We start from the raw sequence: 72,089 nt of genomic DNA, 5'->3' as shown, positions 1-72,089 counted from the left end.
CAGTATCACACGAAGCAGCCGCAAGGGGCGCTGCAGAGATACAACGGAGACCGCAAGAACATGGCACCAACGAAATGACCTATGGAACAGGGAAGTGCTATCGCTGCGGCAGAACAACACATGACCAGAAAGATTGTTGGTTCAAGGACCAAGTGTGCAGACAGTGTGGGAAAGCAGGACACATAGCAAGAGTCTGCAGGTCTGGGAAGAAAACCAACAGCAAGAAATCTCCACAGGAGAAGTACAAAAAGGTACACCAGGTGATGGACAGTGGTTCAGACGAACAGAAAAGTGACACAGACTCCGGAAGCAAGGAGCTGGGTTGTCTGAAACTACATAATGTAACCGAAATGGAGGATCACCAGACTATCTGGGTTACACTCAAGATAGATGGAGTCCAAGTGGAAATGGAATTGGACACAGGGTCAGCTCTAACAGTCATAAATCAAAGAGACTACAAGCGGCTATTTTCACACATACCCTTGAAAGCTACAGAGATTGTCTTGAAGATATATACGGGGCAAAAAGTCTACCCCAAAGGAAAAATAAGGGTGAAAGTGACATATAAAGTCAGGAAATACCTAAAGTGGATATATATGTATTGCCAAATGGAGGACCACCACTGCTAGGACGTGAATGGATCCGGAAGATACATTTAGATTGGCATTCCATACAGGCACTGAAGGTGGAGGCCAAAAAGGATGACGACGTCACACCTGGACGACTGTCAGAAATGCTAACTGACGCAAAAGAAGTGTTCCAGGAGGGACTAGGAACACTAAAAGGAATAAGAGCAACAATTAAAATAGAGAATAATGCAAGCCCAAAGTTTCTGAAGGCCAGACCAGTGCCTTATGCGATCAAACCAGCGGTTGAAGCAAAGCTGGAAGGGTTGGAACGTTCAGGAGCACTGTCCAAAGTGGACTGGAGCGAGTGGGCTACACCCATCGTTCCTGTAATGAAGAGGTCGTTGAGTAATACGCCCGGGGAACCAAAGAAGGTCCGCATCTGTGGGGATTTTATGGTGACAGTGAACCCAGTCCTTCACACGGTGCAATATCCGCTTCCACGAATTGAGGATATTTTCGCCTCGCTATCTGGTGGTAAACGCTTTACAAAAATTGATCTAGCCCAGGCGTACTTGCTAATAGAGGTAGAAGAAGCTTCGAAACATTACCTTACGATCAACACCCATAATGGTCTCTATCAATACAACCGGCTGGTGTTTGGAGTAGCCTCGGCTCCGGCTATCTGGCAAAGGGCGATGGATCAGGTCCTGCAAGGGATTCCAGGGACCCAGTGTTATTTGGACGACATCTTGGTCACGGGCGAAAATGACGGTGATCACCTCGCTAACTTGGAGAAGGTGCTCGCCAGATTAAAGGAATATGGGCTACGAGCTAATCGCCACAAGTGCGAGTTTTTCCAGAAACAGATCTCGTATTGCGACCACGTCATCGATGAAGAGGGGTTACATAAGTCCCCTGACAAGATTGAGGCAGTAGTCAAGGCTCCAGTACCGGAAAATGTGTCACAACTGAGGTCGTTCCTCAGGCTGGTAAACTATTACCACAAGTTCTTACCAAATTTGTCTACGGTATTACACCCGCTGAACACCCTACTGCAAACAGGGGTACCATGGAAATGGGATGATGAACGTAGACGAGCTTTCCAGAAGTGTAAAGAATTGATCACATCAAAAGAGGTGTTGGCCCATTTCAACCCAGCACTACCAATTCGTTTGGCATGTGATGCGTCACCCTACGGCATTGGAGCGGTGCTGTCGCACAAATTCCCAGACGGGTTGGAGAGGCCAGTAGCCTTTGCGTCTCGGTCACTAACCTCAGCCGAGCGCAACTACGCCCAGATTGACAGGGAGGCCCTCAGCCTAGTATGGGGAGTAAAAAAATTCAACCATTATCTGCATGGGCAGAAGTTCACCTTGCTAACTGACCACCAACCACTTGTCTCCATCTTTAATCCTAAGAAGGGTGTGCCAGTAATGACTGCACAGCGATTACAAAGATGGTCTCTGTTTCTAGGGGCGAATCAATATGAAATAGAATATAAAGGCACGAAACAGCATGGGAACGCTGATGGGCTATCGCGCCTGCCACTGCCTACGGTGGAGGAAGCACCAGCAGTGGACCCTATCGAGATATTTTATTCGTCGATAATTGAACGATTGCCAGTAACAAACGCGGATATAGAGAAGGAGACCCGCAATGATCCGACGCTGTCACGGGTATATGAATTGACGGTGAGGGGATGGCCAACACATGGCGACTCACTGTTGCCAGCATTCTCATCCAGAAGAGAACAGCTGTCAGTATGCCGGGGACAGTGATGTGTGGATCCAGAGTGGTGATTCCACCCAAGTTAAGGGAGAGAGTGCTAAAGGAGCTACATGAATGTCATCTGGGGGGAGTGAAAATGAAAAGCCTTGCTAGGGCTTATGTGTGGTGGCCGGGAATCGATCAACAAATCGAAGACCTAACTAAGAGCTGCTTAGGATGCCAGAAGGTCCAAAATGCACCACTGTGGTGTATGTAACCTGTTCCACCTTAAGAGAACTACCTTAAGAGATGTACTACTTTCTCTTGGCTGCTGTATACTGTAATACTGTAATACCAGTGGTGACCACACCGGTATATAAGTGTTGTGCAAGGATTTGCTGGGCAGTTCAGCCCTGACCTTCGAATAGTAAAGACCTGTTAAAAGTTATTCTTGTTGTCTGTGTCCAGTGATTGATCCTAAACATAACTGGAACATACAGACTCAACAGTGGCGACGAGTCCGATCTTACCCTGCGGCAAATTTACATCCAAGGCAGCTTCGTCCTCAAAACGGGCGTCGAGAAGAGGCATCCGCCCTCATCATCCTGCTGAGCACCATCGCACGGGAGGCATCGAGAACCCGGGTTAAAAAGAAAAAGAATTCTGACCACGAAGCCCTCCATCAGCGACAGGCAGTGATCATCCCTTCTACCACGGTGGTGGGTAAGCCGATCAGCGACATGAGCAGAAAGTCGGCCGCGTTGACTGTGGAGTAGGGGAGGGAAAACGGAGGAATAAGGGCGGAGAGCTCGACCACGGCCGGTAGAAAGGGCCGGGCTGCAATCGAGGCCGAGAGGCGCAGCGACTGGGGCAGCTTAAGGCTCGAGAGCCACGGAGAACTCAAACGCAGCCGGTGTACAGGACCGGGCTGCGAGCGGGGCTGCGAGGCAAAGCAGCGTCGGGGAGTTGAGAAGCTTAAGGCACGAGAGCCGCGGAGTATTCAAACGCAGCCGGTGTAAAGGACCGGGCTGCAAGCGGGGCTGCAAGGCAAAGCAGCGTCGGGGAGTGAGAACCGCTGGGGAGGCGAGAACGGCAGCAGCAAGGCAATCGCCATTGCAGCCAGCGGGTGAAGAAGGCAAATGCGGGAATCTGCCATTGTAGTCGGCGGGGAAGAAGACGAGCGCGGGAAAGACCGCCAAGCGCGGGAAGCCGTCATTTTAGTAGGCGGGGGAAGAAGACAAGCGCGGGAAGCCGCCATTTAAAAAAAAACTTTAAAAATTTTAAAAACTTGCAAGGATGCCTAAACATGGGAGCATTAATACCTTTGATAGTGATGTCGAAGATTGGACCACGTATGTAGAACGCCTGGAAGTTTATTGTAAAGCAAATAAGGTACCAGATGATGAGAAAGCATTAACTTTATTAAGCTCAATGGGGGCGAAGACATACGGGCTATTGAAGCACCTTCTATCACCAAATAAACCGGCGGATCAGACCTTCGCGAATATTGTTACTGTCCTGAAAAATCATTTAAACCCCACGCCGCTGATGATAGCGGAACGATTTAAATTTTACAGAAGAACGCAGTTGAAAGACGAAAGCAACGCTGAATTTTTAATTGAACTACGTAAGCTATCGAAGTACTGTCAGTTTGGGACAGGGCTAGCAGATCCGCTGAGAGATAAATTTGTGTGTGGATTGTTAAAAGAAGGAACACAAAAGCGACTGCTTGAAGAGAATGATCTTACGCTTGATAAAGCTGTCACTATTGCAGCATCGCAAGAAGCCGCAGCAAGAGGCACTGCGGAAATGCAGCTAAGATCACCGGAACTCTGTACCAATCAAATGGTCTTGAGTACAGTAAAATGTTATCGTTGTGGAAAGACAACACACGATCAGAACCAGTGCTGGTTCAAAAATCAGGAATGCAGAAAATGTGGCAGGCTTGGTCACATAGCTAAAGTATGCTGGTCAGGAAAGAAGACCAGCAACAAAAAGTCACCGCAGGAAAAGTACAAAAAGGTACACAAGGTGACAGAGAACAGTTCGAACGAACAGAAGTCAGATTCAGACGCCAGCAGTAATGAACTGGGTAGTCTAAGAGTACACAATGTTGGTAAGGAAGCAGACCTCCAAACAATTTGGGTCACACTTCAGATAGCAGGAGTCCAAGTGAAGATGGAATTGGACACTGGATCGGCATTGACGGTCATGAATAAGAAAGATTAGAAAAGGTTATTCCCACATATTCCCCTACGGGATATGGAGATTGTATTGAAAACATACACGGGGCAAAGAGTATACCCCATCGGGAAGATAGAGGTAAAGGTGGTCCACAAGGGCAAAGAAAGCCGAGGAATGGACTTATATGTGCTACCTGAGGGAGGTCCACCACGACTGGGACGGGAGTGGATTAGGAAAATAAATATGGACTGGCATTCCTTAAAAGCACTAACGGTAGATTCCGGTACAAAAGATGTCAAACCTAAACGATTGTCCAGAATATTGGACGATGCTAAAGAGGTGTTCCAACAAGGACTGGGAACACTGAGAGGAATTACGGCAAACATCAAGATTGAAGAACATGCAAACCCAAAATTTTTCAAAGCCAGACCGGTACCTTATGCAATACGACCTGCTGTGGAAGCTGAGCTGGAAGGGCTAGAACGTTCAGGAGTACTGTCTAGGGTAGACTGGAGTGAGTGGGCCACGCCCATTGTCCCAGTCATGAAGCGTTCATCGAGCAACAAGCCGGGGGAACCGGGGAAGGTTCGCATCTGTGGCCTGTCTACCAGGTATGGGCGGAGCCCTACACACACAGCACATTCCAGCACATTCCAATAAACAATACAATGAGGACTGGGGGAAGGGAAATGACACTGAAACCGACCACAGTCACAGGCAGTGATGAATGGAATATTTCATCACATTCACCCCTTCTATAGATTTAGTCTGTTCGGGGGTTTGATAGTCCTCTGCGACCGACGTGGCTGTTGTGGTGCCGCGGGTGTCGGCTGGGTGTCCCCGGTAGTCTCCTGGGTCTCTGCCGGGGGTGCCGCCAGGGTTGTTGAAGGGGTAGTTGGTGGGGGTGCCGTTGGTCGATGTTCTTCCGGGGGTGATGAAAGAGTAGTGGGTGGGTAAGAGTTGCTGTGATCGTTGTTGCTGCTATTGCCGTGGTTGTTGTCGATGCCGGCTGGGGCGACGTCTTTTATGGACACGGTGTCCTCCCTTCTGTCGGCGTGCCGGACATATGCGTATTGGGGGTTGGCGTGGAGTAGGTGTACTGGCTCCACGAGAGGGTCCATCTTGTGGCCCCTCACATGCCTTCGCACGAGTACCGGACCTGGGGTGGAGAGCCATGACGGCATGGATACGCCTGAGGTTGATTTCCGGGGAAAGGCAAACATTCGTTCATGAGGCGTGGCATTAGTGGCCGTACACAATAGCGACCGTATCGAATGGAGCACATCCGAGAGGACTTCCTGCCAGCGGGAGATAGGGAGGCCCTTGGTCCTTAGAGCTAGATTGACTGCTTTCCATACTGTCCCGTTCTTTCGCTCCACTTGGCCGTTACCCCGGGGGTTGTAGCTGGTGGTACGGCTCGTGGCGATCCCCTTGGACAGCATATACTGGCGTAGCTCTTCACTCATGAAGGACGCCCCCCTATCCGTATGGATGTAGCTCGGCATACCGAACAGGCAGAACAGGCTGTTGAGGCATTTAATGACCGTGGCGCTGGTCATGTCTGGGCAGGGGAAGGCGAATGGGAACCGGGAGTATTCGTCCACAATGTTCAGGAAGTAAACATTGCGGTCGACGGATGGGAGGGGGCCCTTGAAATCTAAGCTGAGCCGCTCAAAGGGCCGTGTAGCTTTGATTAAGTGGGCTCTATCTGGGCGGTAGAACCGAAGCTTGCACTCAGCGCAAGTGCGGCAGTTCCTGGTCAGAGACCGAACTTCCTCAATCGAGTAGGGTAAGTTACGGGACTTTATGAAGTGGAACAGCCGCGTGACCCCTGGGTGGCAGAGGTCGTTGTGGAGGGTCTGTAGCCGATCCCCGGTGGCGCTGGCACACATCCCTCGTGAGAGGGCGTCAGGGGATTCGTTAAGGGCCCCTGGCCGGTAAATGATGTCGTACTCGAAGGTGGAGAGCTCGATCCGCCACCTAAGAATCTTATCATTTTTAATCTTCCCCCTCTGTTTATTATTGAACATAAACGCTACCGACCGCTGGTCGGTAAGTAGGGTGAAGCGTTTGCCGGCTAGGTAGTGGCGCCAGTGGCGCACTGCCTCCACGATGGCTTGGGCCTCCTTTTCCACGGAGGAGTGTCTGATCTCGGGCCCTTGGAGGGTCCTCGAGAAGAAAGCTACGGGCCGCCCCGCCTGGTTGAGGGTGGCCGCCAAGGCGAAGTCAGACGCATCACTTTCCACTTGAAATGGAGTGTTCTCGTCCACTGCCTGTAGCGTGGCCCGCTCAATATCCTACTTAATGCTTTTGAAGGCGGCGTGGGCCTCAGCAGAGAGCGGAAAAGAGGATGCTTTCAAGAGGGGGCGGGCTTTGTCGGAGTAGTTGGGGACCCATTGGGAATAATAAGAAAATAACCCCAGGCACCTTTTCAGGGCTTTGGGAGTGTTGGGCAGGGGCAGCTCCCGTAGGGGGCGCAATCGGTCGGGGTCTGGTCCGATTTCCCCATTCTCCACCACGCTGCCTAGTATGCAGAGGCGCGTGGTGTTGAAAACGCACTTGTCCTCGTTGTAGGTGAGGTTGAGTTTTTATGCGGTTTCCAGGAACCTCTCGAGGTTCGAGTCGTGATCCTGCTGATTGTGGCCGCAGATGGTGACGTTGTCGAGGTAGGGGAAGGTTGCCTGCAAGTGGTGGTCATCGACCATGCGGTCCATCTCCCTCTGAAAAACCGAGACCCCATTCGTCACCCCAAAGGGGACTCTGAGGAATTGGTAGAGGCGTCCGTTCGCCTCGAAGGCGGTGTACGGGCGGTCCTCTGGTCTGATAGGGAGCTGGTGGTACGCTGACTTGAGGTCGATGGTGGAGAACACCCGGTATTGGGCGATTTGGTTCACCATTTCTGATATGCGGGGTAGCTGGTAGGCATCTAGTTGGGTGTACCTGTTGATCGTTTGACTATAGTCGATCACCATCCGTTTCTTCTCGCTACCCCTTACCACTACCACTTGGGCGCGCCACGGGCTGTTGCTGCGTTCAATAATGCGCTCTTTCAGGAGCCTGTCTACCTCGGTCGCGATAAACCGCCTGTCCTCCCAGCTGTACCTCCTGCTTTTGGTCGCTATTGGCCGGCAGTTAGGGGTAAGGTTCGCGAATAGCGAAGGCGGCTTTACCTTCAGGGTAGCCAGACCACACACTGTGAGGGGCGGCTGGGACCCACCGTACTTGAGCGTGATGCTTTGGTGGTTGCACTGGAAATCCAGGCCCAAGATCACGCTCGCACATAGGTTCTTCATGATTAATACTTTAAAATTATCGTATACAGTTCCGTTAACGCCCACTCACAGTGGATAAAACGGAGAGTTTTATCCACCCTGAACTGGCACAGCAACTCTCCCTAAAGGTGGTCCCTGCTCAGGGTACCATCTCTATGGCTGATAAAACCCAGACATCGACCATTCTGGGTTACTGCACGGTACAATTGGGCGTTAACGGAACTGTATACGATAACTTTAAAGTATTAATCATGAAGAACCTATGTGCGAGCGTGATCTTGGGCCTGGATTTCCAGTGCAACCACCAAAGCATCACGCTCAAGTACGGTGGGTCCCAGCCGCCCCTCACAGTGTGCGGTCTGGCTACCCTGAAGGTAAAGCCGCCTTCGCTATTCGCGAACCTTACCCCTAACTGCCGGCCAATAGCGACCAAAAGCAGGAGGTACAGCTGGGAGGACAGGCGGTTTATCGCGACCGAGGTAGACCGTGGGTTAATAAAATTGACGTGCCTCAATAATTCCGAGACTTGATGTTAGCGAAACAAAACAAGGCTTTTATTAACTTAGAAAGTAACACGTAAGAGAGAGAGGTATCTTCCTTCTGGAGACTGAGGCCAGACTGAGCTAGCTTACAAAAGGGGCCAGGTATGGGCGGAGCCCTACACACACAGCACATTCCAGCACATTCCAATAAACAATACAATGAGGACTGGGGGAAGGGAAATGACACTGAAACCGACCACAGTCACAGGCAGTGATGAATGGAATATTTCATCACAGTGATTTCAAAATCACTGTTAATCCGGTGCTTCACACGGTGCAGTATCCGCTTCCACGGATTGAGGATATCTTCGCTTCATTGTCTGGCGGAAACACTTCACCAAGATAGACCTGGCGCAGGCGTACTTACAGATGGAAGTTGAGGAAGAGTCACGCCAGTATCTCACGATCAACACGCATAGAGGCTTGTACCAGTATAATAGACTGGTTTTTGGAGTGGCATCGGCTCCAGCAATTTGGCAGAGGGCCATGGAGCAGGTATTACAGGGAATTCCAGGTACACAATGTTACCTGGACGATATTCTGATTACAGGAGATGATGACGAGGAACACCTTGCAAACTTGGAACTGGTGCTCACCAGATTGAAAGAATATGGTCTTCGAGTTAATCGCCAGAAATGTGAATTCTTTCAGAAGAGGATCTCGCACTGTGGTCATGTCATTGACCAGGAGGGGCTTCATAAGTCTCCTGACAAGATCGAAGCTGTTGTGAAGGCTCCCGCTCCGGATAATGTATCCCAATTGAGGTCGTTTCTAGGGTTGATTAACTATTACCATAAGTTTCTGCCAAATTTATCCACGGTGCTGCACCCGCTGAACGCTCTTTTGCAGAAGGGAGTACCATGGAAGTGGAGCGAGGACTGTAAGAGGGCCTTTCGCGAAAGCAAGGCATTGATCACCTCAGAGGAAGTGTTGGCTCACTTCAACCCAACGCTGCCTATTCATTTGGCTTGTGATGCTTCTCCATATGGTATTGGGGCAGTACTCTCATACAAGTTGCCAAATGGCCAGGAGAGGCCAGTTGCGTTCGCATCCAGATCATTGACCTCCGCTGAGCGCAATTATGCTCAGAGAGATAGGGAGACTCTCAGCCTTGTGTGGGGAGTAAAGAAGTTTAATCATTACCTGCAGGGCCAAAAGTTTACGCTTCTGACAGACCACCAGCCGTTGGTATCCATTTTTAACCCTAAGAAGGGTGTTTCGGTGATGACAGCACAGAGACTCCAGAGATGGTCCCTTTTCCTAGGGGCACATCAATATCAGATAGAATTCAAAGGTACAAAGCAGCATGGTAATGCTGATGGGCTGTCGCGCCTGCCACTACGTACAGAGGAGGAGGCACCGACGGTTGACCCTGTTGAGTTATTTCACTCGACCATCAGCGCATGTTTACCAGTCACCAATGCAAGTATTGAAAGAGAAACCAGGAACGACCCGACACTGTCCAGGGTCTACGAAGTGACAGTGAAGGGATGGCCAGCACATGGTGATCCACTGTTACCGGCATTCTCAGCAAGACGAGAACAGCTGTCCGTCTGTCAAGGAACATTGATGTATGGAACAAGGGTGATTATTCCTCCTAAGTTAAGAGAGAGAGTTCTAAAGGAACTGCATGAAGGTCATCTGGGGGGAGTCAAGATGAAAAGCCTTGCTAGGGCTTATGTGTGGTGGCCGGGTATCGACCAACAGATAGAGGATCTGACGAAAAGCTGCTCAGGGTGCCAAAAAGTGCAAAATGCACCTCCAATTGCACCGCTGCATCCATGGGAATGGCCTTCAACCCCATGGCAATGTGTACATATTGACTTTGCTGGTCCTTTCATGGACTCCATGTTTTTAATTGCGGTGGACGCACATTCTAAATGGCCAGAAGTGATTAAGATGACTACCACTACCTCGGAAAAGACGATCGCTGTGTTAAGAACGATATTTGCGAGAAATGGATTGCCAGAACAAATATGTTCAGACAACGGGCCGCAGTTCGTGTCAGAAGAATTCCAGGGATTCATGAAGAAGAATGGGGTGAAACATTATACCTCTGCCCCATATCATCCGGCTACAAACGGGTTGGCCGAGAGATTTGTACAAACGTTTAAAAAAGCAATAAAGGCCATGAGCGAAGATCAGATTCCACTACAACACAAGGTAGACAAATTCCTACTGGCATATCGAAACACCACTCATGCAGTGACAAACCAAAGTCCTGCCATGATGTTCTACAACAGGAGGTTGCGGTCCAGGTTGGACTTGTTAAAACCAAATGTGCGGAGGGAAGTTGAAAACAAACAGTTCCAGCATATAAATAACAAGACCACTCGGAGTTTCGAAATAGGACAACCAGTGTTAGCCCGGGACTATAAAAACGAGAAATGGCAATCTGGAACAATTCGGGCCAGACAAGGACCCCTGATGTACACGGTAGATATTGGTGAAAATGTAATACGGCGTCATGCTGACCAACTGGTAGAATCGAGAACAAGGGTCGAACCCATGGTTACGGCAGAGACAACCGTGAAAGAAGTTAGTGAACCTGAAGCATCTACCTCAGAAGTGAATGTACCTGATGATGATGTCCAATCCATAAGAGACCAACTAGATGAGTCACCCCAGCAACGAGAATCAGAGACCCCTGAAAGGCGTTATCCAACTCGAATCAGGAGGCCTCCTCAGAGACTGAATCTTTGAACTGTTTTGCATGAAGTTGTATATATATATGTTAATATGTTATGTTAAATGGGGATATAACTGTTAAGCTAAAAAGGGAGGATTGTGGTGTATGTAACCTGTTCCACCTTAAGAGAACTACCTTAAGAGATGTACTACTTTCTCTTGGCTGCTGTATACTGTAATACTGTAATACCGGTGGTGACCACACCGGTATATAAGTGTTGTGCAAGGATTTGCTGGGCAGTTCAGCCCTGACCTTCGAATAGTAAAGACCTGTTAAAAGTTATTCTTGCTGTCTGTGTCCAGTGATTGGTCCTAAACATAACTGGAACATACAGACTCAACAACCACCACATGCCCCTCTACACCCATGGGAGTGGCCCTCCTCTCCATGGCAACGGGTGCACATTGATTTCGCTGGTCCATTCATGGACTCAATGTTCTTAATAGCAGTGGATGCTCATTCAAAGTGGCCTGAGGTGATAAAGATGTCTTCAACCACTACAGAGAAAACGATTGCAGTCCTACGGATCATATTTGCAAGAAACGGGTGCCAATGGACCACAGTTTGTGTCCGATGAGTTCCAAAAATTCATGAAAAGGAATGGGGTAAGGCAATACACATCCGCCCCGTATCATCCAGCCACCAATGGATTGGCTGAGAGGTTCGTACAAACCTTTAAGAAGGCAATAAAGGCCATGTGCGATGAGGAAATTCCACTACAGCATAAGCTGGACAATTTCTTATTAGCCTACCGAAACGCGACACATGCAGTTACCAACCAGACCCCGGCCATGATGTTCTTTAACCGAAGGTTGAGATCTCGTCTGGACTTGCTCAGACCAAATGTGCGAAGAAATGTTGAGGACAAACAATTCCAGCACATCAACGAGAAGCCGACAAGGAGTTTCAATGTAGGGCAACCAGTCTTGGCCCGTGACTATCGAACAGAGAAGTGGCAACCCAGAACGATATGTACAAGGCAGGGGCCATTAATGTACACAGTGGATGTCAGGGAGAACATTGTGAGACGCCACGTCGATCAGATCTTAACGTCACAGGAAGGCGTCAACCCCATGTCTCGAGTACCTGGGGATGAACCCGACATACCGGTAGCATCTACTTCAGACCAAGTGGCAGTGGAACCCGATGAACTACCCGATGAAAAGGGGTCAGAATCACCTCTGCACCAAGAACAAGAACCTCCGGAAAGGCGCTATCCCGAAAGGGTCAGGAAGCCGCCCCAAAGACTGAATCTAAAATTTGACTTTTGTTATTGAATGTACATGTAAAAATGTAATTGTTATTTGAATATTAAGAGGGTATTATTAATCTAAAAAGGGAGGAATTGTAGTGTATGCGCTTTAAGTCAGAACTACTTTTTACAGCTCCTGTATACTGTAGTACCGGCAGTAACCACACCGGTATATAAGCTGTGCGCATGCCTCTGTACCCCAGTCTAGAGATTGCCCTCCTCCAGTAAAGACCTGTTATTTGTTTATGTACAACATCCGTGTAATTATTTATCCACTGAACCACGGATCTAGCAAGGACATTGATAGCTCAGTATCACAATGTTTACACTGAAGGCAGTGATAGCTCAGTATCGCCATGCCGACACTGAGGACAGTGATAGCTCGGTATCATAATGTCTACACTGTGGACAGTGATAGCTCAGTATCACAATGTCTACACTGAAGGCAGTGATAGCTCAGTATCGCCATGCCAACACTGAGGACAGTGATAGCTCATTATCACAATATCTACACTGAGGACAGTAACAGCTCAGTATCATATTAGCTATACTGAAGCCAATGATAGCTCAGTATCACAATGTCGACACAGAGGACAGTGATAACTCAGTATCACAATGTCTACACTGAGGACAGTGATAACTCAGCATCACAATGTCTACACTGAGGACAGTGATAGCTCAGTATCACAATGTCTACACTGAGGACAGTGAAAGCTCTGTATCACAATGTCTACACTGAGGACAGTGATTGGTCAGGATCACAGTGTCTACACTGAGGACAGTGATAGCTCAGTATCACAATGTCAACACTGAGGACAGAAATAGCTCAGTATCATATTAGCTATACTGAAGCCAATGATAGCTCAATATCACAATGTCTACACTAAGGACAGTGATAGCTCAGTATCACATTGTCTACACTGAGGACAGTAACAGCTCAGTATCATATTAGCTATACTGAAGCCAATGATAGCTCAGTATCACAATGTCTACACAGAGGACAGCGATAACTCAGTATCACAATGTCTACACTGAGGACAGTGATAGCTCAGTATCACAATGTCTACACTGAGGACAATGAAAGCTCTGTATCACAATGTCTACACTGAGGACAGTGATTGGTCAGGATCACAGTGTCTACACTGAGGACAGTGATAGATCAGTATCACAATGTCAACACTGATCACAGAAATAGCTCAGCATCATATTAGCTATACTGAAGCCAATGATAGCTCAATATCACAATGTCTACACTAAGGACAGTGATTAGTCAGGATCACAGTGTCTACACTGAGGTCAGTGATAGCTCAGTATCACAATGTCTACACAGAGGACAGTGATAACTCAGTATCACAATGTCTACACTGAGGAAAGTGAAAGCTCAGTATCACAATGTCTACACGGAGGACAGTGATAGCTCAGTATCACAATCTCTACACTGAGGACATTGATAGCTCAGTATCACAATGTATACACCGAGGTCAGTGATAGCTCAATATCACAATGTCTACACTGAGGACAGTGAAAGCTCAGTATCACAATGTCTACACTGAGGACAGTGATAGCTCAGTATCACAATTTTCGACAGTGAGGGCAGTGATAGCTCATTATCACAATATCTGCACTGAGGACAGTGATAGCTCAGTATCACAATGTCTACAATGAGGACAGTGATAGCTCAGTATCACAATGTCTGCACTGAGGACATTGATAGATCAGTATCACAATGTCTACACTGAGGACATTGATAGCTCAGTAAGACAAAGTATACACTGAGGTCAGTGATAACTCAGTATCACAATGTCTACACTGAGGAAAGTGATAGCTCAGTATCACAATGTATACACTGAGGTCAGTGATAATTCAGTATCACAATGTCTACACTGAGGACAGTGATCGGTCATTATCACAATGTCTACACTGAGGACAGTGATAGCTCAGTATCACAATGTCTACACTGAGGACAGTGAAAGCTCAGTATCACAATGTCTACACTGAGGACAGCGAAAGCTCAGTATCACAATGTCTACACTGAGAACAGTGATAACTCAGTATAACAATGTCTACACTGAGGACTGTGATAGCTCAGTATCACAATGTCTACACTGGGGACAGTGAAAGCTCAGTATCACAATGTTTACACTGAGGACAGTGATAGCTCAGTATCACAAAATCACTTCTGAGGATAGTGATAGCTCAGCATCACAATATCTAGACTGAGGACAGTAACAACTCAGTATCACAATTTTCTACAGTGAGGGCAGTGATAGCTGAGTATCACAATATCTACACTGAGGACAGTGATAGCTAAGTATTGCAATGTTTACACTGAGGACAGTTATAGCTCAGTATCACCATGTCTACAGTGTGTTAAATGATAGCTCAGTATCACAAAGTCTACACAGAGGACATTGATAGCTCAGTATCACAATGTGTACACTGAGGACAGTGATAGCTCAGTACCACAATGTCTACACTGGGGCAATAATAGCTCAGTATCACATTGTCTACACTGAGGACAGTGACAACTCAGTATCAACATTTTCTACACTGAAGGCAGTGATAGCTCATAATCAGAATGTCTACACTGAGGACAGTGATAGCTCAGTCTCACAATGTCTACACTGAGGACAGTGATAGCTCACTATCACAATGTCTACACTGAGGAAAGTGATAATTCAATATCACAATGTCTACACTGAGGACAGTGATAGCTGAGTATCACAATATCCACACTGAGGACAGTGATAACTCAGCATCACAATGTCTACACTGAGGACAGTGATAGCTCAGGATCACAATGTCTACACTGAGGACAGTGATAACTCAGTATCACAATGTCTACACTGAGGACAGTGATAGCTCAGTATCACAATGTCTACACTGAGGACAGTGATAGCTCAGTATCATAATGTCTACACTGAGGGCAGTGAAAGCTCAGTATCACAATGTCTGCACTGAGGACAGTGATAGCTCAGTATTACAATGTCTACACTGAGGAGAGTGATAGCTCAGTGTCACAATGTCTACACTGAGGTCTGTGATAGCTCAGTATAACATTGTCTACACTGAGGGCAGTGATAGCTCAGTATCACATTGTCTACACTGAGGACAGTGATAGCTCAGTATCATAATGTCTACACTGATGACCATGATGGCTCAGTATCAAAATGTCTACACTGAGGACAGTGATAGCTCAGTATCACAAAGTCAACTCTGAGGATAGTGATAGCTCAGCATCACAATAACAAGACTGAGGACAGTGACAACTCAGTGTCACAAATTTCTACAGTGAGGGCAGTGATAGCTGAGTATCACAATATCGACACTGAGGACAGTGATAATTCAGTATCACAATGTCTACACTGAGGACAGTGATCGCTCAGTATCACAATATCTACATTGAGGAAAGTGATAATTCAGTATCACAATGTCTACACTGAGGACAGTAATAGCTCAGTATGATAATATCTAGAGTGAGGACAGTGATAGCTCAGTATCACAATGTCTACACTGAGGACAGTGAAAGCTCAGTATCAAAAAGTCAACTCTGAGGACAGTGATTGTTCAGCATCACAATATCTAGACTGAGGACAGTAACACCTCAGAATCACATTGTCTACACTGAGGACAGTGGTATCTCAACGTCACAGTATCAACACTGAGGACAGTGATAGCTCAGTATCACAATGTCTACACTGACGACAGTGACAATTCAGTATCACAATGTCTACACTGAGGACCGTGATAGCTGAGTATCACAATATCTACACTGAGGGCTGTGATAGCTCAGTATCACAATGTCTACAGTGAGGACAGTGATAGCTCAGTATCACAATGTCTAGACTGAGGACAGTGATAGCTCAGTATCACAATGTCTAGACTGAGGACAGTGATAGCTCAGTATCACAATGTCTTCACTAAGGGCAGTGATAGGTCATTATCACAATATCTAGACTGAGGTCAGTAATAGCTGAGTATCACAAAGTCAACTCTGAGGATATTAATACACAGCATCACAAAACCTAGACAAAGGACAGTGATAGCTCAGTATCAGAATGTCTACATTGTGGACAGTGATAGTTCACTATCACAATGTCTGCACTGAGAACAGAGATAGCTCAGTATCACAATGTCTACAGTGAGTTCAGTGATACCTCAGTATCACAAAGTCTACACAGAGGACAGTGATAGCTCAACATTACAATGTCTACACTGAGGACAGTGATTGCTCAGGATCACAGTGTCGACACTGAAGGCAGTGACAGCTCAGTTTCGCCATGTCTACACTGAGGAGAGTCATAGCTCAGTATCACAATGACAACACTGAGGACAGTGATAGCTCAGTATCACAATGTCTACACTGAGTATAGTGATGGCTGAGTATCACAATATCTACACTGAGGCCAGTGATAGCTCAGTATCACAATGTCTACACGGAGGGCAGTGAAAATTCAGTATCACAATGTCTACACTGAGGACAGTGATAGCTCAGTACCACAAAGTCAACTCTGAGGACATTGATAGCTCAGCATCACAATATCCAGACTGTGGACAGTGACAACTCAGTATCACAATTTTCTACAGTGAGGGCAGTGATAGCTGAGTATCACAAAGTCAACTCTGAGGATATTAATACACAGCATCACAAAATCTAGACAAAGGACAGTGATAGCTCAGTATCAGAATGTCTACATTGTGGACAGTGATAGTTCAGTATCACAATGTCTACACTGAGGGCAGAGAGAACTCAGTATCAAAATTTTCAACACAGAAGGCAGTGATAGCTCATTATCAGAATGTCTACACTTGGGACAGTGATAGCTCAGTATCACATTGTCTACACTGAGGACAGTGATAACTCAGTATCACAATGTCAACACTGAAGGCAGTGATATCTCAGTATCACAATGTCAACACTGAGGACAGTGATAGCTCAGTATCACAAAGTCTACACTGAGGTCAGTGATAGCGCAGTATCACAAAGTTTGCACTCAGGACAGTGATAGCTCAGCATCACAATATCTAGACTGAGGACAGTGATAACTCAGTGTGATAATATCTAGAGTGAGGACAGAGATAGATCTGTATCACAATGTCTACACGGAGGGCGGTGACAACTCAGTATCAAAATTTTCTATACTGAAGGCAGTGATAGCTCAGTATCACAAAGTCAACTCTGAGGATAGTGATCGCTCAGCATTACAGTAACAAGACTGAGGACAGTGACAACTCAGTATCACAATGTCTACACTGAGGACAGTGACAGATCAGCATCACAATATCTATATTGAGCACAGTGATAGCTCTGTATCAATGTCTAGACTGAGGACAGTGACACCTCAGTATCACATTGTCTACACTGAGGGGAATAGTGGGTAACTATCACAATATCTACACTGAGGACAGTGAAAGCTCAGTATCAGGATGTTTACTCTGACTGCAGTGATAGCTCATTATCACAATGTCTACACTGAGGATAGTGATAGCTTGGTATCACAATGTCTACACTGAGGATATTGATAGCTGAGTATCATAATGTCTACACTGAGGATATTGATAGCTCGGTATCATAATGTCTAAACTGAGGCAAGTGTTAGCTCAGTATCACAATGCCTAGATTGAGGACAGTGATAGCTCAGTGTCAAAATGTCTGCACTGAGGACAGTGACAGCTCAGTATCACATTGTCTACACTGAGGACAGTGATAACTCAACATCACAATGCCTACACTGAGGTCAGTGATAGCTCAGTACCACAATGTCTACACTGAGGACAGTGAGAGCTCTGTAGCACAATGTCTACACTGAGGACAGTGATAGCTTTGTATCACAATATCTAGACTGAGGACAGTGATAGCTCAGTATCACAATGTCTGCACTGAGAACAGAGATAGCTGAGTATCACAATGTCGACAGTGAGTTCAGTGATACCTCAGTATCACAAAGTCTACACAGAGGACAGTGATAGCTCAACATTACAATGTCTACACTGAGGACAGTGATTGCTCAGGATCACAGTGTCGACACTGAAGGCAGTGACAGCTCAGTTTCGCCATGTCTACACTGAGGAGAGTCATAGCTCAGTATCACAATGACAACACTGAGGACAGTGATAGCTCAGGACCACAATATCCGGACTGAGGACAGTGATAGCTCAGCATCACAATGCCTACACTGAGGACAGTGAAAGCTCAGTATCACAATAACTACACTGAGGACAGTGATAGCTCAATATCACAATGTCAACACTGAGGACAGTGATAGCTCAGTATCACAATGTCTACATTGAGGGCAGTAATAGCTCAGGACCACAATATCTAGACTGAGAACAGTGATACCTCAGTTTCACAATGTCTACACTGAGGACAGTGATGGTTAATTTTTGCAATATCTACACTGACGGCAGTGATCGGTGAGTTTCACAATATCTACACTGACGACAGTGATAGCTCAGTATCACAATGTCTGCACTGAGGACAGTGACAGCAACATATCAGAATGTCTACACTGACGGCGGTGATAGCTCAGTTTCACAATATCTGCACTGAGGACAATAATAGCTAAGTATCACAATGTCTAATCTGTGGAAAGTGACAGCTCAGTGTCACAATGTCTACACTGAGGACAGCGATAGCTCAGTATCACAATGTATCCACTGAGGACAGTGGTAGCTCAGTAACACAATGTATACACTGAGGTCAGTGATAACTCAGTTTCACAATTTCTACACTGAGGACAGTGATAGCTGAGTATCAAAATGTCTACACTGAGGACAGTGATCGGTCATTATCACAATGTCTACACCGAGGACAGTGATAGCTCAGTCTTGCAATGTTTACACTGAGGACAGTGCTAGCTCATTACCACAAAGTCTACACTGAGGACAGTGATAGCTGCGTATCACAATGTCTACAGTGAGTGAAGTGATAGCTCAATATCACAAAGTCTACACAGAGGTCAGTGATTGGGCAATATCACCATGTCTGCACTGAGGACAGTGATTGGTCAGGATCACATTGTCTACACTGAGGACAGTGATAGCTCAGTATCACAATGTCAACACTGAAGGCGGTGATAGCTCAGCATCGCCATGCCTACACTGAGGACAGTGATAGCTCATTATCACAATATCTAGACTGAGGACAGTAATAGCTCAGTATCATATTAGCTATACTGAAGCCAATAATAGCTGAATATCACAATGTCTACACTAAGGACAGTGATTAGTCAGGATCACAGTGTCTACACTGAGGTCAGGGACAGCTCAGTATCACATTGTCTACACTGAGGACAGTGATAGCTCAGTATCAGAATGTCTACACTGAAGACACTGAAAGCTCAGTATCACAATGCCTACACGGAGGACAGCGAAAGCTCAGTATCACAATGTCTACACTGAGAACAGTGATAACTCAGTATAACAATGTCTACACTGAGGACAGTGATAGCTCAGTACCACAATGTCAACACTGAGAACAGTGATAACTCAGTATAACAATGTCTACACTGAGGACAGTGATAGCTCAGTACCACAATGTCTACACTGGGGCAATAATAGATCAATATCACGTTGTCTACACTGAGAACAGTGACAACTCAGTATCAAAATGTTCTACACTGAAGGCAGTGATAGTTCATTATCAGAATGTCTACACTGAGGACAGTTATAGCTCAGTATCACAATGTCAACACTGAGGACAGTGATAGCTCACTATCACAATGTCTACGTGATACGCTTATCAATTACTTCATAAAAGGTGATGAGTCGAAGAAGAGATGATGAGTCGAAAGAAGAGATGAATAAGGCTTTTATTAGCTAAGAAGAGACCATGCTTCTTCGTGAGTGACTGAACAAGTCTGAACGAAACCCACACAGTGGTGGGTGGAGTCAGCTGAGGCATGCCTCCATACACAGCGCCACCCAGAGGTGGCAATATACAATACAGTGGTTTACCACATTCACCCCTTGTTTAATGTGAAGTCCGGCGGGGTGAAGGGTACTACAAGTTAAGTCTATCAGGAGGCCTTGTCTGACGTCCTGATCGTCGTGGTGGCGGCGGTGGTGTTACAGCATCCGACGTCGGGTCTGGTGTCTGGGTGGTTGGCGAAGATTCCTGGGGCTTTGGCATGCCGTCTGCAAGGGTTGGGTTGGGAGGGGTGGTGGGGGATAACAGTGGTAAGGGGGATAACGGTGGTAAGGGGGATAACGGTGGTAATTCAGGGGTACCCGAGGGTGCGAGATCTCGTATGGAGACCGTGTCCTCCCGCCCGTCTGGGTATGTCACCCAGGCATACTGGGGGTTGGCGTGTAGGAGGTGCACCCGCTCGACCAGGGGGTCCGTTTTATGCGTCCTCACGTGCCTCCGCAGTAGGACGGGCCCAGGAGAAGTCAACCATGCCGGTAGCGAGGTTCCCGATGTAGACTTCCGGGGGAAAACGAACATTTTCTCATGAGGGGTCGCATTAGTGGCAGTACAAAGCAGTGACCGAATGGAATGGAGCGCTGCAGGGAGGACCTCCTGCCAGCGGGAGGTCGGAAGGCCCTTAGATTTTAGTGCTAAGAGGACTGCCTTCCAAACCGTCGCGTTCTCCCTTTCCACCTGGCCGTTCCCCCGGGGGTTGTAACTGGTGGTCCTGCTCGTGGCGATACCTCTTGTTAGCAGGTACTGCCGAAGTTCGTCGCTCATGAACGATGAGCCCCTGTCGCTATGTATATAGCTGGGGAACCCGAACAGAGCGAAGATGTCATTCAGACACTTGATGACCGTGGTACTGGTCATGTCTGGGCAAGGGATGGCAAAGGGGAAACGGGAGTACTCATCAACTATGTTGAGGAAGTACACATTGCGGTCAGCGGAGGGGAGGGGCCCTTTAAAATCGACGCTCAGGCGTTCGAAGGGGCGGGTGGCCTTGATCAGGCTTGCTCTGTCCGGCCTATAGAAGTGCGGTTTGCACTCGGCGCAGATTTGGCAGCTCTTGGTCATGGTCCTGACCTCCTCGATGGAGTAGGGCAGGTTACGGGATTTGATAAAATGGAAAAACCTGGTGACCCCCGGGTGGCAGAGGTCATTGTGGAGGGACTGCAGCCTATCACTCTGCGCGTTGGCGCATGTACCACGTGATAGGGCATCTGGGGGCTCATTGAGTTTCCCTGGCCGATACAAGATATCATAATTGTAGGTGGAGAGTTCGATTCTCCACCTCAAGATCTTGTCGTTCTTGATTTTACCCCTCTGCTTATTATTAAACATAAAAGCTACTGAACGCTGGTCAGTGAGCAGGGTAAATCGTTTCCCGGCCAGGTAATGCCTCCAGTGACGCACCGCTTCTACAATAGCCTGGGCCTCCTTTTCGACGGAGGAGTGTCTCGTCTCGGGGCCCTGGAGGGTCCTTGAGAAAAAGGCCACGGGTCTGCCCGCCTGGTTAAGGGTCGCGGCTAGGGCGAAGTCGGAGGCATCGCTCTCCACTTGGAAGGGGGTGGACTCATCCACCACGTGCATTGCGGCCTTCGCGATATCGTTCTTGATAAGAGTGAAGGCTGCACACGCCTCTGGTGTCAGGGGGAAGGAGGTGGCTTTGATGAGGGGCCTGGCTTTGTCTGCATAGAGGGGCACCCACTGGGCGTAGTAGGAGAAAAACCCCAGGCATCTCTTCAGTGCTTTTTGGCAGTGGGGAAGGGGTAGCTCCATTAGGGGGCGCATTCTGTCGGGGTCGGGCCCGATGACTCCGTTCTCCACCACGCAGCCGAGGATGGCCAGGCGCTTGGTGTGAAACATACATTTTTCCTTATTGTACGTTAGGTTCAGCCGTTGGGCCGTACGGAGGAAATTTGCTAGATTAACGTCGTGGTCCTGCTGGTCGTGGCCGCAGATGGTGACGTTATCCAAATAGGGGAAGGTTGCCCGCAGCGCGTTCTGGTCAACCATTCGGTCCATCTCCCTTTGGAAGACCGAAACCCCGTTGGTGACGCCGAAGGGGACCCTAAGGAAGTGGTAGAGGCGGCCGTTTGCCTCGAAGGCAGTATACTGGCGGTCCTCATGGCGGATGGGCAGCTGGTGGTACGCTGACTTAAGGTCGATGGTGGAGAATACTTTGTATTGCGCAATCTGATTGACCATATCAGATATGCGAGGGAGGGGGTACGCGTCCAGCTGGGTGTACCGGTTTATGGTTTGGCTGTAGTCGATTACCATGCGGCGTTTTGCAGTGGTTTTAACGACTACAACCTGGGCTCGCCAGGGGCTAGTGCTACCTTCGATAATGCCCTCCTTCAAGAGCCGCTCCACCTCAGAGCTGATAAAAGCTCTGTCCCCGGCACTGTACCGCCTGCTTTTGGTAGCGATGGGTTTACAGTCGCGGGTGAGGTTAGCGAACAGGGGAGGGGGGGGGACTTTTAATGTGGAAAGGCTGCAGGTGGTTTGCAGCGGGCGATTTAAAAGTTGTTGGTTGCAGACTGTGAGTGGGGGGAGGGGTCCACCGTATGCTAGTGTGACACTCTTAAGGTGGCACTGAAAATCCAACCCTAGCAGGACGGCAGCGCAAAGGCGGGGCAGGACTAGCAGTTTAAATTTTTTATATTCAGTGCCCCCTACTGACAGGGTCACCACACAGTAGCCGCTGATGTCCATTGACTGGGACTTGGACGCCATAGAAATGCGATGGTGCGTTGGCAGAATCGTGAGGGAGTGGCTACGTACCGTGTCGGGGTGGACGAAACTCTCTGTGCTCCCGCTGTCGATCAGGCAACTGGTGGCGCGGCCGTTTACCGCGATATCCATCATGGAGCTGGATAGATGGTGAGGGAGGGCTTGATCCAGCGTCACGGAGGCCAGTATGTGGCTTAGTGAGTCACTATAGTCATCCGCCGAGACGGTGGTCGGTTCCGGTGACGAAATGGCGGTTGAGTGCGTTGGATACGATGGCGGCGGATGCCATGCGGCCGGGGGTACACAAAATGGCGGATAAGATGGCTGCTCCCACGGCCCGCACGCTGCGCTGCTGGCTGGCTTCCCCTTGCAGGCGTTAGCGTAATGGCCTTTCTTCCCGCAGCCCGAGCAGGTAGCTGTCTTAGCTGGGCAGTGCGCTCTGGGATGTTTTAACTGGCCACAGAAATAGCATTTTTGGGCCTGGTTACTGGGCATCGAAGCAGTTCTTACCGGAGGCTGCTGTCTCGGTTGGGTCGCTGCAGCGGTTGGTGCCGGGGGCGGCGGTCCCGCGTCCCACGGTTTTGAATGCCATGTCTCGGCGCCGTTACGGGGGAATGCCTCGAGGTTTCGGTGGGCCTCCTCTAACGAGAGCGCAAGGGCAATGGCCGTCTTCAGGTCGGGTTCCTTGCTTTCTAGCAGTCTCTGCCGGGTGTGGTCTGACTGGAGGCCCCTGACGAAGGCATCACAGGCGAGTTCCTGCGCGTGCTCCACAGCCGTTACCGCTTTACAATCGCAGTCTCTGCAGAGTGCCAGTAGCGCCCGTGCAAATGCCCCTACCGATTCTCCCGGTTGCTGCCTGCGGGATCCCAAGAGGTGTCGGGCGTAAATTGTGTTCACTGGGCGCGTATATTGCCCTTTTAGTAGCTCGAGGGCCGCCACGTACGTATTAGAGTCCCGGATTAGCATATATACTTGATGGCTCACCTGGGCGGTCAAAATTTTCAGTTTGTGATCCTCCTCTGTAACCTGTGAGATTGCGAGGAAGGATTCAAAGCAGCTCAGCCAGTGTTCAAACTTGGCTGATGCACCCACATCTTGAGGGTCGAGGTCCAGGCGTGGTGGTCTGAGGGCTCTCAGCAATGTCTGCTGTATCCGTTGCTGTTGTTGCTCCTCAGGTGTCGCCATTTAACTTTTAGCTAATAAAATTGATACGCTTATCAATTACTTCATAAAAGGTGATGAGTCGAAGAAGAGATGATGAGTCGAAAGAAGAGATGAATAAGGCTTTTATTAGCTAAGAAGAGACCATGCTTCTTCGTGAGTGACTGAACAAGTCTGAACGAAACCCACACAGTGGTGGGTGGAGTCAGCTGAGGCATGCCTCCATACACAGCGCCACCCAGAGGTGGCAATATACAATACAGTGGTTTACCACACTACGCTGAGGACAGTGCTAGCTCAGTATCACAATGTCTGCACTGAGAACAGAGATAGCTCAGTATCACAATGTCTACAGTGAGTTCAGTGATACCTCAGTATCACAAAGTCTACACAGAGGACAGTGATAGCTCAACATTACAATGTCTACACTGAGGACACTGATTGCACAGGATCACAGTGTCGACACTGAAGGCAGTGACAGCTCAGTTTCGCCATGTCTACACTGAGGAGCGTCATAGCTCAGTATCACAATGACAACACTGAGGACAGTGATAGCTCAGGACCACAATATCCAGACTGAGGACAGTGATAGCTCAGCATCACAATGCCTTCGCTGAGGACAGTGAAAGCTCAGTATCACAATAACTACACTGAGGACAGTGATAGCTCAATATCACAATGTCAACACTGAGGACAGTGATAGCTCAGTATCACAATGTCTACATTGAGGGCAGTGATAGCTCAGGACCACAATAACTACACTGAGAACAGTGATACCTCAGTTTCACAATGTCTACACTGAGGACAGTGATAGCGCAGTCTCACAATGTTTACACTGAGGACAGTGCTAGCTCATTACCACAAAGTCTACACTGAGGACAGTGATCGGTCATTATCACAATGTCTACACTGAGGACAGTGATAGCTCAGTCTCGCAATGTCTACACTGAGGACAGTGCTAGCTCATTACCACAAAGTCTACACTGAGGACAGTGATAGCTGCGTATCACAATGTCTACAGTGAGTGAAGTGATGGCTCAATACCACAAAGTCTACACAGAGGTCAGTGATTGCTCAATATCACCATGTCTACACTGAGGACAGTGATTGGTCAGGATCACATTGTCTACACTGAGGACAGTGATAGCTCAGTATCACAATGTCAACTCTGAAGGCGGTGATAGCTCAGCATCGCCATAACTACACTGAGGACAGTGATAGCTCAGTATCACAATGTCTACACTGAGGACAGTGATAGCTCAGTATCACAATGTCTACACTGAGGGCAGTGATAGCTCAGTATCACATTGTCTACACTGAGGACAGTGATAGCTCAGTATCACAATGTCTACACTGAGGGCAGTGATAGCTCAGTATCACATTGTCTACACTGAGGACAGTGATAGCTCAGTATCACAATGTCTACACTGAGGACAGTGATAGCTCAGTATCACAATGTCTACACCAAGAACAGTGATAACTCAGTATAACAATGTCTACACTGAGGACAGTGATACCTCAGTATCACAATGTCTACACTGAGGACAGTGATAATTCAGTATCACAATGTCTACACTGAGGACAGTGATAGCTCAGTATCACAATGTCTACACTGACGACAGTGATAGCTCAGTATCACAATGTCTACACTGAGGACAGTGATAATTCAGTATCACAATATCTACACTGAGGACAGTGATAGCTCAGTATCACAATGTCTACACTGAGAACAGTGATAACTCAGTATAGCAATGTCCTCACTGAGGACAGTGATAGCTCAATATCACAATGTCTACACTGAGGACAGTGATAGCTCAGTATCACAATGTCTACACTGAGGACAGTGATAGCTCAGTATCACAATGTCTACACTGAGGACAGTGACAACTCAGTATCACAATTTTCTAGAGTAAGGGCAGTGCTAGCTGAGTATCACAATATCTACAGTGAGGACAGTTATAGCTCAGTATCACAATGTCGACAGTGTGTTAAATGATAGCTCAGTATCACAAAGTCTACACTGAGGACAGTGATTGGTCAGGATCACAGTGTCTACACTGAGGACAGTGATAACTCAGTATAACAATGTCTACACTGAGGACAGTGATAGCTCAGTATCACAATGTCTACAGTGAGAACAGTGATAACTCAGTATAACAATGTTTACATGAGGACAGTGAAAGCTCAGTATCAAAATGTTCTACACTGAAGGCAGTGATAGCTCATTATCAGAATGTCAACACTGTAGGCAGTGACAGCTCAGCATCGCCATGCCTACACTGAGGACAGTGATATCTCATTATCACAATATCTACACTGAGGACAGTAATAGCTCAGTATCATAATAGCTATACGGAAGCCAATGATAGCTCAGTATCACAATGTCAAAACTGAAGGCAGTGATATCTCAGTATGGTCATGTCTACACCGAGGACAGGGAAAGATCAATATCACAATGTCTGTACTGAGCACAGTGACACCTCAGTATCACGTTGTCTACACTGAGGCCAGTGATAGCTCAGTATCACAATGTCTACACTGAGGACAGTGATTGATCAGGACCACAATGTCTATACTAAGGGCAGAGACAGCTCATCACTACAACGTCTACACTGTGGGCAATGATCGGTCATTATCACAATAACTAGACTTAGGTCAGTAATAGCACAATATCACAATTTCTAGACTGCGGTAAGTGATAGCTCAGTATCAGAATCTCTACACTGCAGACAGTGATAGCTCAGTATCACAATGTCGACACTGAGGACGGTGAAAGCTCAGTATCACAATGTTTACGCTGAGGACAGTGATAGCTCAGTATCAAAAAGTCAACTCTGAGGACAGTGATTGTTCAGCATCACAATATCTAGACTGAGGACAGTGACACCTCAGAATCACATTGTCTACACTGTGGACAGTGGTATCTCAACATCACAGTGTCAACACTGAGGACAGTGATAGCTCAGTATCACAATGTCTACACTGAGGACTGTTGTGTATGTACCTTTAAGGGAATAACTGGTCTCAGACTGCAGTACTGGCAGTGACCACCCCTGTATAGAAGGCCCCAGCAGGCTTCTGTAGTTTCAATTTCCAGGTTGTCTCCATTCAGTAAAGACTTGTTATAATCAACTCCTGCAGTCCGTGTCTCAAATATACACGGACATAATACTGGCGACAAGTAAGAAACGAACTTACCTGCAACTCGGCAGCACCTCAGATGACGTTATTGAAGGTCGAAGGCAGAAGAAAGAAAAAAATAATAATCCAAAGAAACTCGAGAAACGGGCGTCGACCGTGGGCAACCGCCCTCCAAATCATCGAACTGAAAAGTGCAGGAGAGACTGTCGATAGCCAGGCTTGGTCTCCAGTCTGTGGTTTCCCAGCTAATCGGGCTGGTGGCAGGTAGTGCACTGATCCTTCCTGGGCTGCGGCGGGCTAGAGCTCGATCGGGTGACTCTGCAACGGGGCTGGGCAGCGAGTCGGGAAGCAAAGAGAGAGCGAGTGGAGCACACAGGGCACGGCCGGTGCTTCGCAGCCGGGCAGCGTTCGGACCTAAGAAGAGGGAGGGAAGTGTCCCAGAGGGTCCGCTCCACGACGGGAACGGTTCTTCAATTAACGGAGCAAATATTGAAGCGCGATAGAAAAATAAATATAATCGCCAGCAACAGCGTTGGCAGCAGCGGCAGCGGCGGGAAAGCGCGGGAGGCGCCATCTTAACTTGGCGGGGAAGAAGGAAAAGCGCGGGAGGCGCCATTTTGATCCATCGGGGACGAAGGCAAAGCGCGGGAGGCGCCATCTTAGATTTTCAAGATGCCAAAGACTAGCGATATCACTGCCTTCGATAATGCAATAGAAGACTGGACCACGTATGTGGAAAGAGTCGAGGTATATTGCGAGGCAAACAAAATAGCCAATGAGAAAAAGGCATCGGTATTGCTGAATTTAATGGGCGCAAGAACGTACGGCCTATTGCGGGACCTGATTTCTCCAGCCAAACCGAAGGCGAAGAGTTTTAACAAAATTGTTGATATCCTACAGGAACACCTAAATCCTACACCGCTGCTGATAGCAGAAAGATTTAAATTCCACAGGAGAAATCAGCATAAAAATGAGAGCAATGCTGATTACCTTACGGAACTACGCAAGCTATCAAAGCACTGCCAGTTCGGAGCAGGACTGGCAGATACCTTACGGGACAAATTTGTCTGAGTACTCCTGAGTGAAGGAACCCAGAAGAGGTTACTCTCAGAAAAAGAGCTGACGCTAGATAAGGCTTTCAGCGTGGCAGTATCGTACGAAGCAGCAGCAAGGGGAGCTGCGGAAATACAACAAAAGCCACAGGAATACGGCACCCACGAAATGACACGGGGATTTGCAAAATGTTATCGCTGCGGCAGAACAAACCATGACCAGAAGGACTGCTGGTCCAAGGACAAAATATGCAGGCAATGCGGAAAGATGGGACACATTGCACGAGTTTGCAGGTCTGGGAAGAAGACCAACGACAACAATAAGGCTACTAAGGAACCGTACAGGAAAGTACAAAAGATGACGGACAGTAGTTCCGAAGACCAGATGAGCGATAGTGAATCCGGGAACAAGAGACTAAGCTGGCTCAAACTTCACAACGTAATCACAAAAGAGGATCAACGAACCATTTGGGTCACCCTCACGATAGCAGGGTCCCAAGTCAAAATGGAATTGGATACAGGATCAGCTCTAACCGTCATGAATCGACGAGACTACGAGCGGCTATTCTCACACATACCCTTGAGAGAGACATCCATTGTCTTGAGGACGTATACGGGGCAAAAAGTATACCCCAGAGGAAAAATAAGGGTGCCTGTCGAATACAACGGCAAGAAAATACGGAAATTGTATCTCTACATTCTGCAAGATGGTGGACCACCGTTATTGGGACGTGAATGGATCAGAAAGATAAGTTTAGACTGGCACTCCATTCAGGCACTGACGGTGGCTGGTTAAAAAGAATGACGATGTCACTCCTGGACGATTGTCAACAATCTTAGCTGACGCCAAAGAGGTATTTCAACAAGAACTGGGCACTCTTAAAGGTGTAACCACCTCGATAAAAATAGAGGAGAATGCAATTCCCAAGTTTTTCAAAGCAAGACCGGTACCATATGCAATTCGCCCAGCCGTCGAGGCAGAGCTGGAGAATCTGGAGAAGGCAGGCGTGTTATCTAAGGTAGACTGGAGCGAGTGGGCGACACCCATCGTGCCTGTCATGAAGAAAACACTAAACAATAAGTCTGAGGAGCCAAGGAAGGTTCGCATCTGTGGGGACTTCAAGGTGATGGTGAACCCAGTCCTTCACACAGTACAATATCCTCTTCCAAGGTATCTTCGCCTCACTATCTGGAGGGAAGCGTTTTACAAAAATGACCTAGCACAAGCATATTTGCAGATGGAGGTTGAAGAATCCTCTAGGAAGTATCTCACGATAAACACTCACAAAGGTCTTTACCAGTATAATCGACTGGTATTCGGAGTAGCATCAGCTCCGGCGATATGGCAAAGAGCGATGGAACAAGTCCTGCAAGGGATTCCGGGGACTCAGTGTTACTTGGACGACATCCTAGTGACAGGTGAAGATGACAGTGAACACCTTGCCAACCTAGAGCAGGTGCTCACTAGACTACGTGAACATGGGCTACGAGCCAATCGCCCTAAGTGCGAGTTTTTTAAGAAACAGATATCGTATTGTGGCCACGTGATTGATGAAGAGGGGTTGCATAAGTCCCCTGACAAAATTGAAGCGGTAGTTAAGGCTCCAGCGCCTGAAAATGTGTCGCAACTAAGGTCATTCCTCGGATTGGTGAATTACTACCATAAGTTTTTGCCGAATTTGTCCACAATTCTGCATCCACTGAACGCCCGACTACGAACGGGAGTAGCATGGAAATGGAGCGATGAATGTAAGCGGGCCTTTCAGAAGAGTAAGGACCTAATCACTTCAAGAGAAGTATTGGCTCACTACAACCCATCACTACCGATAAGACTGGCGTGTGATGCGTCTCCCTACAGTGTTGGGGCGGTACTGTCACATAAATTCCTTGATGGTTCAGAGAGGCCGATAGCTTTTGCGTCACGCTCGTTAACTTCAGCCGAGCGTAACTACGCCCAGATTGACAGAGAGGCCCTCAGCCTGGTGTGGGGGGTGAAGAAGTTCAATCACTACCTGCACGGTCAGAAATTTACTCTACTAACTGATCATCAACCTCTCGTCTCCATTTTCAACCCTCAGAAGGGCGTCCCGATAATGACGGCACAACGGCTACAGAGGTGGTCCCTTTTCCTAGGGGCACACCAATATAACATCGAGTACAAAGGAACTAAACAGCATGGGAATGCTGATGGATTGTTGCGCCGACCGTTGCCGACGGTGGAAGAAGAACTGGCAGTGGATCCAGTGGAGTTATTCCACTTGACTATAGTCGAATGTCTCCCTGTGACGAATGCAAACATAGAAAAGGAAACACGAAATGACCCGACACTCTCCTGGGTCTATGATTTAACGGTGAAGGGATGGCCAGCACATGGCGAACCACTGCTGCCAGCATTCTCGCCGAGAAGAGAACAGCTGTCAGTGTGCAGAGGAACCTTGATGTGTGGATCCAGAGTAGTAATTCCACCCAAATTGAAGGATAGAGTGCTCAATGAGCTTCACGAGGGTCATCTGGGAGGGGTAAAAATGAAGAACTTAGCCAGAGCGTTTGTGTGGTGGCCGGGAATCGATAGAGAAATCGAAGAGATGACCAAGAGCTGTACAGGATGCCAGAAGGTCCAAAACGCCCCACCACAAGCCCCTCTACATCCATGGGAGTGGCCCTCATCTCCATGGCAAAGGGTGCACATTGATTTTGCTGGGCCCTTTATGGACTCGATGTTTTTAATTGTGGTGGATGCACATTCAAAGTGGCCAGAGGTAATAAAAATGTCCTCAACCACCACAGAAAAATTTATCACGGTCTTACGAACCATATTCGCCAGGAATGGGCTGCCTGAACAGATTTGCTCTGACAATGGACCACAGTTTGTGTCTGAAGAGTTCCGGAGGTTCTTAAAGAACAATGGTGTTAAGCATTACACATCCGCTCCATATCATCCAGCCACTAATGGATTGGCCGAGAGGTTTGTTCAAACATTCAAGAAGGCTTTCAAGGCAATGTGTAATGAAGATATACTCCTACAACACAAGGTGGATAACTTCCTGTTTGCCTACCGGAATGCGACACATGCGGTTACCAACCAAACTCCAGCCATGATGTTCTTCAATCGAAGACTACGATGCCGCTTGGATTTGGTTAAGCCAAACGTCAGAAGAGATGTGGAGAACAGGCAGTTTCAGAATATGAATGAAAGGTCGACCAGGAGTTTTAAGATAGGTCAACCAGTTTTGGCCCGGGACTACCGCACAGAGAAATGGCAGCCAGGAACGATCTGTACACGGCAAGGACCTCTAATGTATACCGTGGACGTTGGAGAGAGCATTGTAAGACGCCATGCTGACCAGATTCTAGAGTCACTGGAAAACGTCAACTCTACACCACGATCTGATACACCTGGCGATGAAACCGAAGTACCAATTGCATCTACCGCAGAATCGGTGATATTGGAAGCAGACAAACCAAACAACGACATTGATCCCGACTCAACCTTGCCAGAAGAACCTGATATCCCAAAGAGGCGTTATCCAGACAGAATCAGGAAGCCTCCTCAAAGGCTGAACTTATAATTGCTTAACTTCAACCAATGTCTCTAGCAACCGTAATTGTAATTAGTTATTATTTAGTTGTTAAATGAATGTTATGTACTGTTTATCTAAAAGGGGAGGAATTGTTGTGTATGTACCTTTAAGGGAATAACTGGTCTCAGACTGCAGTACTGGCAGTGGCCACCCCTGTATAGAAGGCCCTAGCAGGCTTCTGTAGTTTCAGTTTCCAGGTCGTCTCCATTCAGTAAAGACTTGTCATAATCAACTCCTGCAGTCCGTGTCTCAATTATACACGGACATAATAAGGACAGTGATAGCTGAGTATCACAATATCTACACTGAGGCCAGTGAAAGCTGAGTATCACAATGTCTACACTGAGGACAGTGATAGCTCAGTATCACAATGTCTACACTTAGGACAGTGATAGCTCAGTATCACAATGTCTAATCTGAGGACAGTGATAGCTCAGTATCACAATGTCTACACTGAGGACAGTGATAGCTCAGTATCACAATGTCTACACTTAGGACAGTGATAGCTCAGTATCACAATGTCTAATCTGAGGACAGTGATAGCTCAGTATCACAATGTCTACTCTGAGGTCAGTGATAGCTCAGTATCATTATGTTTAGACTGAGGACAGTGATAGCTCGGTATCAGAATGTCTACTCTGAGGTCAGTGATAGCTCAGTATCACAACGTCTAATCTGCGGACAGTGATAGCTCAGTATCACAATGTCTACACTGAGGACAGTGACAGCTCAGTATCACAATGTCTACACTGAGGTCAGTGATAGCTCAGTATCACAAGGGCTACACTGAGGTCAGTGATAGCAAGTATCACAATGGCTAAACTGAGTTCAGTTAAAGCTCAGTATCACAAAGTCTACACAGAGGACAGTGATAGCTCAGCATCACAATATCTAGACTGAGGACAGTGATAACACAGTACCACAATTTCTACACAGAGGACAGTGATATCTCAGGACCACAACTCTAGACTGAGGACAGTGATAGCTCAGTGTCACGATGTCTACACTGAGAAATGTGAGAGCTCAGTATCACAATAACGACACCAAGCACAGTGATAGCTCTGTATCACAATGTCTAATCTGAGGACAGTGACAGCTCAGTATCACAATATCTAGACTGAGGACAGTGACACTTCAGTATCACATTGTCAACACTGAGGACAGTGATAGGTCACAATAACTAGACTGAAGTCAGTAATAACTCAGTATCACAATGTCTACACTGAGGCGAGTGATAGCTCAGTATCACAATATCTGCACTGAGGACAGTGATAGACCAGTATCACAATATCGACACTGAGAACAGTGATAGCTCAGTATCACAATGTCTAGACTGAGGGCAGTGATAGCTCAGTATCAGAATATCTACATTGAGGACAGTGATAACTCAGCATCACAATGTCTACTCTGAGGACAGTGATAGCTCAGTATCACAATGTCAACACTGAAGGCAGTGATAGATCAGTATCGCCATGTCTACACTGAGGACTGGGACAGCTCAGTATCACAATGTCTGCACTGAGGACAGTGATTGCTCAGGATCACAATGTCTACACTGAGGCGAGTGATAGCTCAGTATCACAATATCTGCACTGAGGACAGTGATAGACCAGTATCACAATATCGACACTGAGAACAGTGATAGCTCAGTATCACAATGTCTACACTGAGGGCAGTGATAGCTCAGTATCACAAAGTCTACAAAGAGGACAGTAATAGCTCAGCATCACAATGTCTACACTAATGACAGTATTTGCTCAGGATCACAATGTCTTCACTGAGGAGAGTGATAGGTCAGCATCACAGTGTCTACACTGAGGACAGTGATACCTCAGTATTACAATGTCAACACTGAAGGCAGTGATAGTTCAGTATCGCCATGTCTACACTGAGGACAGTGATAGCTCAGTATCACAATGCCTAGACTGCGGACAGTGATAGCTCAGTATCAGAATGTCTACATTGAGGACAGTGAAAGATCAGTATGACAATGTCTATACTGAGGAGGGTAATAGTACATTATCACAATATCTACAGTGAGGACAGTAATAGCTCAGTATCATATTTTCTACACTGAAGCCAATGATAGCTCAGTATCACAACATCTACACTGAGGTCAGTGAGAGCTCCGTATCACAATGTCCAAAGAGAGGAGAGTGATAGCTCAGCATCACGATGTCTACACTGAGGACAGTGATTGCTCAGGATCACAATGTCGACAGTGAGGGCAGTGATAGCTGAGGACAGCAATATCTACACTGAGGACAGTGATAGACCAGTATCACAATATCGACACTGAGAACAGTGATAGCTCAGTATCACAATGTCTACACTGAGGACAGTGATAGCTCAGTACCACAATGTCTACACTGAGACAATAACAGGTCAGTATCAGATTGTCTACACTGAGGACAGTGATAGCTCAGTATGACTGTCTATACTGAGGAGAGTAATAGTTCATTATCACAATATCTAAACTGAGGACAGTGAAACCTTAGTATCACAACGTCTACACTGAGGACAGTGATAGCTCAGTATCACAATGTCTACACCGAGCACAGTGATAGCTCAGTATCACAATGTCTACACTGGGGGCAGTGATAGCTGAGTTTCACAATATCTACACTGAGGACAGTGAAACCTTAGTATCACAACGTCTACACTGAGGACAGTGATAGCTGAGTATCACAATGTCTACACCGAGCACAGTGATAGCTCAGTATCATAATGTCTACAATGAGGGCAGTGATAGCTCAGGACCACACTATCGACACTGAGGAAAGTGATAGCTCAGTATCACAATGTCTACACTGGGGGCAGTGATAGCTCAGGACCACACTATCGACACTGAGGACAGTAATAGCTCAGTATCACAATGTCGACACCGAGCACAGTGACAGCTCAGTATCACAATGGCTACACTGGGGGCAGTGATAGCTCAGGACCACACTGTCGACACTGAGGACAGTGATAGCGGAGTATCACAATGTCTACACTGAGGACAGTGATAGTTCAGTATCACAATGTCTACACCGAGCACAGTGATAGCTCAGTATCATAATGTCTACAATGAGGGCAGTGATAGCTCAGTATCACAATATCTAGACTGAGGACAGTGACACTTCAGTATCACATTGTCAACACTGAGGACAGTGATAGGTCACAATAACTAGACTGAAGTCAGTAATAACTCAGTATCACAATATCAAGACTGAGGACAGTGATAGCTCAGTATCATAATATCTAGACTGAGGACAGTGATAGCTCAGTATCACAATGTCTACACTGAGGTCAGTGATAGCTCAGTATCACAATGGTTACACTGAGTTCAGTGAAAGCTCAGTATCACAAAGTCTACACTGAGGTCAGTGATAGCTCAGTATCACAAAGTCTACACAGAGGACAGTGATAGCTCAGCATCACAATATCTAGACTGAGGACAGTGATAGCTCAGTATCACAATGTCTCCACTGAGGACTGTGACAGCTAAGTTATGCAATATCTACACTGAGGACAGTAATAGCTCAGTATCACAATAACTACACTGAGGACATTAAAAGCTCAGGAACACAATGTCTAATACGAGGACAGTGAAAGCTCAGTATCACAATGTCTACACTGAGGACAGTGATAGCTCAGTATCATAATGTCTAGACTGAGGACAGTGATAGCTCAGTATCAGAATATCTACATTGAGGACAGTGAAAGCTCAGTATGGAAATGACTATACTGAGGAGTGTAATAGTTAATTATCACAATAGCTACACTGAGGACAGTAATAGCTCAGTATCATATTATCTACACTGAAGCCAATAATAGCTCAGTATCACAAAGTATACACAGAGGACAGTGATAACTCAGCATCACAAAATCTACACTGAGGACAATGACTGCTCAGGATCACAAAGTCTAAACTGAGGAGAGTGACAGCTCAGCATCACAGTGTCTACACTGAGGACAGTGATAGCTCAGTATCAGAATGTCTACACTGAGGACAGTGAGAGCAACATATCAGAATGTCTACCCTGATGGCGGTGATAGCTCAGTTTCACAATATCTACACTGAGGACAGTGATAGCTCAGTAACACACTGCCTACACTGAGGACAATAATAGCACAGCATCACATTGTCTACACTGAGGACTGTGATAGCTCAGTATCATAATGTCTACTCTGAGGTCAGTGATAGGTCAGTATCACAAAGTCTAATCTGAGGACAGTGATAGCTCAGTATCATTATGTGTAGACTGAGGACAGTGATAGCTCGGTATCAGAATGTCTACATTGAGGACAGTGAAAGCTCAGTCTTACAATGTCTATACTGAGGAGAGTAATAGCTCATTATCACAATATCTACACTGAGGACAGTAATAGCTCATTATCATATTATCTAGACTGATGAAAGTGACAGCTCAGTATCACAATTTCAACACTGAGGACAGTGATATCTCAATATCGCAATGTCTGCACTAAGGACAGTGATAACTCAGTATCAGAATTTCTAATCTGAGGACAGTGATAGCTCATTATCACAATATCTACACAGAGGACAGTAATAGCTCAGTATCATATTAACCACACTGAAGCCAATGATAGGTCAGCATCACAATGTCTACCCTGAGGACAGTGATTGCTCAGGACCACAATGTCTACACTAAGGGCAGTGATAGCTCAGTATCATAATGTCTACACTGAGGACAGTGACAGCTCATTATCACAATATCTAGACTGAGGACAGTTATAGCTCAATATCACAATGTCTACAACCGAGGACAGTGATAGCTCAGTATCACAATGTCTACACAAAGGGCAATGATAGCTCAGCATCAGTGCCTACACTGAGGACGGTGATAGCTCAGTATCACAATGACAACACTGAAGGCAGCAATAGCTCAGTATCACCATGTCTACACTGAGGACAGTGAAAGCTCAATATCACAATGTCTACACTGAGGACAGTGATAGCTCAGTATCACAATATCAATACTGAGGTCAGTGATAGCTCAGTGTCACAAAGTCTACACTGAGATCAGTGATAGCTCAGTGTCACAAAGTCTACACTGAGGACAGTGATATCGCAGGACCACAATATCTAGACTGAGGACAGTGATAGCTCAGTATCACAATGTCTACACTGAGGAATGTGAGAGCTCAGTATCACAATAACGACACCAAGCACAGTGATAGCTCTGTATCACAAATCTACACTGAGGACAGTGCTAGCTCAGTATCACAATGTCTAGAGTGAGGAGAGCAAGAGTTCATTATCACACTATCTGCACTGAGGACAGTAATAGCTCAGTGTCATATTAGCTACACTGAAGCCAATGATAGCTCAGTATCACAATGTCAACACTGAAGGCAGTGATACTTCAGTATCGCCATGTCTACACTGAGGACAGTGATAGCTCAATATCACAATGTCAACACCGAGGACAGTAGTAGCTCAGTATCATATTACCTACACTGAAGCCATTGATAGCTCAGTACCACAATGGCTACACTGAGTTCAGTGAAAGCTCAGTATCACAAAGTCTACACTGAGGTCAGTGATAGCTCAGTATCACAAAGTCTACACAGAGGACAGTGATAGCTCAGCATCACAATATCTAGACTGAGGACAGTGATATCTCAGTACCACAATTTCTACATTCAGGACAGTGCTAGCTCATGTATCACAATGTCTACACTGAGGGCAGTGATAGCTCAGTATCACAATGTCTACACTGAGGATAGTGATATTTCAGCATCACAATGTCTACACTGAGAAAAGTGATAGCTCAGTATCACAATGACTACACTGAGGACACTGAAAGCTAAGCTTCGCTATATCTACACTGAGGACAGTGATAGCTCAATTTCACAATGGCCCAGTAATTCCGTTCCAAACGCGTGAGTACGGTCGGGGTACTCACGCGTCTGGCCGGAGGAAATGCCGGTTTTCAGCATGCACAGCGCATGCGGGGAAAACCGGCATTTCCTGTCCTCTAAACGAAGGGGTTCAGAGGCACAGCGCGTGCGACTGCACAGGCAGCGCGTGCGCAGTGAACTTCGTCGATTTCATTCATGGATTCAGTGAGGTTAAGTCCTTACAACTTACACATGAAAAAAGCATGTGTAAAGTTGCTCCAGAGGCTGCGGAGGAAGATATATTTTATCGTGGAGCTTCTGAAAGGAATATTTTTGTTTGGGAAAGGGAGGAAAGTTATTTTAAGAAATGCTGAGGTAAGTTTTAAAGTTTAATTTTTTTTTTTAAACGGGTTTTCAGTACTGTAGGTAGAAGGAGCAATTGTGGCTGTGTGAATTGAATTTGCTGTGTTTATTAAATGTGAAAATGACTGTTCTAAAATGAGTAATGTAACATTTCCAACATTTTTAAGAAAGAAACTTTTCATCAGTAATATATTCTTTTAAGTAATTATGTATGTATGTCCGTATATATTCCTTTACGTATATGTATGTATGTATATATTCCTTTACTTATGTGTATGAATGTATGTATTTAATTATGATTTTCCAATAAGTTACTTTCTCTGAATGTCATAATTAAATACATACATTCATACACATAAGTAAAGGAATATATACATACATACATATACGCAAAGGAATATATACAGACATACATACATAATTACTTAAAAGAATATATTACTGATGAAAAGTTTCTTTCTTAAAAATGTTGGAGTCATTTTCACATTTAATAAACACAGCAAATTCAATTCACATAGCCACAATTGCTCCTTCTACCTACAGTACTGAAAACCTGTTTTAAAAAACAAAAATAAACTTTAAAACTTACCTCAGCATTTCTTAAAATAACTTTCCTCCCTTTCCCAAACAAAAATATTGCCTTTCAGAAGCTCCAGGATAAAATATATCTTCCTCTGGAGCAACTGTACTCATGCTTTTTTCATGTGTAAGTTGTAAGAACTTAACCTCACTGAAAGCATGAATGAAACCGGCGAATTTTACTGCGCACGCGCTGCCTGTGCAGTCGCACGCGTTCTGCCTCTGAACCCCTTCGTTCAGAGGACAGGAAATGCCGGTTTTCCCCGCATGCGCTGTGCATGCTGAAAACCGGCATTTCCTCCGGCCAGACGCGTGAGTAACCCGACCGTACTCACGCGTTTGGAACGGAATTACTGGGCCAACATTTTACATGTCAATAAAATGAAAAATTTAACAATTGCACGATTTGCCCCCTCGCATCTGCGACTGAGGGTCCAAGGAGGTGCATTGTGCAAGAGGTCATCGTCGTGCGTATCCTCACACTGTTCCCTTTCGGGAACTGTATGAAGTGGTGGAAGGATTTCTGGCCACGTTAACGCTCCTTCCGTGACCATAACCATCTTCATACCAGCCATTAGGGTGGTTAGTCCTATGGCGTGAGGGTTTTACAGGCTCCCACAACCCATCTGAGGGGGTGGGGCCACCCACACCCGCGGACGCAAGTATCCCACTGGATGTCCACCCAGAATTTATAGTTGGAACTCCGACTCCACTTGCCGGGACTGTCTGGAGCGGGGTTCGAAACCCTACTCCTTCTGGCCCAGCGGCGGGGATGCTTACCGCTACGCAAAAGGCCCACTCCGCGCAAAAGGTGACACCCATACGTTTCCTGCGCCTTTTCCCTCCCCGTGACTGGAGCCCTATGCTGCCACTTGAAAGACCAAGCTATCATCTGTCCTTTTTGCGGCGCCTTGGACTTCTCATTACCAATGATGAGCAGGCGCTGCGCCTCCACCTCGTTGAGGAGATTGCTGAGGCAATCATCAGTTCAATTGTGAGTTCTTTTACTGCCGTGAATTGTGCTCATTCCAGCCATTTCACGTTGCTAATCGGAGTGGGCCTTTGGCGTAGCGGTAGGATCCCCGCCGCTGGGCCAGACGGGGTAAGGTTTCGAACCCCGCTCCAGACAGCCCTGGCAAGTGGAGTCGGAGCTCCAGCTCTAAATTCTGGGTTGACATCCAGTGGGATATTTGCGTCCGTGGGTGTGGGTGGCCCCCCCTCCTCGTATAGCTTGTGGGAGCCCGTAAAACCCTCCCGCCATAGGATCAACCACCCTAATGGCTGGTACAAAGATGGTTACGGTCACGGAAGGAGCGTTAATCACGGCCATAAATCCTTCCACCACTTCATACAGTTCCCCAAAGGGAACAGTGTGAAGACACGTATGACGACGACGTTGCTAAATAAATAAATGGAATGAAAAAAATTCTTTCAGGGCTTTTAAAAGTCTTTAAATTGCTTTAATTCTGTTTAAAACTACTTCAGATTCTTCAAAATAATGTAAACGTTTTTAAAAGTCTATAAAAGTTACCAAAAGCTTCATAAAAATACCAAAAACCTATTTGAAATGCTGCTCTGCATGTAAAAATGCTTTGCAGCTTGTGAGAAACATTGGGGGCATGTCCTATTAAACTGAGACCTCAAGGGGCGTGTCTCAGTTGCACAGCACGCTCCAGGCTTCGCGCTGGCTGCACTCCTGGGCGGCGTGATGTCAGATGCTGCCTGGGATTCTTCTCTTTCAAACAGGAATTCCAGGCGTCCCTGGAGGTGAACGGCAGGCGCGTCAGGTAAGTGCAGATCGGGGGCTTGCACGCGCGGCAAGGCCCCGACCCGAATTTCTGCCCCATTATCTACACTGAGGACAGCGATAGCTCAGTATCACAATGTCTGCACTGAGGACAGTAATAGCTCAGTATCATATTATCTACACTGAAGCCAATGATAGCTCTGTTATAATCTCATCATCAAGAAACTACTTATGAAATAACACAGGACGGCCAGCTGGTGGCGCCGTCCAAGGAGTATAAATACTCGGGCATTGGCCCCAGCTTGCCAGGGACATTTTGTAAGACATGGAGCTAGTGAAATACAACTAGACCTCCATGTTCTGAAACAAGTTGATTAAAGCCTTGCTTTATGCTCAAACCAAGTGCGTAGTCAGTTTTATTACGTCACGCTCAGTATCACAATTTCTACACTGAGGACAGTGAAAGCTCTGTATCACAATGTCTACACTGAGGACAGTGATTGCTCAGTATCCCAATGTCTACACTGAGTTCAGTGATAGCTCAGTATCACAAAGTCTACACAGAGGACAGTGATAACTCAGCATCACATGTCTACACTGAGGACAGTGATTGCTCAGGATCACAACGTCTAAACTGATGAGAGTGATAGCTCAGCATCACAGTGTTTACACTGAGGACAGTGACACCTCAGTATCACAACATCAACACTTAAGGCAGCGATAGCTCATTATCGCCATGTCTACACTGAGGACAGGGACAGCTCAATATAACAATGTCTAAACTGAGGGCGGTGATAGCTCTGTATCACAATGTCGACACTGAGGACAGTAATAGCTCAGTATCACATCGTCTACACTGAGGACAGTGATAGCTCAGTATCATAATATCTAGAGTGAGTACAGTGATAGCTCTCTATCACAATGTGTAAACTGAGGACGGTGATACTCAGTTTCCCAATGTCTACACTGAGTTCAGGGATAGCTCAGGATCACAAAGTCTACACGGAGGACAGTGATAACTCAGCATCGCAATGTCTACTCTGAGGACAGTGATAACTCAGTATCAAAATGTCAACACTGAAGGCAGTGATAGATCAGTATCGCCATGTCTACACTGAGGACAGGGACAGCTCAGTATCACGCCATGTCTACACTGAGGACAGGGACAGCTCAGTATCACGCCATGTCTACACTGAGGACAGGGACAGCTCAGTATCACGCCATGTCTACACTGAGGACAGGGACAGCTCAGTATCACAATGTCTACACTGAGGACAGTGATAGCTCAGTATCATAATGTTTACACTGAAGACAGTGAGAGCTCAATATCACAATTTCTACACTGATGACAGTGACAGCTCAGTATCACATTGTCCACACAGAGGACAGTGATATCTCAATATCACAATGTCAACACTGAGGACAGTGATAACTCAGTATCAAAATGTTTACACTGAGGTCAGTGATAGCTCAGCATCACAATGTGTACAGAGAGGAGAGTGATAGCTCAGCATCACGATGTCTACACTGAGGACAGTGATTGCTCCGGATCACAATGTCGACAATGAGGAATGTCATAGCTCTGTATCACAATATCTACACTGATGACAGTGATAGCTCAGTATCACAATGTCTACAGTGAGGACAGTGATAGCTGAGGACTGCAATATCTAGACTGAGGGCAGTGATAGCTCAGTATCACAATGTCTACACTGAGGGCAGTGATAGCTCAGCATCACAAAGTCTACAAAGAGGACAGTAATAGCTCAGGCTCACAATGTCTACACTAATGACAGTGATTGCTCAGGATCACAATGTCTACACTGAGGAGAGTGATAGCTCAGCATCACAGTGTCTACACTGAGGACAGTGATAGCTCAGTATCAATGTCAACACTGAAGGCAGTGATAGTTCAGTGTCGCCATGTCTACACTGAGGACAGGGAAAGCTCAATATCACAATGTCAAAATTGAGGACAGTGATAACTCAGTATCACAATTTCTACACCAATGACAGTGACAGCTCAGTGTCACAATGTCTACACTAAGGGCAGTAAAAGCTCAGTATCACAATGTCTAGACTGAGGACAGTGATAGCTCAGTATCAGAATATCTACATTGAGGACAGTGATAACTCAGCATCACAATGTCTACTCTGAGGACAGTGATAGCTCAGTATCACAATGTCAACACTGAAGGCAGTGATAGATCAGTATCGCCATGTCTACACTGAGGACTGGGACAGCTCAGTATCACAATGTCTGCACTGAGGACAGTGATTGCTCAGGATCACAATGTCTACACTGAGGCGAGTGATAGCTCAGTATCACAATATCTGCACTGAGGACAGTGATAGACCAGTATCACAATATCGACACTGAGAACAGTGATAGCTCAGTATCACAATGTCTACAGTGAGGACAGTGATAGCTGAGGACTGCAATATCTAGACTGAGGGCAGTGATAGCTCAGTATCACAATGTCTACACTGAGGGCAGTGATAGCTCAGTATCACAAAGTCTACAAAGAGGACAGTAATAGCTCAGCATCACAATGTCTACACTAATGACAGTATTTGCTCAGGATCACAATGTCTTCACTGAGGAGAGTGATAGGTCAGCATCACAGTGTCTACAGTGAGGACAGTGATACCTCAGTATTACAATGTCAACACTGAAGGCAGTGATAGTTCAGTATCGCCATGTCTACACTGAGGACAGTGATAGCTCAGTATCACAATGCCTAGACTGCGGACAGTGATAGCTCAGTATCAGAATGTCTACATTGAGGACAGTGAAAGATCAGTATGACAATGTCTATACTGAGGAGGGTAATAGTACATTATCACAATATCTACAGTGAGGACAGTAATAGCTCAGTATCATATTTTCTACACTGAAGCCAATGATAGCTCAGTATCACAACATCTACACTGAGGTCAGTGAGAGCTCCGTATCACAATGTCCAAAGAGAGGAGAGTGATAGCTCAGCATCACGATGTCTACACTGAGGACAGTGATTGCTCAGGATCACAATGTCGACAGTGAGGGCAGTGATAGCTGAGGACAGCAATATCTACACTGAGGACAGTGATAGACCAGTATCACAATATCGACACTGAGAACAGTGATAGCTCAGTATCACAATGTCTACACTGAGGACAGTGATAGCTCAGTACCACAATGTCTACACTGAGACAATAACAGGTCAGTATCAGATTGTCTACACTGAGGACAGTGATAGCTCAGTATGACTGTCTGTACTGAGGAGAGTAATAGTTCATTATCACAATATCTAAACTGAGGACAGCGAAACCTTAGTATCACAACGTCTACACTGAGGACAGTGATAGCTCAGTATCACAATGTCTACACCGAGCACAGTGATAGCTCAGTATCACAATGTCTACACTGGGGGCAGTGATAGCTGAGTTTCACAATATCTACACTGAGGACAGTGAAACCTTAGTATCACAACGTCTACACTGAGGACAGTGATAGCTGAGTATCACAATGTCTACACCGAGCACAGTGATAGCTCAGTATCACAATGTCTACACTGGGGGCAGTGATAGCTCAGGACCACACTATCGACACTGAGGAAAGTGATAGCTCAGTATCACAATGTCTACACTGGGGGCAGTGATAGCTCAGGACCACACTATCGACACTGAGGACAGTAATAGCTCAGTATCACAATGTCGACACCGAGCACAGTGACAGCTCAGTATCACAATGGCTACACTGGGGGCAGTGATAGCTCAGGACCACACTGTCGACACTGAGGACAGTGATAGCTGAGTATCACAATGTCTACACTGAGGACAGTGATAGTTCAGTATCACAATGTCTACACCGAGCACAGTGATAGCTCAGTATCATAATGTCTACAATGAGGGCAGTGATAGCTCAGTATTACAATGTCTACAGTGAGGACAGTAATAGCTCAGTATCACAATGTCTACACTGAGGACAGTGATAGCTCAGTATCACAATGTCTACACCGAGCACAGTGATAGCTCATTATCACAAAGTCTACACTGAGGACAGTAACAGCTCAGTATCACAATGTCTGCACTGAGGACAGTAATAGCTCAGTATCGCAATGTCTACACTGAGCACACTGATAGCTCAGTATCACAATGTCTACACTGAGTACAGTGATAGGTCAGTATCACAATGTCTACTCTGAGGACAGTGATAGCTCAGTATCACAATGTCTACACCGAGGGCAGGGATAGATAGTATCACAATGTCTACACTGAGGACAGTGATAGCTGATTATCATAATGTCTACACTGAGGACAGTGATAGCTCAATATCACAATATCTACATTGAGGACAGTGATAGCTCAGTATCACAATGTCTACAATGAGGGGAGGGATAGCTCAGTATCACAATGTCTACACTGAGGGCAGTGATAGCACATTATCACAATGTCTACACAGAGGGCAGGGATAGCTGTGTATCACAATGTCTACAGTGAGGACAGTGATAGCTCAGTATCACAATGTCTACACCGAGCACAGTGATAGCTCAGTATCACAATGTCTACACTGAGGACAGTGATAGCTCAGTATCACAACGTCTACACTGAGGACAGTGAAACCTCAGTATCACAACGTCTACACTGAAGGCAGTGATAGCTCAGTATCACAATGTCTACACTGAGGATAGTGATAGCTCAGTGTCACAAAGTCTACACTGAGGGAGTGTGAGCTCTGTTTGACAATGTCTGCACTGAGGACAGTAAGAGCTCAGTATTACAATGTCTACACCGAGGTCAGTGATAGTTCAGTATCACAAGGTCTACACTGAGGACACTGATAGCTCAGTATCACAACGTCTACATTGAGAACAGTGATAGCACATTATCACAACGTCTACAATGAGGACAGTGATAGCTCAGTATCACAATTTTCTACACTGAAGGCATGAAAGCACAGTATCGAAATGCTTACACTGGGGACAGTGATAGCTCAGTATCACAATGTCTGCACTGAGGACAGTGATAGCTCAGGACCACAATATCTAGACTGAGGACAGTGATAGCTTAGTATCACAATGTCTACACTGTGGGCAGTGATAGCTCAGGACCACAACAACTACACTGAGGACAGTGATAGCTCAGAATCAAAATGTCTACACTTGGGGCAGTGATTGCTCAGGACCACACTATCGACACTGAGGACAGTGATAGCTCAGTATCACAATGTCTACAATGAGGGCAGTGATAGCTCAGTATCATAATGTCTACAATGAGGGCGTGACAGCTCAGTATCACAACGTCTACACCCAGCACAGTGATAGCTCAGTTTCATAATGTCTACAATGAGGTCAGTGATAGCTCAGTATTACAATGTCTACAGTGAGGACTGTAATAGCTCAGTATCATAATGTCTACAATGAAGGCATGACAGCTCAGTATCATAATGTCTACAATGAGGACAGCGATAGCTCAGTATCACAATGTCTACACTGAGCACAGTGATAGCTCATTATCACAAAGTCTACACTGAGGACAGTGATAGCTCAGTATCACAATGTTTACACTGCGGAAAGTGATAGCTCAGTATCACAATGTCTACAATGAGGGCAGTGATAGCTCAGTGTCACAATGTTTACACTGAGGACAGTGATAGCTCAGTATTACAATGTCTACACTGAGGTCAGTGATAGTTCAGTATCACAATTGTTAGTTCCGTGGTTCAGTGGATAAATAATTACACAGATGCTGTACATAAACAAATAACATGTCTTTACTGGAGGAGGGCAATCTCTAGACTGGAGTACAGAGGCATGCGCACAGCTTATATACCGGTGTGGTTACTGCTGGTACTACAGTATACAGGAGCTGTAAAAAGTAGTTCTGACTTAAAGCACATACACTACAATTCCTCCCTTTTTAGATTAATAATACCCCCTTAATATTCAAATAACAATTACATTTTTACATGTACATTCAGTAACAAAAGTCCATTTATAGATTCAGTCTTTGGGGCGGCTTCCTGACCCTTTTGGGATAGCGCCTTTCCGGAGGTTCTTGTTCTTGGTGCAGAGGCGATTCTGCACCCCTTTCATCGGGTAGTTCATCGGGTTCCACTGCTACTGGGTCTGAAGTAGATACTACCGGTATGTCGGGTTCATCCCAAGGTACTCGAGACATGGGGTTGACGGCATTCCTGTGATGCTAAGATCTGATCGATGTGGTGTCTCACAATGTTCTCCCCGACATCCACTGTGTACATTAATGGCCCCTGCCTTGTACATATTGTTCCGGGTTGCCACTTCTCTGTTCGATAGGCCCGGGCCAAGACTGGTTGCCCTACATTGAAGCTCCTTGTCGGCTTCTCGTTGATGTGATGGAATTGTTTGTCCTCAACATTTCTTCGCACATTTGGTCTGAGCAAGTCCAGACGAGATCTCAACCTTCGGTTAAAGAACATCATGGCCGGGGTCTGGTTGGTAACTGCATGTGTCGCGTTTCGGTAGGCTAATAAGAAATTGTCCATCTTATGCTGTAGTGGAATTTCCTCATCGCACATGGCCTTTATCGCCTTCTTAAAGGTTTGTACGAACCTCTCAGCCAATCCATTGGTGGCTGGATGATACGGGGCGGATGTGTAATGCCTTACCCCATTCCTTTTCATGAATTTTTGGAACTCATCGGACACAAACTGTGGTCCATTATCAGAGCAGATCTGCTCTGGCAACCCGTTTCTTGCAAATATGGTCCGTAGGACTGCAATCGTTTTCTCTGTAGTGGTTGAAGACATCTTTATCACCTCAGGCCACTTTGAATGAGCATCCACTGCTATTAAGAACATTGAGTCCATGAATGGACCAGCGAAATCAATGTGCACCCGTTGCCATGGAGAGGCGGGCCACTCCCATGGGTCTAGAGGGGCATGTGGTGGTGCATTTTGGACCTTCTGGCATCCTAAGCAGCTCTTAGTTAGGTCTTCGATTTGTTGATCGATTCCCGGCCACCACACATAAGCCCTAGCTAGGCTTTTCATTTTCACTCCCCCCAGATGACCTTCATGTAGCTCATTTAGCACTCTCTCCCTTAACATGGGTGGAATCACCGCTCTGGATCCACACATCACTGTCCCCTGGCATACTGACAGCTGTTCTCTTCTGGATGAGAATGCTGGCAACAGTGAGTCGCCATGTGTTGGCCATCCCCTCACCGTCAATTCATATACCCGTGACAGCGTCGGATCATTGCGGGTCTCCATCTCTATATCTGCGTTTGTTACTGGCAATCATTCAATTATCGATGAATAAAATATCTCGATAGGGTCCACTGCTGGTGCTACCTCCACCGTAGGCAGTGGCAGGCGCGATAGCCCATCAGCGTTCCCATGTTGTCTCGTGCCTTTATATTCTATTTCATATTGATTTGCCCCTAGAAACAGGGACCATCTTTGTAATCGCTGTGCAGTCTTACTGGCACGCCCTTCTTAGGATTAAAGATGGAGACAAGTGGTTGGTGGTCAGTCAGCAAGGTGAACTTCTGTCCATGCAGATAGTGCTTGAATTTTTTTACTCCCCATACTAGGCTAAGGGCCTCCCTGTCAATCTGGGCGTAGTTGCGCTCGGTTGAGGTTAGTGACCGAGACACAAAAGGCTACTGGCCTCTCCAAGCCGTCCGGGAATTTGTGCGACAGCACCACTCTAATGCCGTAGGGTGATGCATCACATGCCAAACGAATTGGTAGTGCTGGGTTGAAATGGGCCAACACCTCTTTTGACGTGATCAATTCTTTACACTTCTGGAAAGCTCGTCTACGTTCATCATCCCACTTCCATGGTACCCCTGTTTGCAGTAGGATGTTCAGCGGGTGTAATACCGTACACAAATTTGGTAAGTACTTGTGGTAATAGTTTACCAGCCTGAGGAACGACCTCAATTGTGACACATTTTCCGGTGCTGGAGCCTTGATTACTGCCTCTATCTTGTCAGGGGACTTAGGTAACCCCTTTTCATCGATGACGTGGCCGCAATATGAGATCTGTTTCTGGAAAAACTCGCACTTGTGGCGATTAGCTCGTAGCCCATATTCCTTTAATCTGGTGAGCACCTTCTCCAAGTTAGCGAGGTGATCACCGTAATTTTCGCCCATGACCAAGATGTCGTCCAAATAACACTGGGTCCCTGGAATCCCTTGGAGGACCTGATCCATCGCCCTTTGCCAGATAGCCAGAGCCGAGGCTACTCCAAACACCAGCCGGTTGTATTGATAGAGACCTTTATGGGTGTTGATCGTAAGGTAATGTTTCGAAGCTTCTTCTACCTCCATTTGCAAGTACGCCTGGGCTAGATCAATTTTGGTGAAGCGTTTACCACCAGATAGCGAGGCGAAAATATCCTCAATTCGTGGAAGCGGATATTGCACCGTGTGAAGGACTGGGTTCACTGTCACCATAAAATCCCCACAGATGCGGACCTTCTTTGGTTCCCCAGGCGTATTACTCAACGACCTCTTCATTACAGGAATGATGGGTGTAGCCCACTCGCTCCAGTCTACGTTGGACAGTACTCCTGAACGTTCCAACCCTTCCAGCTCTGCTTCAACCGCTGGTCTGATCGCATAAGGCACTGGTCTGGCCTTCAGAAACTTTGGGCTTGCATTATCCTCTATTTTAATTGTTGCTGTTATTCCTTTTAGTGTTCCTAGTCCCTCCTGGAACACTTCTTTTGCGTCAGTTAGCATTTTTGACAGTCGTCCAAGTGTGACGTCGTCATCCTTTTTGGCCTCCACCTTCAGTGCCTTTATGGAATGCCAATCTAAATGTATCTTCCGGATCCATTCACGTCCTAGCAGTGGTGGTCCTCCATTTGGCAATACATATATATCCATTTTAGGTATTTCCTGACCTTTACATGTCACTTTCACCCTTATTTTTCCTTTGGGGTAGACTTTTTGCCCCATATACGTCTTCAAGACAATCTCTGTAGCTTTCAAGGGTATGTGTGAAAATAGCCGCTTGTAGTCTCTTTGATTTATGACTGTTAGAGCTGACCCTGTGTCCAATTCCATTTCCACTTGGACTCCATCTATCTTGAGTGTAACCCAGATAGTCTGGTGATCCTCCATTTCGGTTACATTATGTAGTTTCAGACAACCCAGCTCCTTGCTTCCGGAGTCTGTGTCACTTTTCTCTTTGTCTGAACCACTGTCCATCACCTGGCGTACCTTTTTGTACTTCTCCTGTGGAGATTTCTTACTGTTGGTTTTCTTCCCAGACCTGCAGACTCTTGCTATGTGTTCTGCTTTTCCACACTGTCTGCACACTTGGTCCTTGAACCAACAATCTTTCTGGTCATGTGTTGTTCTGCCGCAGCGATAGCACTTCCCTGTTCCATAGGTCATTTCATTGGTGCCATATTCTTGCGGTCTCCGTTGTATCTCTGCAGCGCCCCTTGCGGCTGCTTCGTGTGATACTGCCATACTGAAAGCTTTGTCCAGCGTAAGGTCCTTTTCTGATAGAAGCCGTTTCTGGGTTCCTTCACTTTGTAGCCCACACACAAACTTGTCCCTTAACGTGTCTGCTAGTCCCGCTCCAAACTGACAGTATTTCGATAGCTTGCGCAGTTCCGTTAGGTACTCAGCATTGCTTTCGTCTTTGTGTTGGTTCCTTTTATGGAACTTAAATCGTTCTGCTATCAGCAGCGGTGTGGGGTTTAAGTGGTCCTGTAGGATTTCTACTATGCTTTCAAAATTCTTGTTTACCGGCTTCTCTGGGGTTATTAGATTTCGCCGTAACCCATAAGTTTTTGCACCCATGGAATTTAACAGAACCAGTGCTTTATTAGCATCTGGCACTTCATTCGCCCTGCAGTACACCTCAATACGTTCCACATATGTCGCCCAATCTTCAACTTCATTGTCGAACGTAGAGATACTGCCACTCTTCGGCATCCTTGGTTGTGCGTTAACTATCATCAATGGCGCCTCCCGCGCTTCTCCTTCTTCTCCGCTGGCACAAAATGGCGTCTCCCGCGCTTTCCTTCCTTCCCGCGCTCGCCCGTCTTCTCCACTGCGGCTTCGCAAAATGGCGTCTCCCGCGCTCTTCCTTCTTCTCCGCGGCTCAATGGCGTCTCCCCTTGCTTCGCCCCGCGGACCCTGATCAGCCCGTGATCCCTGGCTGTGCTCTGCGCGTTCTTCTCTTGATATTTGTCGACGCCGCTCAGTCTAGAACCCGGCTGTTTCTTACCCTCTCTCTCTCCGGTTTTGCAGTATTTTTCCTCGACGCCGCTCGGTGATCAACCCCCGGCTGCGTCCTGCTCTCTTCACCCTTTTTCTTACCCCGTCGACGCTGCCCGGCTCTCTCTCTCTGCCGTCAGTCGGCTCCAGCCGCCGCTGCTCGGGAAGGGTCTGCTCTGGACCTGTCGTCGGTCTCTTACTGCTCGTTGTGGCTGGGGAACCAAGCCCGGCTCTCCACAGCCTCCCCAGTGAAGTTGGATCTCTGCCTGACTGCTGGGCGGTTGCTCGCGGTCGACGCCCGTGTTCCTGGACTCGACTATTTTTTTTTTTTTTAATGTTGCAGGTAGATTCGCATCAACACTCGTCGCCACTGTTAGATCCGTGGTTCAGTGGATAAATAATTAAACGGATGCTGTACATAAACAAATAACAGGTCTTTACTGGAGGAGGGCAATCTCTAGACTGGAGTACAGAGGCATGCGCACAGCTTATATACCGGTGTGGTTACTGCCGGTACGACAGTATACAGGAGCTGTAAAAAGTAGTTCTGACTTAAAGCACATACACTACAACAATGTCTACACTGAGGATAGTGACAGCTCAGTATCACAACGTCTACACTGAGGACAGCGATAGCTCAGTATCACAACGTCTACACTGAGGACAGTGATAGCTCAGTATCACAACGTCTACACTGAGGACAGTGATAGCTCAGTATCACAACGTCTACACTGAAGGCAGTGATACTTCAGTATCACAATGTCTGCAATAAGCAGAGTGATATTTCAATATCACAATAACTACACTGAAGTAAGTGATCGCTCAGTATCACAATGTCTACACTGAGCAAAGTGATAGCTCAGTATCACAATTTCTAGACTGAGGTGAGTGATAGCTCAGTGTCACAATATCTACACTGAGAACAGTGATAGCTCAGTATCACACTGTCGGCACTGAGCAAGCTGATAGCTCAGTATCATACTGTCTACACTGAGGACAGTGATATTTCAATATCACAATAACTACACCGAGGACAGTGATAGCCCTGTATCACAATGTCTACACTGAAGGCAGTGATAGCTCAGTATCACAATGTCTACTCTGAGGACAGTGATAGCTCAGTATCACAATGTCTACACTGAGGACAGTGATAGCTCAGTATCACAATGTCTACACTAAGGGTAGTGATAGAACTAAAGACAATGCCTACACTGAGGGCAGTGATAGCTCAGTATCACAATGTCTACACTGAGGGCAGGGATAGCTGTGTATCACAACGTCTGTACTGAGGACAGCGATACCTCAGTATCACAACGTCTACACTGAGGGCAGTGAAACCTCAGTATCACAACGTCTACACTGAGGACAGTGATACCTCATATGACAATGTCTACACTGAGGACAGTTATAGCTCAGTATCACAATGTTAACACTGAGGGCAGTGACAGCTCAGTGTCACAATGTCTACACTGAGCACACTGATAGCTCAGTTTCACAATGTCTTGACTGAGGACAGTGATAGCTCAGTATCGCAATGTCTACACTGAAGACAGTGATAGGTCAGTATCACAGTGTCTACTATGAAGACAGTGATAGCTCAGTATCACAATGTCTACACTAAGAACAGTGATAGCTCAGGATCACAATGTCTAGACTGAGGACAGTGGTACCTCAGTATCACAATGTCTACACTGAGGGCAGTGATAGCTGCGTTTCACAATGTCTGCACTGAGGACAGTGATAGCTCAGTATCATACTGTCTACACTGAGGACAGTGATATTTCAATATCACAATAACTACATCGAGGACAGTGATAGCTCTGTATCGCAATGTCTACACTGAAGGCAGTGATAGCTCATTATCACAATGTCTACACTGAGCAAGCTGATAGCTCAGTATCGTACTGTCTACACTGAGGACAGTGATATTTCAATATCACAATAACTACACCGAGGACAGTGATAGCTCTGTATCACAATGTCTACACTGAGGACAGTGATAGCTCAGTATCACAATGTCTACACTGAGGACAGTGATAGCTCAGTATCACAACATCTACACTGAGGACAGTGATAGCTCAGTATCACAACGTCTACACTGAGGACAGTGATAGCTCAGTATCACAACGTCTACACTGAGGACAGTGATAGCTCAGTATCACAATGTCTACACTGAGGACAGTGATAGCTCAGTATCACAATATCTACACTGAGCACAGTGATAGCTCAGTATCACAACGTCGACACTGAGGACAGCGATAGCTCAGTATCACAACGTCTACACTGAGGACAGCGATAGCTCAGTATCACAACGTCTACACTGAGGACAGTGATAGCTCAGTATCACAATGTCTGCAATAAGGAGAGTGATATTTCAAGATCACAATAACTACACTGAAGTAAGTGATAGCTCAGTATCACAACGTCTACACTGAAGGCAGTGCAAGCTCAGTGTCGTAATGTCTACAGTGAGCACACTGATAGCTCAGTATCACAATGTCTACACTGAGGACAGTGATAGGTCAGTATCACAATGTCTACACTGAAGACAGTGATAGGTCAGTATCACAATGTGTACACCGAGGGCAGGGATAGATAGTATCACAATGTCTAGACTGAGGACAGTGATAGCTCAGTATCACAATGCCTACACTGAGGGCAGTAATAGCTCATTATCACAATGTCTACACCGAGGACAGTGATAGCACAGTATCACAACGTCTACACCGAGCACAGTGATAGCTCAGTATCACAATGTCCACACTGAGGACAGTGAAACCTCAGTATCACAACATCTACACTGAGGACAGTGATATCTCATATGACAATGTCTAGACTGAGGAGAGTGATAGCTCAGTATCACAATGCCTAAAATGAGGGCAGTAATAGCTCAGTAACACATTATCTACACTGAGGAGAGTGATAGCTCATTATCACAAAGTCTGCACTTAGAGGATGTTAGCTCAGTATCACAATATTCTACACTGAAGGCACTGACAGTTCTGTATCACAATGTCTACACTGAGTACAGTGATAGCTCAGTATCGCAATGTCTACACTGAGGACAGTGATAGCTCAGTATCACAACGTCTACACTGAGGACAGTGAAACCTCAATATCACAACGTCTACACTGAGGACCGTGATATCTCATATGACAATGTCTACACTGAGGACAGTGATAGCTCAGCATCACAACATCTAGACTGAGGACAGTGATACCTCAGTATCACAATGTCTACACTGAGGACAGTGATAGCTCAGTGTTACAATGACTAAAATGAGGACAGTGACAAACAGCATCACAATTTTCTACACAGAGGACAGTGATAGCTCAGCTTCACATTATCTACACCGAGGTCAGTGATAGTTCAGTATCACAATGTCAACGTTGAGGACAGTGATAGCTCAGTATCACAATTTCTAGACTGAGGTGAGTGATAGCTCAGTATCACACTGTCGGCACTGAGCAAGCTGATAGCTCAGTATCATACTGTCTACACTGAGGACAGTGATATTCCAATATCACAATAACTACACCGAGGACAGTGATAGCTCTGTATCACAACGTCTACACTGAAGGCAGTGATAGCTCAGTATCACAATGTCTACTCTGAGGACAGTGATAGCTCAGTATCACAATATCTACACTGAGGACAGTGATAGCTCAGTATCACAACGTCTACACTGAGGACAGCGATAGCTCAGTATCACAATGTCTACACTGAGGACAGTGATAGCTCAGTATCACAATGTCTACACTGAGGACAGTGATAGCTCAGTATCACAATGTCTACAGTGAGCACACTGATAGCTCAGTATCACAATGTCTACACTGAGGTCAGTGATAGCTCAGTATCACAATGTGTACACCGAGGGCAGGGATAGATAGTATCACAATGTCTAGACTGAGGACAGTGATAGCTCAGTATCACAATGCCTGCACTGAGGGCAGTGATAGCTCATTATCACAATGTCTACACTGAGGACAGTGATAGCACAGTATCACAACGTCTACACCGAGCACAGTGATAGCTCAGTATCACAATGTCCACACTGAGGACAGTGAAACCTCAGTATCACAACATCTACACTGAGGACAGTGATATCTCATATGACAATGTCTAGACTGAGGAGAGTGATAGCTCAGTATCACAATGCCTACAATGAGGGCAGTAATAGCTCAGTAACACATTATCTACACTGAGGAGAGTGATAGCTCATTATCACAAAGTCTGCACTTAGAGGATGATAGCTCAGTATCACAATATTCTGCACTGAAGGCACTGACAGCTCTGTATCACAATGTCTACACTGAGTACAGTGATAGCTCAGTATCACAATGTCTACACTGAGGACAGTGATAGCTCAGTATCACAACGTCTACACCGAGGACAGTGAAACCTCAGTATCACAACGTCTACACTGAGGACCGTGATATCTCATATGACAATGTCTACACTGAGGACAGTGATAGCTCAGCATCACAATGTCTACACTGAGGGCAGGGATAGCTCAGTATCACAATGTCTAGACTGAGGACAGTGATAGCTCAGTATCACAATGCCTAAACTGAGGACAGCGATAGCTCAGTGTCACAATGTCTACACTGAGGACAGTGATAGCTCATATGACAATGTCTACACTGAGGAGAGTGCTAGCTCAGTATCACAATGTCTACACTGAGGACAGTGATAGCTCAGTCTCACAATGTCTACACTGAGCAAAGTGATAGCTCAGTATCACAATGTCTACAAAGAGGGCAGTGACAACTCAGTATCACAATTTTCTACACAGAAGGCAGTGACAGCTCAGAATCACAATGTCTACACTGAGGACAGTGATAGCTCAGTATCACAATATTCTACACTGAAGGCACTGACAGCTCTGTATCACAATCTCTACACTGAGGACCGTGATATCTCATATGACAATGTCTACACTGAGGACAGTGATAGCTCAGCATCACAATATCTAGACTGAGGACAGTGATACCTCAGTATCACATTGTCTACACTGAGGACAGTGATAGCTCAGTGTTACAATGACTAAAATGAGGACAGTGACAAACAGCATCACAATTTTCTACACAGAGGACAGTGATAGCTCAGCTTCACATTATCTACACCGAGGTCAGTGATAGTTCAGTATCACAATGTCAACGCTGAGGACAGTGATAGCTCAGTATCACAATTTCTAGACTGAGGTGAGTGATAGCTCAGTGTCACAATATCTACACTGAGAACAGTGATAGCTCAGTATCACACTGTCGGCACTGAGCAAGCTGATAGCTCAGTATCATACTGTCTACACTGAGGACAGTGATATTTCAATATCACAATAACTACACCGAGGACAGTGATAGCTCTGTATCACAACGTCTACACTGAAGGCAGTGATAGCTCAGTATCACAATGTCTACTCTGAGGACAGTGATAGCTCAGTATCACAATATCTACACTGAGGACAGTGATAGCTCAGTATCACAACGTCTACACTGAGGACAGCGATAGCTCAGTATCACAACGTCTACACTGAGGACATTGATAGCTCAGTATCACAATGTCTGCAATATGGAGAGTGATATTTCAAGATCACAATAACTACACTGAAGTAAGTGATAGCTCAGTATCACAACGTCTACACTGAAGGCAGTGCAAGCTCAGTATCGCAATGTCTACACTGAGCACACTGATAGTTCAGTATCACAATGTCTACACTGAGGACAGTGATAGGTCAGTATCACAATGTCTACACTGAGGTCAGTGATAGCTCAGTATCACAATGTGTACACCGAGGGCAGGGATAGATAGTATCACAATGTCTAGACTGAGGACAGTGATAGCTCAGTATCACAATGCCTACACTGAGGGCAGTGATAGCTCATTATCACAATGTCTACACTGAGGACAGTGATAGCACAGTATCACAACGTCTACACCGAGCACAGTGATAGCTCAGTATCACAATGTCCACACTGAGGACAGTGAAACCTCAGTATCACAACATGTACACTGAGGACAGTGATATCTCATATGACAATGTCTAGACTGAGGAGAGTGATAGCTCAGTATCACAATGCCTGCAATGAGGGCAGTAATAGCTCAGTAACACATTATCTACACTGAGGAGAGTGATAGCTCATTATCACAAAGTCTGCACTTAGAGGATGATAGCTCAGCATCACAATATTCTACACTGAAGGCACTGACAGCTCTGTATCACAATGTCTACACTGAGTACAGTGATTGCTCAGTATCACAATGTCTACACTGAGGACAGTGATAGCTCAGCATCACAATGTCTACACTGAGGGCAGGGATAGCTCAGTATCACAATGTCTAGACTGAGGACAGTGATAGCTCAGTATCACAATGCCTAAACTGAGGACAGCGATAGCTCAGTGTCACAATGTCTACACTGAGGACAGTGATAGCTCATATGACAATGTCTACACTGAGGAGAGTGCTAGCTCAGTATCACAATGTCTACACTGAAGGCAGTGATAGCTCAGTATCACAATGTCTACACTGAGCAAATTGATAGCTCAGTATCACAATGTCTACAATGAGGGCAGTGACAACTCAGTATCACAATTTTCTACACAGAAGGCAGTGACAGCTCAGAATCACAATGTCTACACTGAGGACAGTGACAGCTCATTATCACAAAGTCTACAATGAGGAGAATGATAGCTCAGTATCACAACCTTCTACACTGAAGGCACTGACAGCTCAGTATCGCAATTTCTACACTGAGTACAGTGATAGCTCTGTATCACAATGTCTAGACTGAGGACAGTGATAGCTCATATGACAATGTCTACACGGAGCACAGTGTTAGCTCAGTATCACAATGTCTACACTAAGGGTAGTGATAGCTCAGTAACACAATGCCTACACTGAGGGCAGTGATAGCTCAGTATCACAATGTCTACACTGAGGGCAGGGATAGCTGTGTATCACAATGTCTACAGTGAGGACAGTGATAGCTCAGTATCACAAAGTCTACACTGAGGACAGTGATAGCTCAGTATCACAATGTCTACACCGAGCACAGTGATAGCTCAGTATCACAATGTCTACACTGAGGACAGTGAAACCTCAGTATCACAACATCTGTACTGAGGACAGTGATACCTCAGTATCACAACGTCTACACTGAGGGCAGTGAAACCTCAGTATCACAGCGTCTACACTGAGGACAGTGATACCTCATATGACAATGTCTACACTGAGGACAGTTATAGCTCAGTATCACAATGATAACACTGAGGGCAGTGACAGCTCAGTGTCACAATGTCTACACTGAGCACACTGATAGCTCAGTTTCACAATGTCTAGACTGAGGACAGTGATCGCTCAGTATCACAATGTCTACTATGAAGACAGTGATAGCTCAGTATCACAATGTCTACACTAAGAACAGTGATAGCTCAGTGTCACAATATCTAGACTGAGGACAGTGATACCTCAGTATCACAATGTCTACACTGAGGGCAGTGATAGCTGCGTTTCACAATGTCTGCACTGAGGACAGTGATAGCTCAGTGTCACAACGTCTACACTGAGGACAGTGAAACCTCAGTATCACAACGTCTACACTGAGGACCGTGATATCTCATATGACAATGTCTACACTGAGGACAGTGATAGCTCAGCATCACAATATCTAGACTGAGGACAGTGATACCTCAGTATCCCAATGTCTACACTGAGGACAGTGATAGCTCAGTGTAACAATGACTAAAATGAGGACAGTGACAAACAGCATCACAATTTTCTACACAGAGGACAGTGATAGCTCAGCTTCACATTATCTACACCGAGGTCAGTGATAGTTCAGTATCACAATGTCAACTTTGAGGACAGTGATTGCTCAGTATGACAATTTCTAGACTGAGGTGAGTGATAGCTCAGTGTCACAATATCTACACTGAGAACAGTGATAGCTCAGTATCAAAATGTCGGCACTGAGCAAGCTGATAGCTCAGTATCATACTGTCTACACTGAGGACAGTGATATTTCAATTTCACAATAACTACACCGAGGACAGTGATAGCTCTGTATCACAATGTCTACACTGAAGGCAGTGATAGCTCAGTATCACAATGCCTACTCTGAGGACAGTGATAGCTCAGTATCGCAATGTCTCCACTGAGGACAGTGATAGCTCAGTATCACAATGTCTACACTGAGGACAGTGATAGCTCAGTATCACAATGTCTACTCTGAGGACAGTGATAGCTCAGTATCACAATGTCTACACTGAGGACAGTGATAGCTCAGTATCACAATATCTACACTGAGGACAGTGATAGCTCAGTATCACAACGTCTACACTGAGGACAGCGATAGCTCAGTATCACAACGTCTACACTGAGGACAGTGATAGCTCAGTATCACAATGTCTGCAATAAGGAGAGTGATATTTCAAGATCACAATAACTACACTGAAGTAAGTGATAGCTCAGTATCACAACGTCTAGACTGAAGGCAGTGCAAGCTCAGTATCGCAATGTTTACACTGAGGACAGTGATAGGTCAGTATCACAATGTCTACACTGAATTCAGTGATAGCTCAGTATCACAATGTGCACACCGAGGGAAGGGATAGATAGTATCACAATGTCTAGACTGAGGACAGTGATAGCTCAGTATCACAATGCCTACACTGAGGGCAGTGATAGCTCATTATCACAATGTCTACACTGAGGACAGTGATAGCACAGTATCACAACGTGTACACCGAGCACAGTGATAGCTCAGTTTCACAACGTCCACACTGAGGACAGTGAAACCTCAGTATCACATCATCTACACTGAGGACAGTGATATCTCATATGACAATGTCTAGACTGAGGAGAGTGATAGCTCAGTATCACAATGCCTACAATGAGGGCAGTAATAGCTCAGTAACACATTATCTACACTGAGGAGAGTGATAGCTCATTATCACAAAGTCTGCACTTAGAGGATGATAGCTCAGTATCACAATATTCTACACTGAAGGCACTGACAGTTCTGTATCACAATGTCTACACTGAGTGCAGTGATAGCTCAGTATCGCAATGTCTACACTGAGGACAGTGATAGCTCAGTATCACAACGTCTACACTGAGGACAGTGAAACCTCAATATCACAACGTCTACACTGAGGACCGTGATATCTCATATGACAATGTCTACACTGAGGACAGTGATAGCTCAGCATCACAACATCTAGACTGAGGACAGTGATACCTCAGTATCACAATGTCTACACTGAGGACAGTGATAGCTCAGTGTTACAATGACTAAAATGAGGACAGTGACAAACAGCATCACAATTTTCTACACAGAGGACAGTGATAGCTCAGCTTCACATTATCTACACCGAGGTCAGTGATAGTTCAGTATCACAATGTCTACACTGAGGACAGTGATAGCTCAGTATCACAATGTCTACACTGAGGACAGTGATAGCTCAGTATCACAATGTCTACAGTGAGCACACTGATAGCTCAGTATCACAATGTCTACACTGAGGTCAGTGATAGCTCAGTATCACAATGTGTACACCGAGGGCAGGGATAGATAGTATCACAATGTCTAGACTGAGGACAGTGATAGCTCAGTATCACAATGCCTGCACTGAGGGCAGTGATAGCTCATTATCACAATGTCTACACTGAGGACAGTGATAGCACAGTATCACAACGTCTACACCGAGCACAGTGATAGCTCAGTATCACAATGTCCACACTGAGGACAGTGAAACCTCAGTATCACAACATCTACACTGAGGACAGTGATATCTCATATGACAATGTCTAGACTGAGGAGAGTGATAGCTCAGTATCACAATGCCTACAATGAGGGCAGTAATAGCTCAGTAACACATTATCTACACTGAGGAGAGTGATAGCTCATTATCACAAAGTCTACACTTAGAGGATGATAGCTCAGTATCACAATATTCTGCACTGAAGGCACTGACAGCTCTGTATCACAATGTCTACACTGAGTACAGTGATAGCTCAGTATCACAATGTCTACACTGAGGACAGTGATAGCTCAGTATCACAACGTCTACACCGAGGACAGTGAAACCTCAGTATCACAACGTCTACACTGAGGACCGTGATATCTCATATGACAATGTCTACACTGAGGACAGTGATAGCTCAGCATCACAATGTCTACACTGAGGGCAGGGATAGCTCAGTATCACAATGTCTAGACTGAGGACAGTGATAGCTCAGTATCACAATGCCTAAACTGAGGACAGCGATAGCTCAGTGTCACAATGTCTACACTGAGGACAGTGATAGCTCATATGACAATGTCTACACTGAGGAGAGTGCTAGCTCAGTATCACAATGTCTACACTGAGGACAGTGATAGCTCAGTCTCACAATGTCTACACTGAGCAAAGTGATAGCTCAGTATCACAATGTCTACAAAGAGGGCAGTGACAACTCAGTATCACAATTTTCTACACAGAAGGCAGTGACAGCTCAGAATCACAATGTCTACACTGAGGACAGTGATAGCTCAGTATCACAATATTCTACACTGAAGGCACTGACAGCTCTGTATCACAATCTCTACACTGAGTACAGTGATAGCTCAGTATCGCAATGTCTACACTGAGGACAGTGATAGCTCAGTGTCACAACGTCTACACTGAGGACAGTGAAACCTCAGTATCACAACGTCTACACTGAGGACCGTGATATCTCATATGACAATGTCTACACTGAGGACAGTGATAGCTCAGCATCACAATATCTAGACTGAGGACAGTGATACCTCAGTATCACATTGTCTACACTGAGGACAGTGATAGCTCAGTGTTACAATGACTAAAATGAGGACAGTGACAAACAGCATCACAATTTTCTACACAGAGGACAGTGATAGCTCAGCTTCACATTATCTACACCGAGGTCAGTGATAGTTCAGTATCACAATGTCAACGCTGAGGACAGTGATAGCTCAGTATCACAATTTCTAGACTGAGGTGAGTGATAGCTCAGTGTCACACTGTCGGCACTGAGCAAGCTGATAGCTCAGTATCATACTGTCTACACTGAGGACAGTGATATTTCAATATCACAATAACTACACCGAGGACAGTGATAGCTCTGTATCACAACGTCTACACTGAAGGCAGTGATAGCTCAGTATCACAACGTCTACACTGAGGACAGCGATAGCTCAGTATCACAACGTCTACACTGAGGACATTGATAGCTCAGTATCACAATGTCTGCAATATGGAGAGTGATATTTCAAGATCACAATAACTACACTGAAGTAAGTGATAGCTCAGTATCACAACGTCTACACTGAAGGCAGTGCAAGCTCAGTATCGCAATGTCTACACTGAGCACACTGATAGTTCAGTATCACAATGTCTACACTGAGGACAGTGATAGGTCAGTATCACAATGTCTACACTGAGGTCAGTGATAGCTCAGTATCACAATGTGTACACCGAGGGCAGGGATAGATAGTATCACAATGTCTAGACTGAGGACAGTGATAGCTCAGTATCACAATGCCTACACTGAGGGCAGCGATAGCTCATTATCACAATGTCTACACTGAGGACAGTGATAGCACAGTATCACAACGTCTACACCGAGCACAGTGATAGCTCAGTATCACAATGTCCACACTGAGGACAGTGAAACCTCAGTATCACAACATGTACACTGAGGACAGTGATATCTCATATGACAATGTCTAGACTGAGGAGAGTGATAGCTCAGTATCACAATGCCTGCAATGAGGGCAGTAATAGCTCAGTAACACATTATCTACACTGAGGAGAGTGATAGCTCATTATCACAAAGTCTGCACTTAGAGGATGATAGCTCAGCATCACAATATTCTACACTGAAGGCACTGACAGCTCTGTATCACAATGTCTACACTGAGTACAGTGATTGCTCAGTATCACAATGTCTACACTGAGGACAGTGATAGCTCAGCATCACAATGTCTACACTGAGGGCAGGGATAGCTCAGTATCACAATGTCTAGACTGAGGACAGTGATAGCTCAGTATCACAATGCCTAAACTGAGGACAGCGATAGCTCAGTGTCACAATGTCTACACTGAGGACAGTGATAGCTCATATGACAATGTCTACACTGAGGAGAGTGCTAGCTCAGTATCACAATGTCTACACTGAAGGCAGTGATAGCTCAGTATCACAATGTCTACACTGAGCAAATTGATAGCTCAGTATCACAATGTCTACAATGAGGGCAGTGACAACTCAGTATCACAATTTTCTACACAGAAGGCAGTGACAGCTCAGAATCACAATGTCTACACTGAGGACAGTGACAGCTCATTATCACAAAGTCTACAATGAGGAGAATGATAGCTCAGTATCACAACCTTCTACACTGAAGGCACTGACAGCTCAGTATCGCAATTTCTACACTGAGTACAGTGATAGCTCTGTATCACAATGTCTAGACTGAGGACAGTGATAGCTCATATGACAATGTCTACACGGAGCACAGTGTTAGCTCAGTATCACAATGTCTACACTAAGGGTAGTGATAGCTCAGTAACACAATGCCTACACTGAGGGCAGTGATAGCTCAGTATCACAATGTCTACACTGAGGGCAGGGATAGCTGTGTATCACAATGTCTACAGTGAGGACAGTGATAGCTCAGTATCACAAAGTCTACACTGAGGACAGTGATAGCTCAGTATCACAATGTCTACACCGAGCACAGTGATAGCTCAGTATCACAATGTCTACACTGAGGACAGTGAAACCTCAGTATCACAACATCTGTACTGAGGACAGTGATACCTCAGTATCACAACGTCTACACTGAGGGCAGTGAAACCTCAGTATCACAGCGTCTACACTGAGGACAGTGATACCTCATATGACAATGTCTACACTGAGGACAGTTATAGCTCAGTATCACAATGATAACACTGAGGGCAGTGACAGCTCAGTGTCACAATGTCTACACTGAGCACACTGATAGCTCAGTTTCACAATGTCTAGACTGAGGACAGTGATCGCTCAGTATCACAATGTCTACTATGAAGACAGTGATAGCTCAGTATCACAATGTCTACACTAAGAACAGTGATAGCTCAGTGTCACAATATCTAGACTGAGGACAGTGATACCTCAGTATCACAATGTCTACACTGAGGGCAGTGATAGCTGCGTTTCACAATGTCTGCACTGAGGACAGTGAAACCTCAGTATCACAACGTCTACACTGAGGACCGTGATATCTCATATGACAATGTCTACACTGAGGACAGTGATAGCTCAGCATCACAATATCTAGACTGAGGACAGTGATACCTCAGTATCACAATGTCTACACTGAGGACAGTGATAGCTCAGTGTAACAATGACTAAAATGAGGACAGTGACAAACAGCATCACAATTTTCTACACAGAGGACAGTGATAGCTCAGCTTCACATTATCTACACCGAGGTCAGTGATAGTTCAGTATCACAATGTCAACTTTGAGGACAGTGATTGCTCAGTATGACAATTTCTAGACTGAGGTGAGTGATAGCTCAGTGTCACAATATCTACACTGAGAACAGTGATAGCTCAGTATCAAAATGTCGGCACTGAGCAAGCTGATAGCTCAGTATCATACTGTCTACACTGAGGACAGTGATATTTCAATTTCACAATAACTACACCGAGGACAGTGATAGCTCTGTATCACAATGTCTACACTGAAGGCAGTGATAGCTCAGTATCACAATGCCTACTCTGAGGACAGTGATAGCTCAGTATCGCAATGTCTCCACTGAGGACAGTGATGGCTCAGTATCACAATGTCTACACTGAGGACAGTGATAGCTCAGTATCACAATGTCTACTCTGAGGACAGTGATAGCTCAGTATCACAATGTCTACACTGAGGACAGTGATAGCTCAGTATCACAATATCTACACTGAGGACAGTGATAGCTCATTATCACAATGTCTGCAATAAGGAGAGTGATATTTCAAGATCACAATAACTACACTGAAGTAAGTGATAGCTCAGTATCACAACGTCTAGACTGAAGGCAGTGCAAGCTCAGTATCGCAATGTTTACACTGAGCACACTGATAGCTCAGTATCACAATGTCTACACTGAGGACAGTGATAGGTCAGTATCACAATGTCTACACTGAATTCAGTGATAGCTCAGTATCACAATGTGCACACCGAGGGAAGGGATAGATAGTATCACAATGTCTAGACTGAGGACAGTGATAGCTCAGTATCACAATGCCTACACTGAGGGCAGTGATAGCTCATTATCACAATGTCTACACTGAGGACAGTGATAGCACAGTATCACAACGTGTACACCGAGCACAGTGATAGCTCAGTTTCACAACGTCCACACTGAGGACAGTGAAACCTCAGTATCACATCATCTACACTGAGGACAGTGATATCTCATATGACAATGTCTAGACTGAGGAGAGTGATAGCTCAGTATCACAATGCCTACAATGAGGGCAGTAACAGCTCAGTAACACATTATCTACACTGAGGAGAGTGATAGCTCATTATCACAAAGTCTGCACTTAGAGGATGATAGCTCAGTATCACAATATTCTACACTGAAGGCACTGACAGCTCTGTATCACAATGTCTACACTGAGGACCGTGATATCTCATATGACAATGTCTACACTGAGGACAGTGATAGCTCAGCATCACAATGTCTACACTGAGGGCAGGGATAGCTTTGTATCACAATGTCTAGACTGAGGACAGTGATAGCTCAGTATCACAATGCCTAAACTGAGGACCGCGATAGCTCAGTGTCACAATATCTACACTGAGGACAGTGATAGCTCATATGACAATGTCTACACTGAGGAGGGTGCTAGCTCAGTATCACCATGTCTACACTGAAGGCAGTGATAGCTCAGTATCACAATGTCTACACTGAGGACAGTGATAGCTCAGTATCACAATGTCTACACTGAGCAAAGTGATAGCTCAGTATCACAATGTCTACAATGAGGGCAGTGACAACTCAGTATCACATTTTTCTACACAGAAGGCAGTGACAGCTCAGAATCACAATGTCTACACTGAGGACAGTGACAGCTCATTATCACAATGTCTACAATGAGGAGAATGATAGCTCAGTATCACTATGTCTAGACTGAGGACAGTGATAGCTCATATGACAATGTCTACACGGAGCACAGTGTTAGCTCAGTATCACAATGTCTACACTAAGGGTAGTGATAGCTCAGTAACACAATGCCTACACTGAGGGCAGTGATAGCTCAGTCTCACAATGTCTACATTGAGGGCAGGGATAGCTGTGTATCACAATGTCTACAGTGAGGACAGTGATAGCTCAGTATCACAAAGTCTACACTGAGGACAGTGATAGCTCAGTCTCACAATGTCTACACGGAGCACAGTGATAGCTCAGTATCACAATGTCTACACTGAGGACAGTGAAACCTCAGTATCACAACATCTGTACTGAGGACAGTGATACCTCAGTATCACAACGTCTACACTGAGCGCAGTGAAACCTCAGTATCATAACGTCTACACTGAGGACAGTGATGCCTCATATGACAATGTCTACACTGAGGACAGTGATAGCTCAGTATCACAATGTCTACACTGAGGACAGTGATAGCTCAGTATCACAATGTCTACACTGAGGGCAGTGATAGCTCAGTTTCACATTGTCTGCAATAAGGAGTGATATTTCAATATCACAATAACTACACTGAAGTACGTGATCGCTCAGTATCACAATGTCTACACTGAGCACACTGATAGCTCAGTATCACAATGTCTACACTGAGGACAGTGATAGCTCAGTATCTCAATGTCTACACTGAAGGCAGTGATAGCTCAGTCTCACAATGTCTACACCGAGCAAAGTGATCGCTCAGTCTCACAATGTCTACACTGAGCACACTGATAGCTCAGTATCACAATTTCTACACTGAGGACATTGATAGCTCAGTATCTCAATGTCTACACTGAGGGCAGTGATAGCTCAGTATCACAATGTCTACACTGAGGGCAGTGATAGCTCAGTATCACAATGTCTACACTGAGGACAGTGATAGCTCAGTATCTCAATGTCTACACTGAGGGCAGTGATAGCTCAGTATCACAATGTCTAAACTGAGGACAGTGATAGCTCATATGAAAATGTCTACACGGAGCACAGTGATAGCTCAGTATCACATTGTCTACACTAAGGGTAGTGATAGCTCAGTATCACATTGTCTACACTAAGGGTAGTGACAGCTCAGTATCACAATGCCTACACTGAGGGCAGTGATAGCTCAGTATCACAATGTCTACAGTGAGGACAGTGATAGCTCAGTATCACAACGTCTGCACTGAGGACAGTGATACCTCATATGACAATGTCTACACTGAGGACAGTTATAGCTCAATATCACAATGGTAACACTGAGGACAGTGATAGCTCAGTATCACAATGTCTACACTGAGCACAGTGATAGCTCAGTATCGCAATGTCTACACTGAAGTCAGTGATAGGTCAGTATCACAATGTCTACTCTGAGGACAGTGATAGCTCACTATCACAATGTCTGCACTAAGAACAGTGACAGCTCAGGTTCACAATATCTGCACTGAGGACAGTGATAGCTCAGTGTCACAATATCTAGACTAAGGACAGTGATACCTCAGTATCACAATGTCTACACTGAGGACAGTGATAGCTCAGTATCACAATGTCTACACTGAGGACAGTGATAGCTCAGTATCACAATGTCTACACTGAGGACAGTGATAGCTCAGTATTACAATGACTAAAATGAGGACAGTGACAAATCAGCATCACAATTTTCTACACAGAGGACAGTGATAGCTCAGCTTCACATTGTCTACACCAAGGTCAGTGATAGTTCAGTATCACAATGTCGACGTTGAGGACAGTGATAGCTCAGTGTCACAATATCTACACTGAAGAATGTGATAGCTCAGTATCACAATGTCTACACTGAGGACAGTGAGATTTCAATATCACAATAAGTACACTGAGGACAGTGATAGCTCAGTATCACAATGTCTACACTGAAGGCAGTGAAAGCTCAGTATCGCAATGTCTACACTGAGCAAGCTGATAGCTCAGTATCATACTGTCTGCACGGAGGACAATGATATTTCAATATCACAATAACTACACCGAGGACAGTAATAGCTCTGTATCACAATGTCTACACTGAAGGCAGTGATAGCTCAGTATCACAATGTCTACTCTGAGGACAGTGATAGCTCAGTATCACGATGTCCACACTGAAGGCAGTGATAGCTCAGTATCACAATGTCTAGACTGAGGACAGTGATAGCTCAGTATCACAATGTCTACTCTGACTACAGTGATAGCTCAGTATCACAATGTCTACACTGAGGGCAGTGATAGCTCAGTATCACAATGTCTAGACTGAGGACACTGAGAGCTCAGTATCACAATGTCTACACTAATGACAGTGATAGCTCAGTATCACAATGTCTAGACTGAGCACAGTCATAGCTCAGTCTCACACTGTCTAGACTGAGCACAGTCATAGCTCAGCATAACAATGTCTAGACTGAGGACAGTGAAACCTCAGTATCACAACGTCTACACTGAGGACCGTGATATCTCATATGACAATGTCTACACTGAGGACAGTGATAGCTCAGCATCACAATATCTAGACTGAGGACAGTGATACCTCAGTATCACAATGTCTACACTGAGGACAGTGATAGCTCAGTGTTACAATGAATAAAATGAGGACAGTGACAAACAGCATCACAATTTTCTACACAGAGAACAGTGATAGCTCAGCTTCACATTATCTACACCGAGGTCAGTGATAGTTCAGTATCACAATGTCAACTTTGAGGACAGTGATAGCTCAGTATCACAATTTCTAGACTGAGGTGCGTGATAGCTCAGTGTCACAATATCTACACTGAGAACAGTGATAGCTCAGTATCACAATGTCGGCACTGAGCAAGCTGATAGCTCAGCATCATACTGTCTACACTGAGGACAGTGATATTTCAATTTCACAATAACTACACCGAGGACAGTGATAGCTCTGTATCACAATGTCTACACTGAGGACAGTGATAGCTCAGTATCACAATGTCTACACTGAGGACAGTGATAGCTCAGTATCACAACGTCTACACTGAGGACAGCGATAGCTCAGTATCACAACGTCTACACTGAGGACAGTGATAGCTCAGTATCACAATGTCTGCAATAAGGAGAGTGATATTTCAAGATCACAATAACTACACTGAAGTAAGTGATAGCTCAGTATCACAACGTCTACACTGAAGGCAGTGCAAGCTCAGTATCGCAATGTCTACACTGAGCACACTGATAGTTCAGTATCACAATGTCTACACTGAGGACAGTGATAGGTCAGTATCACAATGTCTACACTGAATTCAGTGATAGCTCAGTATCCCAATGTGTACACCGAGGGCAGGGATAGATAGTATCACAATGTCTAGACTGAGGACAGTGATAGCTCAGTATCACAATGCCTACACTGAGGGCAGTGATAGCTCATTATCACAATGTCTACACTGAGGACAGTGATAGCACAGTATCACAACGTCTACACCGAGCAAAGTGATAGCTCAGTTTCACAATGTCCACACTGAGGACAGTGAAACCTCAGTATCACAACATCAACACTGAGGACAGTGATATCTCATATGACAATGTCTAGACTGAGGAGAGTGATAGCTCAGTATCACAATGCCTACAATGAGGGCAGTAATAGCTCAGTAACACATTATCTACACTGAGGAGAGTGATAGCTCATTATCACAAAGTCTGCACTTAGAGGATGATAGCTCAGTATCACAATATTCTACATTGAAGGCACTGACAGCTCTGTATCACAATGTCTACACTGAGGACAGTGATAGCTCAGCATCACAATGTCTACACTGAGGGCAGGGATAGCTTAGTATCACAATGTCTAGACTGAGGACAGTGATAGCTCAGTATCACAATGCCTAAACTGAGGACAGCGATAGCTCAGTGTCACGATGTCTACACTGAGGACAGTGATAGCTCATATGACAATGTCTACACTGAGGAGAGTGCTAGCTCAGTATCACCATGTCTACACTGAAGGCAGTGATAGCTCACTATCACAATGTCTACACTGAGGACAGTGATAGCTCAGTATCACAATGTCTACAATGAGGGCAGTGACAACTCAGTATCACATTTTTCTACACAGAAGGCAGTGACAGCTCAGAATCACAATGTCTACACTGAGGACAGTGACAGCTCATTATCACAATGTCTACAATGAGGAGAATAATAGCTCAGTATCACAATGTCTAGACTGAGGACAGTGATAGCTCATATGACAATGTCTACACGGAGCACAGTGTTAGCTCAGTATCACAATGTCTACACTGAGGACAGCAATAAGGAGTGATATTTCAATATCACAATAACTACACTGAAGTAAGTGATCGCTCAGTATCACAATGTCTACACTGAGCACGCTGATAGCTCAGTATCACAATGTCTACACTGAGGACAGTGATAGCTCAGTATCTCAATGTCTACACTGAAGGCAGTGATAGCTCAGTATCACAATGTCTACACTGAGGACAGTGATAGCTCAGTATCACAATGTCTACACTGAGGACAGTGATAGCTCAGTATCTCAATGTCTACACTGAGGGCAGTGATAGCTCAGTATCACAATGTCTACACAGAAGGCAGTGACAGCTCAGAATCACAATGTCTACACTGACGACAGTGACAGCTCATAATCACAAAGTCTACACTGAGTACAGTGATAGCTCTGTATCACAATGTCTAAACTGAGGACAGTGATAGCTCATATGAAAATGTCTACACGGAGCACAGTGATAGCTCAGTATCACAATGTCTACACTAAGGGTAGTGACAGCTCAGTATCACAATGCCTACACTGAGGGCAGTGATAGCTCGGTATCACAATGTCTACATTGAGGGCAGGGATAGCTGTGTATCACAATGTCTACAGTGAGGACAGTGATAGCTCAGTATCACAAAGTCTACACTGAGGACAGTGATAGCTCAGTATCACAATGTCTACACCGAGCACAGTGATAGCTCAGTATCACAATGTCTACACTGAGGACAGTGAAACCTCAGTATCACCACGTCTGCACTGAGGACAGTGATACCTCATATGACAATGTCTACACTGAGGACAGTGATAGCTCACTATCACAATGTCTACACTAAGAACAGTGACAGCTCAGGATCACAATGTCTGCACTGAGGACAGTGATAGCTCAGTATCACAATATCTAGACTAAGGACAGTGATACCTCAGTATCACAATAACTACACCGAGGACAGTGATAGCTCTGTATCACAATGTCTACACTGAAGGCAGTGATAGCTCAGTATCACAATGTCTACTCTGAGGACAGTGATAGCTCAGTATCACGATGTCCACACTGAAGGCAGTGATAGCGCAGTATCACAATGTCTAGACTGAGGACAGTGATAGCTCAGTATCACAATGTCTACTCTGACTACAGTGATAGCTCAGTATCACAATGTCTACACTGAGGGCAGTGATAGCTCAGTATCACAATGTCTAGACTGAGGACACTGAGAGCTCAGTATCACAATGTCTACACTAATGACAGTGATAGCTCAGTATCACAATGTCTAGACTGAGCACAGTCATAGCTCAGTCTCACATTGTCTAGACTGAGCACAGTCATAGCTCAGCATAACAATGTCTAGACTGAGGACAGTGATAGCTCAGTATCACAATGTCTACTCTGAGGCCAGTGATAGCTCAGGACCACAATGTCTACACTGAGGACAGTGACAACTCCGCATCACAATTTTCTACACAGAAGGCAGTGATAGCTCAGTATCACAATTCCTACACAGAGCACAGCGACATCTCAGCATCACATTTTCTACACTGAGGACAGGAGTCGCTCAGTATTAAAATGTCTACTCCGAGGTCAGTGATAGTTCAGTATCACAAGGTCTACACTGAGGACAGTGATAGCTCAGTATCACAATATCTACACTGAGGACAGTGATAGATCAGTTTCACAACGTCTACACCGAGCACAGTGATAGCTCATTATCACAAAGTCTGCACTTAGGAGAGTGATAGCTCAGTACAGGTATCACAATGTCTACAATGAGGGCAGTGACAACTCAGTATCACAATTTTCCACACAGAAGGCAGTGATAGCTCAGTATCACAATGTCTACACTGAGAACACTGATAGCTCATCATCACAACGTCGACAATGAGGACAGCGATAGCTCAATCTCACAATGTCTACACTGAGGACAGTGATAGCTCAGTATCACTATGTCTACACTGAGGACAGTGATAGATTAGTATCACAATGTCCAGACTGAGGACAGTGATAGCTCAGTATCACCATGTCTACACCGAGCACAGTGATAGCTCATTATCACAAAGTCTACGCTGAGGACAGTGATAGCTGAGTTTCACAATAT

This window comes from Somniosus microcephalus, chromosome 13, assembly GCF_052327205.1.
Source record: "Somniosus microcephalus isolate GS21.2 chromosome 13, FLI_Smic_1.0, whole genome shotgun sequence".
Taxonomy (NCBI): Eukaryota; Metazoa; Chordata; class Chondrichthyes; order Squaliformes; family Somniosidae; genus Somniosus; species Somniosus microcephalus.
The sequence above is the reverse complement of the archived record's forward strand: the minus strand, read 5'-3'. Positions refer to the sequence as shown.